This window comes from Tenrec ecaudatus, chromosome 2 (assembly GCF_050624435.1).
Source record: "Tenrec ecaudatus isolate mTenEca1 chromosome 2, mTenEca1.hap1, whole genome shotgun sequence".
Lineage (NCBI taxonomy): Eukaryota > Metazoa > Chordata > Mammalia > Afrosoricida > Tenrecidae > Tenrec > Tenrec ecaudatus.
Genome location: NC_134531.1, coordinates 43,645,443 through 43,717,531, shown reverse-complemented (window position 1 = coordinate 43,717,531; position 72,089 = coordinate 43,645,443). Strand labels below are relative to the sequence as shown.

The following is a 72,089-nucleotide window of genomic DNA, read 5'->3' as shown; positions in this document are numbered from 1 at the left end:
GATACCAAGGGCTCAAGTAGAAAGCAAATGTTTTTAAACTGATGATAGCAACAAATGTACAAATATGCTTGACACTATGGATGGATGGATGAATTGTAATAAGAATTATAGGAGCCCCCAATAAAATGATCATTAAGAAAAAGTAAAAAAAGACATGTTGAGTTATAATGTAATGTTAACGAAAATGCCATCGATTCAATCCAGGAATAAATGTGCACAGTTTTTAGGTCCTGGGGCACAATGGCTAAGCACCGAGCTATTCGTTAACTGACCCATCAGAGCTCTGAATTTAGTGTTCTGTGGTGGGAGAAAGGTGTGCAGTCCCTTCTGTCATGATTTACCACCCTAGAACCCTTAGGAGCAATTCTATTCTGTCCTAAAAGGTTCCTAAGAGTCAGAATCAATTCAACAGCAATGGGGTGTTTGTTTATTTGTCTGCCTGTCTGTTTGTTTTAAATGGCTTACGATAGATCCATTCCTATTACAACTCAGAAGGGTTTAAACTTCAATGGTTAATTAGCTAGAAAGAGAGGAAACTAGGAGGGCATAGGCCAGATGATAGAGTTTATTCCTGTGAGACTGGCCAGGCTGCTGAATTATTTTTTAAATTTTGTATTTTGCTTTGAGTTAAAGCTCACGTAGTACATTGGTATTTCATTGAACCATTTGTATACATTGTGTGTCCCCACATTGACTGCAATCCTTACATAATCCTTACACTGCACATATCTCACTGCCTCCCTGTGTTTACCACTTCCATGCACCTTTCTTTCCTAATCCTTCCTATCTTCTGAGTTTTAGTCCCGGGAAAATGCTGCCCCTTTGATCTCCTATGGTTGATTGTTCTAAGGATTGAGTACCTCCTCAGTGTTATTACTGCTCACTTTATAGACTTACCTATTGTTTGGCTGAAATTTGAGAGACCAGAATGAGTTCAGTTCCTGGCTTGAAGAGTGACTGGAGGTCATAATCTTTGGGTTCCGCCAGTCTTTAAAAGACCAGTAAGTCTGGCTATTTTATGATTTTTACAGCCACTCATATTATAACAGGGTAAGAGAAGTGCAGACTGAGCTTCTTTCAGGCCAGTGCCCAAAAAGAAGAAGGTCAAGTGAATGGGACTCCGCAAACACCAATGGACAGCAAGGCCAAGGATCGGTCGGTTTTCAAGAGTTCAAACAATCAGGTTGAGATTTCACACTGTAAAGGAACTGTACATACCTGCAGAACTCAGGTATAGATCCAGCTTTATAACTTAGGCAAGAGCCTTCCAACCACCAAGGTACTATAGCGTCCCGACACACGTGGCATCAACAATACTAATCTCAGAGATCCTTACTTTCCATAAAGGTCTTATGAATAAGATTGCATAATGGTTCTGCCCTCCTACATGTTAGTTCTGGGACATTAGGAAAGTTCAATAATTTTTCCAAGGCCCAAATTCCACATATGTAAAATAGGCAATGAGCATAAAGCACGGTCTGAAAACAGGGAGAAGATGAAAACGGAATGAATTAGAAAACTTAGTGCCGTTCTTTGTCATTTATCAGCAGTTAGTAAAGATGTGGTGTTATCATTGTTGTGTGAATATTATTATTCTTTCTCTGGTCATATTTGGCTCAAGAAATGACTGAGGCTTGACTATATGTATAGGGTTTTAACATCTCCCTATAAGCATGATAGTGAAGCTAGCGCACCATCATTTACCAAAATGAATGCATATAGTTCCTGGTCTTATGATACATAGTCAATGTTAGGAGCATATAAGCAGATTTCAACTGATAATGATCCTCAGTACAGCACAAAGAAGCACTGTTGAGTCCCACAGAATCATCACAATCCTTCCTATATTTGAGCTCTTTGTTGGCAGCCACTATGACTTGTTGAAGGTCTTTCTTTTTTTTTTTCCCAGTCTCTACCTAATCAGACAGGATGTCCTTCTCTAGGGACTGGGCCCTCCTGATAACATGTCCAACTTACTTCAGACAAAGTCTCACCATCCTCACTTCTAAAGCAAGCATTCTGTCTGCACTACTTCCAAGATAGATTGGTACCTTCTAGATAGATGGGTTCCAAGGTAGATTGGTACCTTCTAGCAGTCTTTATAAACACTGAAAGTCACAGGCATCAACTTTTCTTTAGTTTTACTTAATCATTATCCAACTTTCACATGCATATAAGGCAATTGAAAATATTTGGGTCAGGCACATCTTGGACCACATTGTTTGGGTCAGGCACGTCTTAATCTTCAAAAGGTATCTTTGCATTAAAAAAGAAAAACACTTTATAGAGATCCTTTTTTAACAGAGTTGGCCAATGCAAGACTTTACTTGAATTGTTCACTCCTACATCCACAGGCATTGATGTAGAGCCAAGTAAAATGAAATCCGTGATAATTTCAACATTATCCCAGTTAATCATGATGTTTATTAGTTCAATGGTGAAGATTTGGTTTTCTTTATGTGCCTCCCATACTGAAGAATACACTCTTTGATCTTCATCAGTTCATGCTCCAAGTCCTCGTCACTTTCAGCCAACAAAGTTGTGCTGCAGGTTGTAATTGAGCTCACCTCCAATTCCAGCGCTCCTTCTCCATCACATAACCAGCGTCTTCACTTAGTTGTTCAGCACTCTGCTTGAATAATATGGGAAAGGATAGACTGACACGCACCTTTGCTGTTGGTAAATCATGCAGTGTCCCCTTGTCCTGTTTGAATCAATGACTATAGATTCTGTGCTAACACGATGAACTGCTCCGAAATTCTCATTCTGCACAATGCTATCAATAATTTGTTATTATCTTCACAGTTGGGTGTCTTTTAATAGTCAATGAAACACAGGTAAACATCTTTCTGGCATGTTCTACTTTCAGCCAACATCTGACTGTTACTGACAATGATATCCTTTGTTACTTATTGTCTTCTGAATTTCTGACAAGTAATCAAAGTAGTGCTACAATTTCTTTTTAATGAATTTCAGAAAAATCTTACTTGCGTGTGATTTTGATGGCATTGTTTGATAATTTCTGCATTCTGTGGTATCAACTTTCTTTTGGCTAGCAATTCAATAAAGAATACTGCCATAATAATTATAAAAGCATTAATCATTAATAGATAAAGTGGTGCCATATAACATGGATCTATACTAGCAAATTAATACGTAACCAGTTTATATTTAATGCCTCCTCTGACATAACTAATGATTACTGTTAACTTTTATTTTTTATCATACAATAAAGAATCTGATGTCAGGAAGAAAAAAAAAGAAACTTCAAATATAGTATCAACACTTTAAGCTAACCCTAAGGAGGAACTGTTGTGACCAATAGCAACAGTTGCTATAAATTATATACTATAATTCTCAGCTTTGGGTAATTAGAAAGAAGCTTCTTGAAGGAATATAGAGGAGTTAGTTTCTTATTGCAGTTTTCCATGTGAAAAGCAGGGAGCAGAGCATCATGGACACAGAAAGACCCTGCCCTGAAAGACAGTGCCTTCTTCTGTCAGTTCTGTGGTTGTCTTGCTGTCGTCCAGATGTCCAACTATCTGATATGTTAATAAAAGTACTTTGTTTTCAGGCCACATTATTTCTAGCTTGTTGTACACATACTTAAACGTCATTTCTAAAGGCTGAGGGAAGTCATTTTTCAGACTAATAACTGGAGAAAAGGTTGACGTGACCAAGGGTTTCCTTTTACTTGGACCCACAGTGAACAATCATGGGTGTGGTAACCGCGAGGTCCAGTGGTAGGTTGCTTTGGGCATACTTGCTGCAGAAGACCTTCTTAATATGGGAAAGGGCAAAACTAGCACCTTGTGGACAAGAGTGCTCCTGACTGAAACCACAGTATTATCAATTGTCTTGTGTACAAGTGACAGCTATCCGTGAGAGATCTCAAAGTAAGTAATGCATTTGAATTATGTTGTTGGTGAAGAATACTGAAGATATACTAAGCTTCTAGAAGAAAAATATATTTGTCTTGGAAGAAGTATAGCTAGAATACTCCTTAGCAGCAAGGAAGATGGCACTTTCACTTAAAGTATTTGGGCCATGTTATTAGGTTGGAAGGAGCCCTGGGGTTGCTAACCACCAAGTCAGCAGTTTGAATCCACCAGCCCCTCTGGGGCAGAAAACTGAGACTTTCTACTCTAATGAAGAGTTACAGTCTCAGAAACTCACAGGGGCAATTCTTCTCTGTCCTATGGGGTCACTAAGAGTTGGTATCAACTCAATGGCAATGAGCTTGGTTTGAGTGTGTTGATTAGGTTGGACCAATCCCTGGGGAAGGACAACATGCTTAGTCAAGTAGGTCGACAAAGTTGAGGAAGCCCCTCAGTGAGGTGAATTGACACAGTGTCTGCAATCGGTTTAGTCATAGGAAACACTGTGAAGAGGGTGCAGGACCAGGTAGTGTTTTATTGCACGAGTTAAAGTCTACTCAACAACTACATGAGCTTTGTTTTTCCTGAGTTCAGATTCACAATGAAGGAGCGTGGGAACCTAAGCTGTGAGACCCTGAGAATGGGAAGGAAGGCCATGCCCCTGCTTTTCAATCATTGAATTTCAGTAGAGAATCCTGAAAAGGCATGGAATGCATGGTACAATCTCCTCTTTCTGTGTGGTGGTTATGATATTAATGAAAACGATGCATCCTGAAGCTACACTACAACACTACCCTGTAGGGCTTCCAAGCAGATACTCAAAACAATTTTAAGCAATGTTTACAGAAATTTGTCTTAGACTGAAGAGTAGGCAATTTTGAAGTTGGGTTTCTATGATGTTTTCTATTCCAAACTTCATAATTGGGTTTCTATTACTCCCTTAAGGTGCATTAAATCATTGTCCCCAGTACTTCTTTATTCCCATCAGCTGATAAGCAGCTTTGCAGTTCTTTCCACTACAGGCACTGCATTTCAAATCCCTATGATTTACAGAATCAAATAGAATATGGGCAGATGTGGTCATTTTCATTCTCACGTTTAGCTTCTCCTGTCACCATCAAAGGAACATGTCTCAGGTAGGCCACCAATCCAAACAAAATGAGAAACATGAAACAGAGAAAATTTCAGAACCCAGCTAAGAGTTTGCAGCCAAGCTTTACTAAGTCCAGACTAAAGACATTTAACTGAACTCACTTACAGATGTGTGAGGGAAAAGTTTTCCATTTTCTCTCCTAGAGTTTGAGAGTTGTTTGTTCAGCAGGATGGCTATCAGCATCAACATTGTATAGAAGTATAAGATGATTTATTTTTCTAATTTGATGCACTTTCCTTTTACATACATTCCCATCAATGGATAGCCACATGTGTGTATGTGATGTAATAAAAATCACTTGGAGACCCATTTTTAAATTGTTCAGTTTAGAATGAAACTTTTGAATAATGCTATCTGACATTATGATAATAGTAAAAGAAGCAATATCTGAAGAGTTCATCCAAGTATTTAATTTTTTAAGTATGGAACCTATAAACTAGTAGGGAATCCATGTAATTACTAAGGGGAGCAATCTTTCCTGGTATTTATGCGTTATGAGATACCATCTTTAAGTAATCTGGTTTCACTATCTCATAAATTTTCAAAAACGTGTACCCTCCACGATTGTCGAAACTTCAGTCATTGAACAAAGTTTCCTGCTTGTGCTAGATCCTTTACATACTAATTTTACAATTAATTGACCACTCCAGGCTGTTGCTTGAGCAGCTTGCTATCACGAGTCAGAACAAAGCCAGGGGGTGACTATGAAGCAGGCCACCAATCACTCTTATGAAATCTCAAGTTTAACATGAGAAGCATGATAATGATGAGTGAGAGGCTAAATACAACCTTGAGTATGTCCCACATAATGTTAGAAACCATCTCGAGAATATATTTGATGCATCGAACACTAGTAAACACAAAGACCAGCGGTATGATGGCATCAAGGACATGAAGCAAGCAAAAGTCAATAACATGACAAGAAAAAGAGAGAAGATGCAAATCAGTTTCAGAAGAAACCCCAAAACTTGCTCTCGAATGTACAAGCTAAAATGAAATGATTAAGTAAAACAGCTGCCCAGATTCCAACAGATGATTCAAGAAAGCAAAGTAAAATAGTGTGAAATACACAAAGATTCAGAGTTGTAAACCAAAAATGAAGAACACGATTGCATTTTTCCAACTGGAGACTGAGCCTCGAATTCCAGTTTTGAAGGACTCTACAGGTAGAACAGGGAACCTTGGTGGCTGAGAGAGTTAGGTGTTGGGCTCCTAACCACCAGGTCTGTGAATTAAGTCCACCAGTCACTCCACATAATACAGGTGAAGCTGTCTATGCCTATAAAGATTTTCAATCTCAGAAATCCTGTAAAGATTCACCATGAGTCAAAGCTGACTTGATAGCAGTGGGTTTTATTTTGTCCTCTTCATAGACAGAATATTGAATCATACAAGGGACATTCAAAGAGAAGGGAGAGTTCAGAGGGCAGTGAATTATTTAAGGTGACTCTTCTGGCCAAAATGTCTAACTCCCACTAAATGACCTTTTTCTACATGGGTCTGATAGGATGGTGGGGAAATACTGATAGGATTTACCTATGAGTGACTGTGAGCAAGAATTCTTAGAGTGCCATTCTGTGGCATATAAGATGACTCTTCCTTGAAGCAGGAGAAGATTTCTCATTATCAGCAAGAGCCAAGAATGGAGCATGTCCTCGGGACCCATGATTCCTTCCTGTACATGGAACCTCCTGAATCCAGAAAAATAGCTATCCCATCAGAGGAGCAGCAGTAGAGCCTGGAGCCAGAGCATGGAACAGGGTGATGGTCTTTGCAACCCAGCAAACAAATGAAGCTGAGTTCTTTTGTGTAGGAGGCTGGTGTATGGAAGGGAGTGCCTCTGGGGGGACTTGATTCAGGGACCTGGGCTTGCTGACCCATGGTAGTAGAGTCAAGTGCTTTCTGCTTAAGGCTAGCAGGGGGTGGTAGGCCCCTTTTGACATTTATTAGCAGATCTGAAAGAAGTTTATAATGTGTCCTGATAAACCACTGTCCTGAGCATTTCTCACTAGCATTACGAACTGTAAGCTTCCTGAATAAACCTTTTAATAATGAATTTTGTTTGTGAGTTCCGTGAGGCCATTGTAATGAGTACTAGAACCCAGAGAAGTAAAATAGAGAACATTATTAAAATAGCCCCTGTGAGGATAGGCGGTGATAGTTGAGGTGGTAGGAGAAGGAGGTGGTGTTGAACCATTTTTAAATGGCACTGAAGCTAGCCCCGAAGCCTAAATCCAGGAAGGTGAGATCGTTCTGGGATTCTGCAGAACTCTTCTTTATGAAGCAAATTGTGCAAAGACTCCACAAAGGACAAACAAGTGAAATACTGCACATTACAGGGCTTGGAATGAAACTAGGATGAATGGGCTCCAGAGGCAGAGTGCTCAAATATGTGGACACCAATCTTCAGAAAAAGAACTTCCGAAAGTCAACCAGGAACACTGTGCAGAAGGGGAGAACAGAGGGGCTTCTCCATACAACAAGGTCTGCAATAGAAAAATGTTGCTGAAAAACACAGAAAATGCCTGGAGACGGAGATGGGTGGGAGTACCAGTGAGTCACTTCAGACCCCTTGGGAAAAAGGGCCAGGGTAGAGCCTACTACTTTTTTTAAATTTATTTTTTAATCATTTTATTAGGGGCTCATACAACTCTTATCACAATCCATACATACATCAATTGTGTCAAGTACATTTGTGCATCCATTGCCCTCCTCATGCTCAAAACATTTCCTCTCCACTTAAGCCTCGGGCATCAGGGGTAGAGCCAACTATTGAAAATGAACAGAGGTGCAGTCAAAGTCAAGACCCTTGAAGAACTAAAACCATGACTTGTTGTTAACTGGGGCTTTGTACAAATTGGATCAATGCTGGCCTATACACTTCGGGACAGGTAGGTTCTTGCTTTATTTTATTATTTTTTTAATTAAAATTTTTTAATCATTTTATTGGGGGCTTTTACAATTCTTATCGCCATCTATACATGCATTCATTGTGTGGCTCTTGCTTTATTACTCAACAATCTTCATGATTTCCTAACATACCTGACAAAGAATGATGCCACTTTGCGTAGCGTCCGTGATTATGATGTGGCTCCTCCTGGGAATCATGGGAAAGGCTGTAGGAGACTGCTACCACTCACTTCTATTAGGACTCTGTAAGGATGTGTTTGTTTTTAGTCCTACTCTTGTATACATGATATCCTGTGAAAATGTTAGTATTTAACATTTTCAAAGCATATAACAAAATTGATGTATGTTTTGTTTTCTGTATAGTTTCAAACAGAAAAAAAATACAAAAGGTTGTTACCATGTATACTCGTGTATAAGCTGAGTTTCTTCCAGCACATTTTTAATGCAGTTTTTGTGATAAAATTAGATGCCTTGGTTGATATTCAGGTTTGCTTGTACTCGAGTATTCATGGTACACCTTTAAAAAATTAGGAAGAAGAGGGAAGGATCATGTATGCATTGAATAAGAATGTGTTTGACGATTTCTGGAGGTCACGTGTAGTCAAAAAAACACTGGTACATATGGGGGCTGGAGGCACAGGGAATCCAGGATGGATGATACCTTCAGGAACAAGGGTGTGAGGGGCGATGCTGGGAGAGTGGAGGGTGAGTGGGTTGGAAAGGGGGAACTGATCACAAGGATCCACATGTGACCTCCTCCCTGGGAGAGGGACAGCAGAGAAGCGGGGGAAGGGAGACTCCGGATAGGGCAAGATATGACAAAATAACAATGTATAAATTACCAAGGGCACATGAGGGAGGGGGGAGCCGGGAGGGAGGGGGAAAAAAAGAGGACCTGATGCAAAGGGCTTAAGTGGAGAGCAAATGCTTTGAGAATGATTGGGGCAGGGAATGTGCAGATGTGCTTTATACAATTGGTGTATGTATATGTATGGATTGCCATAAGAGTTGTATGAGCCCCTAATAAAATGTTTAAAAAAAAACAAACCAACAGCAGCAGGCAGACATCCAATCTGCACTGTAGGTAGCCCTTGGTGAACAACAAGGTGCCGGGAATTGACAGACGACCGACAGAGATGTCTCCACCATGGCTGCGAGTGCTCCCTGATGTAAGCCAAGACATTTACTCCGTGAATACGCCCATCCAAAGCAAAGCGATGCAACAAAAAGCAGAAAATATCGAATACGGTCATTGGTATCTCATTTGCATAGAATTTTGCTGAAGATCATCTTTAAATGTTTGCAGCACCACATCAGCAGGGAACTGCCAAAAAAAACTCTGAATGTAGATTGAGGGGTGTCATTGGTGATGCCAAATGGATCTTGGCTAAAAGCAGAGAACATCAGAGATATGGTTCCCTGTGCTTTATTGATTATCAAAGGCATCTGACTGTGGCTTTTCAGGAGCAATTAGTCAGGCCTTACTTTTGAGGTGCCTTCAGGTGGCCTTGAACCTCCACCTTTTTAGTTAGTCACCCAGTGCTTAAATCGTTTGCATCACACCCGGACTCCATCTACAACTCTATAGAGACTAGGCTTTCAATACATAAGTTGGGGGAACACAATTCAATTAATAATCTATTCATCTTATATATTCTTTATTTTATCATTGAACTCAACATATTTCTTACACAATTCATAATGATGAAAAAGAAAGCAGTAATTTCACTGCCTTGGTTCTAATTTTCTTTTTCTTCTGAAATACTCTTTTATACCTTCTAAACATTCTCACAACCTAAAGTTACATAATTTTCTAATATATGCACCATGTTGTCAATACAATTGTATTTCTAAAATAATAATGTGTCAGAATCATTTTTCAGGCTTAAATTCTTCAGTGACTTCTCCATTGCCTTCAAAATAAAGGTCAAGTCGCAGAATGTACAAATCAAATAAAGCATTTCATTCCACCTAATTTCCCATCTGCATAATATACTACTTCCTCCATAATCGAAAACCAAACCAAACTCACTGCCATTGGCTGAAGGCTGCCGCGTAGTGACCCTAAGGCATCGTAGAACGGCGCCGATGCGTTTCTGAGACTGTCACTCTTTCCAGGACTCGAAAGCCGTCCTTCTCCAGAGGAGTGGCTGCCCGGTGAATTCCAAGTGTAACCACGACACCACCAGGGCCTCCTCATCCAAAACCAACACCCAAACTCACTGCCATGGAGACAGCGTTGACTCACAGCAAGCCCCCCTGAGTTCCTTGACACTGTACTTGTTTCCTGAAGGAGAGAGCCCAGTCTTTCTCGCAGGGAGTTGCTTTGAACCCAGTGGGTAACTACTGTCTCTGGGGGCTCCTGCATAAAGTTCAAAAAATAGCAAACAGGCCGTTTCAAAATGGAGTAATACAGGCTTGAGAACAGGAGGTAGCGATCTTCTTCATTTTATTTTTTTATAAATCACTTTATTGGGGCTCATCCAACTCATCACAATCCATACATGCATCAATTGAGTAAAGCACACTTATACATTCCTTGCCCTCATCATTCTCAAAATTCGCCTTCCACTTGGGTTTCTGGAATCAGCTCATTTTCCTTTTTTTCCTCCCCCTCCCTCCCCGCTCCTTCCTCCCTCACGAAACCTTAATAACTTATAAGTCATTACTCTATCCTATCTTACACAACCTGGCGTCTCCCTTCTCCCACTTTTCTGTTGCCCATCCCCCAGAGAGGAGGTTACATGTAGATCCCTGAGATCAGTTCCCCCTTTCTACACCCCCTTCCTCCTGGTATCGCCACTCTCACCACTGGTCCTCAGGGGTTCATCTGTCCTAGATTCCCTGTGTTTCCAGATTCCTACTGCACCGCTGTGCATCCTCTGGTCTAACCAGGGCCACAAGGTAGAATTGGGAACAATATAAAGAAACATTTATAATATTATGCAGTAAATTTCATCACAGACTCTATTTGAACACTTTCTTGAAAGACGATGCCGTTGCAGATTCAAAATGCTGCAAAGCAGAAATATCTTTGTGATAATTATGAGTAATTAAAAGATAAATGAAGAAAAAAAGAAAGCAAATGAAAAAAAGATAAATATCACTTTAAATGAAGCTGCAGAAGTCTATGGAGAAATGAAAGGAAAGCTTTACTCACTAATCCAAAAACAAGCAACTGCATGTAAAAATTTAGAGTGACTTGTTCACACAAGTGAACAATCTTTAGTTGCTTTAGTTAGGGCCTCATTTTACCGTCGATTAAACATCGGAAACACAGCCTCGAAAAACCCTCTGGAGCAAGTCCGCCTTGCACACATGGGAACGTCTTGAGTCTGTAATTAACAGCAACATATATCATGAAAATATTATAGAATAATATGAAGTCACAAAAACGAGGTTTAGAATTTAGATCTGTGGTTTGCTAGACATAGGGGCTTGAATACATTGCTATCTCTCGGAATTTCAGGAGCCCTAGTGGGGCAGTGGTCATGCATGCATTGAGCTGTGATCTGCACAGAAGGCTGTTCAAATCTACCACCGACTTCACAGGAGAAAGACTGGCCTTTCTACTCCTGTAAACAATTACAGTCTTGGAAGCCCACGGGGCCTGGGTCAATGTCTGGATTGAGTTTGGGTTCATTTTGTCAGTCATGAGTTTGAGTTCACTTTGTAATCCAATAAAATAGCTGCAATTGTAATTAAATCTGATAGGACTTTATGTAGCTCATTGATTCTCAGCTTGTTGGTTGCGATCCCTTTGGGGGTCAAACGACCCTTTCACAGAGGTCGCCTGTTTCATAAGAGTAGGAAAATTACAGTGATGAAGTAGCAACAAAAATAATTTTATGGTTGGGGGGTCACCACCACATGATGAACTGTATTAAAGGGTCACAGCATTAGAACGCTTGAGAACCACTGATGTAGCTCAAGTGGTAACAAAGGAAAATGTACAAAATCGTTTGTAAAATCATAACAAATTACATAAGGCTTATTGTTGTTCTTGTCCATTTTGGCCAAATAAGGATGGATGGGTAGAAGTCATAAGTAATAATATGAGGATGAATTTACCTAAAGATCGGAACTCCCATCCATGATGTAACTATTGGTCTCAAATTAATCCAAAGGACTAGCAAATTACAGAAATCATGCCTCTACCGAAATCATTGCCTCAATTACAGAAATCCTTGAAGCCTGCCCCTTCAAGCCTAAAACTGGGCTCACCTCCTGGGATTAACGGTCAAGGAATGGACAGGCTTATAACGTGGATGTTAAGGCCAGGGAGGAATGTCCTCTTCACCAATCAGAGTCCATATGAGCGGCAGTTACTCGCGGAAGGGGCAGGAAAGAAAACTGAATGGAAAGGGGGAGCCCAAGGAGGGGATAGCATGATGCTGTTAGTTATCGGATTGCAACCAATGTCACAAAGCATGTCTATAAATGGTTGAACAGAATGTGCTTCATAAAACTTCACCCAACTACAGGTAAAAAGCTTGCTTAATTAATTAAAGTGAGGTGCTTTCCATGAAAATATGAGCTCTTGGGGAAAATAATGAGCTTTGCATGAGTGGGGCTTTAAAATACAGTCCAGACGACCGTTTGCTTGAGAAATCACCGAAGGAATGTAAACACCAGGTGTGTGCCCACAAGTTTTGAAAACATTTTATTTTAGTTCAATCATGCGCTAAAAAAAAAAAAGACACAATTTAAATTTATTTGTATAACATATGTTTTGTATTCTGTAAACAGGCTTTTGTTTGGGGAAGCCTTTTTAGTCATATTTATCTTTGTAAAAAGCAATGAAGTCACCGATAAATCATTTCAGGACAAGAACTCGAAGCGAGGCTGGCGCGCACCTTTCCCATTACTGAGGGCTCTGCCAAACCCACTCTTAGCGTCATAAACTTTTGGTCAAACAACTTAAAATAAAACCATGTCTATTTTTACTTACCGCTTTCACTAGATCTTTTTATTTAACAATTGATTTTGAGCTCCATGATAGTAAACAAAAGCATCAAATGATATATTCTACTGAATTCTATTATGTTTTCTTGAAATATTCACCAGTTCTGTTTTACAATATATTCTATAACTGTTTTACAGTATTTCTTAGGTTACTGTTAAATTCTGCTTTCAAGTTACATGCTTCTCTTGTGTCTCTGATCGTGAGCAATAGTCCATTATGAAAACCTAATTTTACATTTCTTATTTTTCATCATTTGACCCATTGAAGAGAAACAACAGTCCATTAAGGATAGATACAGATGGTGTCCATCTGGTATCCATCTTAAACTCTAAAAATGGAGGCATCAGGATGCTTTGAAACATTACACTTTCAAAATCAGATGTGATCTAACAGTTCAAGGAAAAAGTTATCTGATCCATTATGATTTTTTTCCATAGTCTTCATCTTGTGTTACAAACTAGATAAAAGGTACTTTTTAATGAAAATACGAGTTGATTTTTAAGTACCGAACGTTGCCTTACTCCAGGACTGATAAGAAATATAAAAATTGGAAGGGAGGGGGAAAAAAGAGGAGCTGATACCAGGGGCTCAAGTAGAAAGAAAATGTTTTGGAAATGGTGATGATAACATATGTACAAATGTGCTTGATACAATTCAATTATGGATTGTTATAAGATCTGTAGAGTCTCCAATAAAATGATTAATTTTTAAAAAGAAATATAAAAATTATTGGTACCCATTAATTTGTCAGGTATTCCTGATCTCAAAAGTACCTTCATAATCACCAATATTTTAGGCAGCTTCCTGAGTTCTGTTTTAACTTGACAAGTGCTTTCATAAAGAAAATTCATGTGCTTCAAATCAAAATATAAGTAAGTAAAAAGAGGATGATAACTACTCAATCAAATCTCATCCTGCACTGAGTTCTAGAAAATAAATTTTGGTTTCTTAATCACAGCCACTGGTAATCATAAATACTATTTAAATTGTATTCATTTTCTTTTCCCAAGCTATGATATACTAAGACAATCCCCTGGAGAGATACTGTAAAGATATGGAAAGTTCTTCAGATGCATTTTAGGTGTTTCCAGAAGTACTAACATACATGGTGCACTAATGTATGGTCACATATAAAGGTGCACCATGAATTTGGCCAGAAAAATTAACCCAAATATTTCAGAAAGAAAAAAACCTACCTTGAAATAAACACTGAGATAAAGGCGATGCATAAGATGCAGAATATTAACTGGATTATTTCACGTAAACATCTAAATGAAAAATATCCTATTGTTAATGTAAAATTTTCAATCATCAAGTATTTATGTACATTTTATGAAGAGTATATATACTGGCTTCTATGAGCTATGTTCCTAAATTTAGAGCTGCTGCTGGAATGTGTGTGTGCACATGTGTTCACATGCACTTGAGTTTTTCCATTTCAGAAAGAATAGATGTTTTCCTTTTCAATCAATGTTCTCCTATCTCAAAATCATATTGGCATATGTTCTAGTCCCATACTATATGTGTATCATTGCATCTCATTGCATATTTCAGACCATACTAGAATAGATAGGATAATTTTTAAAGTAAAATGCAAATCTTACTATTTTCCTCATATTTATTCTAAGGAGTATATATTACCCTATTAATGTGTGTTCTTGAGGACTTCTAAAATTAATTAGGTCAAATGCCTTTACACTCAGCAAAATTCATTTTGCCTAAAAGTGGCTTCTACTTTTTAACGTATTATTTCTATAAATTATATATTTAGTGTTTATAATGAAATATAATCTACTAGATGACTCACATGGGTATAAAGACATAAAATACAACAAAGACTGCAACTGTTTGTTAGGAAAAATGTAAATGAAAGGTAATAAACTTTTCCACATATTTTTGAAGTCCCCTCATATATATATGGCACACAACGGTATATGAAATCATGAAGTATTGAAATAATCTATAATGGAAAAAATCTGTAATGGAAGGGGTCTTAGAAATTATTGAAATTTTAGCCATATAAAGTAAGTTAAGTGTCTAAAATTTCTAGAAAGTGTAGGTTAGAAGGATAAATGGAAATAAAGTAGCTGAGTCCTAACCCTTGCCAATGAATCAGAAGGAAGAAAGCAAATACCCTGAATATTGTTATCACCTAGGTCTTCATAGTTATGGAAGATACTGATTGGGTCCAAACTTTATAGATGCCAAAACTCCAAGAAGAGGATGAGATAAACCTTACAGACTGCACCCCGTGTAAAAATTAGAGTTTATGTCAAGGAGACACTCTTAGATCAAGGAAAGGTTTGTATACGATAGAGATCCTAAGCAAAGCTGAGTTTTCTTTAGCCCATTCGCCTTTTGCATCCGGCAACTGGTTTATCCATCTGTTATCTGTCAGTGGGCTGCTGGCCTTGTATTTATTTAGCAACCTTCAGATTCATTTGCCTCCGCATGCACCTGCCCGTGGCCCTCACGCATGGGCATCCTGATTGCTGTTCATCGGCTTCTGCAGCTACAAGAGAAGCCTACAGTAACCCTGACCTGGACTGACTGACCTACTTCTACAGCTGTGTCAGCCATTTCTTGATCTGAATCTTTCTATATATCTAAATATATAAGCGCCACTAGTTTTGCTTCTTTAGAGAACGCTAACAAGTGCTGACACTATCAGATTGAGTATCACCCAAACAACTCCTTCATCTCTGAGTGACTGCTTCTTAGTCTATGTTCAGGGTCCTCAAGAGCACAATGAACTGTTCTAGAATTCCCATTCTTTACAAGGCTCTCCACCATTTGTAATGTTCCACACAGGCAAATGCCTTCGCACAATCAATAATCATCATTCTGGTGGTATCCTCTGATGTCAGCAAGGATCCCCCTGAGATCAGCAATGGTATATGCCTTGTTCGCATCCTCTTCCACAATCCTGCTTGTTTTCTGGCAACAGTACATTAGAACGTCCTGCGGGAAAAAGGGAAGCCAAGGCAGTGGCATCACCAAGAGTGCTCTCACATTCTACTCAATATGGTAACTTATCACACACATGACCACCACCTGGCTCCATTGTCTCCCTTCCTCTAGTGCCCAGGGTGTGGCTGAATGGACCGTGGCAACACACTGCTCAGAGGGAGAATCTCACCCTTGGCCAGTGGGAGAGGGAATGAGCTACAGGAGTTGTAGCTCCGTGGGTGAAGTTGGGCACAACAGCTCTAGCAATCACCCCTCTGCCCGCATCAGCTGTCTCATCCACAGTTGGAGAGAGGGCAGAGGGTGACACCATGGGATCAGGCCAGAGGATATCTCCAAATTTGGTAACATGACATTTTCAAAGTCATACATAGGTGTATTTGGTGTGTTCTTCACGTGAATATGGGAAGAAGAAAGCTAGTATTCTGATGGAAGACTTGGAACACCAAGCACAAAAATTCCCTATTAGGCTGTTTGGTCCATGACTATCTATTGGGAGACTGAAGATACAGAAAGTATTTAATAAATATTTGCAGGAACGATGGAGGAGACATAGAGAAACATTGGCTCCTTCTGGGAGCAGTTAGAGGGACCCCTAAGCAGCCATAATTTCACAGAGAGTCACTATTCCTTGTTTTAATAGAGGAGAATTTGGAGTATACATTTTGAATATTTTTATTTTAAAATTATTTCCAAATGTACAACTTATTCACTTAATTAAATAAGCTTTAAAGGCATGAGAAAATGATCCAGATAATAGATTTACAATTTAATGTCAAGGCTTCTATAAGAAATTCAGAGCGATAAAATAGTACAATAAATATTGAAATGAATAGTAACTTGGGTGATTATCATGCTAGATACATGTTAGACATTAATGCAGAAAATTTCTACTAACAAGTGACATTCATTTCCCACACCATACAAAGGATGGGAAAATATCATTTAGTTATTTTATGTTGTTTTTGTCTCTATTTGTTGATGAGTGTTCTGATATGATTTCTTTCAATAACAGGGATTTTGATCTACTCATAAATATTTAAGATGCACACAAACCTATTATTAAAATGATTAAACAGTCATTAGTGAGATGCTTAATGTAATGTAATTGGAAATGACAGGAGACTGGGCTACCAAGATAAAATGTGATTTTGTTATATAGTTTATGAGGGAGAAAAAATACCCAAGGAAAATCAAGGAAGGGGGATAAGGGAGAATAAGAAAAGTAGGACAGAAAGAGGAAAGAAAACTATAAAAGAATGCATTTCTGATTTCTTATTCTTATAAAACAGCATTGTAAATAGATGGAACACCAGTGCAAACATCATTTGTTTTTAAAAGTTAAGTAAAATTAAAAGGGAGATTTTTATTTACTTATTTGTAATAAATCCATAGCCTAAGATCATTAAAAAGAAAATAACAACCACAAACTCCTTACCATCTAGCCAAGGAGGACTCAGGGGACACGTCAGTCAGAAGCTTTATGTAGGGGAATGCAGTGGTTAAGGACTCAGTGCTTGGTCCCAAACTAAACTCCAGACTCACTGTCATCAAGTTGATGCTGACTCAGAATGACCCCTTAGGACAATGGGGGACCTGCCCCTTCAAGTTTCCAAAACAGTAGCTCTTTATGGGACTAAAACATCCCATCTTTCCCTCTGAATGACAGGTGGTTTCCAATTGCTGACCTTGCAGTCAGCAGCCCAACGGGCAACCATGCCATCATGAGGGCTCCCCATACCTGATATTCTGACACTTTTTTTTTTACTATATGACTTGCCAAGAGACAGGACCTCCAAGCATCTCACTCACGCCTCCAGGCATCTCACACTGAAAATAGTACTGAAATATTTGTGAACTTTAACTAAACCAGTTTAAAATGTAGACAAACACAGTTGAAAATGATGTCTGGCATGTAGCATGCACACAAAGCTTACAACAGTGTTAGACAAACAATAAGCACTCATTTGATCAACCTAGACTTTGATCCAGACAGAACGCTCACTCTACTCTCGATAGGTATTTGATGCCTATGATTGGCCATCCTTGGCTATGATTCTTCCTTAAGAATCTGGCAGCTGCCTTTAGAACAGCACTGGGTAGGTTTCTTCTTCTTCTTTTAGAGTTGCTACAAGATACAAAGTCCAAGGTTTGTCAATATTTGCGGTAAAGACCTTTGTCCTGGTATACCTACCCATAAGAATCCCAAGGTTAGAATCTTTACAGAAGACGGACACATTCCTCCTGTGTAGCCTTTCATGAGTTCATCAAGCTTTCAGTTACCAGGAGAGTGTTCACCACCACATCATCACACCTCAGACTGTACCCACCCAAATCCACTGCCAGTGAACCATTTGATTCGTGTGATTGTTAGATGTGGTCAAGACCATTGAGGGTCTTCTTTTGGTCCAGCTCTCTAGATTATCAAGCATGATGTCCTTTTCCAGGGATTGGTCTCCCCGGATAACATGTCCAAAGTGGGTGTGATTAAGTCTCATCATTCAACTCAAAAAGAGCAAAACAAAACTCAGTAGCAACCCAATAGAGCAGGGTTGATCTGCCTCATGGGTTTCCAAGACTATAACTTTTCACAGGAGTAGAAAGCTTTGTCTTTCTTTGATACCACGTCATAGAGATAGAGAGATACAGCTAGGTAGATATAGTTATTAAGCCTGAAAATCTTTTCTTTTTTTGGTCATTGGCTTTTTCTGTTGTTGTCGTCATTGTTTTCTATTGTTGCTTCATCATGCTGTATCTTGTTATTTTGTGCATATTATTATCTCTGCAGGTATATCTAGATAAGATTGGGTGAACAGTCTGGAGGAGAAAACAACTGGCCCAATGATTCTGGGGGAGGCGCATGGGAGAGGGGAGATGGGGAAAAGGAGGTGGTGTTGACAAACTCAGGACAAGGGAACAACAAGTGATCCAAAATTAGTGGCAAGGAGGGTATGAGAGGTCTGGTAGGGATTGATCAAGGGCAATGTAACAGAGAGGAATTACTGAAAGACAAATGAAGGCTGAGCATCATAGTGGGACAAGAGGAAAGTAAAAGGAAATAGAGGAAAGAACCAGGAGGCAAATGGCATTTATGGAGATCTAAAGAGAGGCATGTACATGTGCAAATACATTTATATGTGATGATGGGGAAATAGATCTAATGAATATATTGATAGGTTTAGTATTAAGACAGCAGATGGACATCGGGCCTCCACTCAAGTATTTCCTCAATGCAAGAACACTTTGTTCTACGCAATTGGCATTCCACGATGCACACCTTCCCAACATGATCCAATCGCTAAGCCTGTCAATCTTTATGAGAGCAGACAACCTCATCTTTTTACCATGGATCTGCTAATGGTTTTCAATTACTGGCTGTGCAGTTAGCAGCCTGATGCTTACTTCACAGCCTCTAGAGCAGCGGTTCTCAACCTGTGGATTTTGATTCCTTTGGGGGTTGAACAACCCTTTCACAGAGGTCGCCAGATTCATAACAGTAGCAAAATTAGAGTTATGAAGTCGCAATGGAAATAATTTTTTGGTTGGGGGTCACCACCACATGAGGAACTGTATGAAAAGTTTGCGGCAATAGGAAGGTTGAGAACCACTGGGCTAGAGGTTCTTTCTGACTTCACAGTGATATTAAAAGTAGAGTCAATGATCTCAGAAGTGTGGTACCCTAGGCGAAAAAACACAATTAGCAAATAAGATATGCTAATTCCTGCTATTGAAAGGGGCTTCCTTTTCTCCCAATTCTTATAAGAATTCTCTTTAGATAACTTGTAATTGTCAATTTTCCCTTGTTTACTTAAACTCATGTCAATCTAAAACATCCTCTCAAGAATCCAGCAGGTACCATTTTGGAATATAATTTCTGGTGGTTTCTCCCTACGATCTTGTTTGCAGAGAGGAGATGAACATAACTACTCTCAGATGGTCAAGCCACCAAATGCAAATTACCTCCTGCAGAAAACCGAACCAAACTCATTGCCATCAAGTCAATGCCAATGTCTAGTGACCCTTATAGGACAGGTTAGCGCTGTGCTGGGCACTCCGAAACGATCAGCCACTAAGGGACTAGCAAGATTGCCACCCAATATGTGGCCACTGCACTACCTGGGCTCGTCCCTTCTTCTAGGAAGGCATTAAACTTTTTAAAAACATTTCAATAGTATACTGAAAATGTGACTGTAAAGGGCTACATCCACTCGGCTCAATAGTGGATAAGCCTCCTCTCTGTGGTTGAAATCTGTCCTGTAACCTACATGCAGTGCATCTCTTATTGGTTTAATGCTCATTTGCGTTACACTTTCTCTTGTATTTTACAGAGAGGTTGTCCAGGTTAGAGGTCCCTTTCATTTGATAGAGCTAGCGTGAGTGTACTTGGCCCAAATCCAATCCCTTATGCTTAGCTGCACATCAGCAAACTGAAATCTAACAAGTTCTCTATTTCATGTAAATGCCTAATCTTCCAAGAAAATGAAACCCAAGTCAACCAATAGACTTCCAGAAATGGACACCTGAGGTAACAAATGAAAAGTTGACTATACAGTTTGACCTAGTTTTTAATTTTTTTAATTCTCATTATCCCAAATAAGCGAAGAGAAAGCCCACCAGTCAATCTGAAGCCTGCCCAATCTACCTTCCTTGTTTCTGTGTATCTGTGACTACCAACTCTTTGCTTTGTACCATTCTTGAGAACTCTTGTCAAGTTTTAGATAATGAGTTCATACTAAGTTTAATATTCTGCAATGTCTATCTTAGCAATAACAACTATTCCCAACCAGTGAGTTTTCTTGTCTTTAGGGCCTTATGGGAACAGTGGGCCACCATCTGTCAGAGAAATGGCTTAGGAAAGGAGATAGGTCCAGATGTCTAAAAAGATATCTGAAAATTCTAATTAAATTCTCTGAATATCTATTCAAGCTAGGTTACATTTAACTTCTAATGAAAACATAATGATAAGTTTCCAATTAAAATAACATCATAAACAACCCTGCAAGATTCCATAAAAAGCTCAAACGAAGCAATTCTTTAAAAAAATATATATACCACTACAAATTAATGTTATCTATGCCCTAAGCATCTTGTAGGACAAAAGAGAACTACCCCTGTGGGTCTGGGAGAGTGTAACCCTTTACAAGAGTATATAGCCTCATCTTTCTCCTGTGGAGTGACTGAGAATTTCAAACTGCTGACCCTGAGTTTAACATCCCAACCTATAAACCATGACCAGTGGCCCTCTATAAACTGAAATGAATTTCATAGCAGTGAGTTTGGACCTTTTTGTCTGTGCTTCATATGCGCTAGTAGGTCCTCCAATATGCACTTGAAAATAGAAGGTACAAAAACCAATTTGGGAACTTTATGAAGGCTTGTCATTGTCCGTATGACTCCCTCCTCACTAAATTACTGTATGATTTTTACCAAAGAAGCACATCATCTCCCTATAGGATCAGTCTCTCTATCTGTCAGTTTAGATATCTATCAATCTGTTTAGATATCTATCAATCTATCTGTCATCTCAAAGAATCACTTCATCAATAATACTTTGGGGAAGAAAAGATTAAAAAAGAGAGAGAGAGAGAGAGAGAATCACTTTGTGATGGCTAGGCTGTTTCCACCTGCTAACCCTGCACTGTATGAAGACTAGCTATCCTCCTTCTGGGGCTAAACGATGGCGATCTTTAAGGTCCCCCGTCTGAAGCAGCTGAGCCCTGGTTGAGGGATGTCCACCATCTGTTGGACCCCTCCTTTTCCTGATTTTTCTGTGCTTGGGGAAAGAAAACGCGTGCAGGGCCACAGGCTTTCAAAAGGAAAAGAGAATGAATTTTCAAATTAAATGCCCTTCAGAAACAAAGTTACCCACTTGAGCTTTCCGCACTGCCCGGGGCAACTCCAAACGAAAACAGGATGTTTTTCTAACCAGAGTGCCTGGCTTAATTTACTTTCTGTTATAAAGAGTAACCACCCAACGAGGTGTTACTGTTTTGCTCTTTAGAGGAGCAATTAAGATTCAATTTAGGTCACTTTAACTCTCCAAGTTTAAAAGTCCTTCAAAAATTGACCATCCCCAAAGCTCTCTGACCAGGGATCTGTACAGTTTCTACTGTTTTCTACCTTCTCCGTGCCTAATTCCTCCAAATTAGTTGTTTTCGTTTGTGATCTTACGTAGAATGATTTAGGGCTAATGTTTCATTTACAATTAATTTGGGGAGGGCTTCTTCAGTAATCTAGCAAAAAAATATCTACTCGACACATTTATTCTTCTCTGGGATGCAAGTTGTTATCTTCACTTTATAGAAGCCAAAAAACATGATGTGGCAATACTAGCCGGCTTGCCAAAGTCCCAGGTCAAATTAAAGAACTACACACCCTTTCTGGCAGAAGACTGGAAAAAAAATGTAGGAAAAGCTTTAGTGGGAAAAGCTTTTAAAATTCTGGATCTAGTTTTAAAGCAGAACTCGGTATTTTCTCTGAGCTAGAAAAATAGGTAATTTTCTTGTCTTCTCTAGTTTTTATTTATAATATGGGCACATTTTATTATTATTATAAAAATGCTCAGAATTTTGAAAGACTCAAGAGAAGGCCTTCAGGCTATGGCATGAAGAGGTTGACAAATTCTGTCTTCATAAAAACAAGAAGAAACATGGACTAGATTACCAATTTCAGGATTTGGAAATTGACTAAAGACAGACAACAATTTGAAAAACATTCACTCTTCAAAAACTGAAAATTTTGGGTTAGAAAGAGTTAAGAATCTGAATCTTTCTTGCCTGGAGACATGCACATCCCTCTTATCCCTACCCATTTCCATCCCTACTCCCAAGTCAGACCACAAAACTGTTAGCTTTTACCAGAGTGGATTTGGTCAACACTAGGCAAAGGCTGGAAGAGGAGAAAGAATGGCTGAAGTTGAGGAAAAACTCCACAAAGTATAGACTCCCTTTTTAAGCCTGAAAGTGCAATCTAGTTTGGGAAAAGTCAGTAAAAGCCCAGCCAGAATTTTAATCAACCATCCAATAAATAATCCAAGCAACAGCAGCCAGTAAAGGAATGAACTATAGAAGGATTCGATAAGCGTTGGCTGCCCTGGCACACCATGCATCGATGCACTGTTAGGTGCCTTTGAATCAGTTTCTGACCGACAGCAACCCTAGGCACAACAGAAGGGACCACTGTCCAGTCCTGCTCCATTCTCACAATTGTTCCTATGCCTGAACCATTGTAGTAGATGCCATGTTAATCTCTTCATTTTAATAACCATGATGTCCTTCTCCAGGGACTGGCCTCTTCTGACAATGTGTCCAAAGAATGTAAGACAATGCCTTGTCATTCTTGTCTCTACAAAGCACTCTGGCCCATACTTGTTCCAAGAGAGAGCTGTTTTTCCTTTGAGCAGCCTGTGATACTTTCAATATTCTTCTCCAGGACTACCATGGAAATGAGTCTATTCTTCTTCAGTCTGCTCTATTCAATGTTCAGCTTTTACACGCATATGAGGCCATGGAAAATACCATAGTTTGAGTAGGGTAGACCATAGACCTCAAAGTAAAGCCTTGGTTTTCAATACCCTAAAGAGGTCTCGTGCAGCACATTTATATGGTGCAACTTTTCTTTTGATATCTTGGTTGTTGTTTGCATGAGCATTGACTATGGATTCAAAAAGGCAAAAATTCTTGATGACTTTAATCTTTTCTCCATTTATCATGATGTAACCTATTGGTCCAGTTGTGAAGATTCTGGCCTTCCTTATATTGTATAATAGCCATACTGAGGGCTGTAATACTTGATCTTCATCAGCAAGTGCTTCAAATTCTCCTCACTTTCATCAAGGAATATTATCATCTGCCTATCACAAATCGATACTAAGACTTCCTCTGATCATGCTGCCACATCCTTCTTCATATAATCCAGTTAATCAGATGATTTGCTCAGCAAATAAATTGAGCAAATTTGGTGAGAGGATACAATTCTTACAATGTTCCTTATTTTAAACCATGAAGTATTCTCGTATTCTGTTCCCACAATTACCACTTAATCTATGTACAAATTCTGCAGAAGCGCAATGAACTGTTCTGAAATTCCCATTCTTCTCAAAGTTATCCATAGTTTGTTATGATCCACACCCAATAAAACACAGCAACACTCTGGTATTTTCTTCTTTGAGCCAAGATCCATCTGACATCAGCAATGATATCCCTTGCTCCATGTCTTCTTCTGAATCTGGTCTAAACCTCCACTTCTATGTACTACTGCAATAGTTGGATAATAAGGAACTTCAGAAAAATTGTACTTGCATGTGATATTAGCAATACTATCCTATAGTTTGAACATTCTGTTGGGTCACCTTTCTTTGGAATGGATACAAATATGGAACTTCTCCAGACAGTTGGCCAAGAAGTTGTCTTCCAAATTCCCTAGCATAGATGAGTAAGTGCTTTCAGTGCTTCATGAGCTTGTTGAAACATTTCAATGAGTATTTCATCAATTCCTGGAACCTAGTCTTTAGGCAATGTCTGCAGTGCAGCTTGAATTTCTTCTTCCTTCGGTACCATTGACTCTTTATCAGATGCTACCACCTGAGAGAGTGAAATGTGGACTAGTTCTCTTTAGCGTAGTGCCTCGGTGGACTCTCTCATTCTTCCTTTGTTGTTTCCTGCATCCTTTAGCACTTTGCCCCTAGAAGCTTTCAATATTACACCTCAAGGCTTGAAATTTTTTCTCGAGTTCTTCCCATTTAAGGTATGCTGAGCATATTCTTCCCTTTAAGCTTCTAACTTTAGGTCTTTCACTTTCTCTTCTTGAGCTGCCCTCTGAAATGTTTGGTCCAGTTCTTTAACTGCATCGTTTCTTTCACTTGCTTTAGCTACTGTATGATTCTGAGTCTCTCTTGACATCCACTTTGATCTTGTCTTTCTTCCCTGTCTTTTTGATGGCCTTGAATGTACTTTCTTCTGCATGTCCTCCCACAGCTCCGCGGGCCTCTGTCATTAGTATTCAGTGCGTCAAATCTGTTCTTGAGATGTTAAAGTCAGATGGGATAGACTCAAGTTCATATTTTGGCTCTGATGGACTTGTTTTAATTTTCTTCCACTTTAATATGAACCTACATGTAAGCAAATGATAGTCTATTCCATAGTCTACCCCTAGCCTGGCTTTAGCTATTGATTTTGAGCTTTTCCATCTTCTCTTCTCTTAGATAAAATCAATGTGCTTAGAAAAAGTCCTTGGTCTTACAAAATTCGGACATGCAATCTCCAGTTGTGTTTCTATCACCAAAACTGCATTTCCCAACTACTGTTTCTTCCTTTTGGTGTCCCACTTTGCATCCCAAGAGCAAATAATTATCAATGTATCTTGATTGCATGTCTGATCAATTTTTGACTAAAGTCATTGATAGAATTCTTTAATTTCTCATTTCTAGCTTTTGTGGTTGGTGCATAAATTTGAATAATAGTTGTATTGTTTGTATTTCCTTGAAGGTGAACAGATGTAATCCTATCACAGACAGTATTGTACTTCAGGATTGATTTCATGATGTCCTTTTTGGCGTTGAATGCCACGCCAAAACAAATGATTGTGTTATTCCTTGCATAGTAAATCATATGCTGTTCTAATCCACAATAGTCAATACTTGTCCATTTCAGCTCACTAATGCCCATGACACCCATCTTTATGCATTCCATTTCACTTGTTGTGATTCCCGATTCTCTTAAATTCCTAGTTGGCCCATTCCAATTTCCAAATGTCAGTAATGAAGACCCCAACGGCTCTACTCCCAGAGGCTTTGTCTGAATCCCAGCATCAGGGCTCACTCTACTCCAAAAATATAGGTCTCCCTCACATTGCAAATGCCCCCTACCCAAGGGTCCCATATTCAGGAACTTTCTCCAACAATGACTGTCCATTATTAAGGACTCAAAATCTGACAGTATTTCAAAGCTGTGCGTAAGGTTTACAGTGGCTACTTCCTCTGAAGTGGGCAGCTGATTCCTTCTTACTTGTCTCTAGTCTGGATTCTCCTCTGATACCTGTTTACTTTGGTTGACCCCGCTTGCGTTTGAAATACCAATGACATAGGTTCCAGCATGACAGAAACACACAAGCCACCACAATAAAACAACCTGACAGGGAAGTAGTGGATTGATATACTGGAAATCCACAAACATCTGGCAAGTTCAGTGCCATGAAGTTGGTTTCAAGCCAGAGTTACCCTACATACAACAGAACAAACCAGGGCCTGATCTCCTGCCATCCTCACAATTATTCCTATGTACAAGCTCATTGTCTTGCCACTGTGTCATTTCATCTCCTTATGGATCTTCCACTTCATCAATGACCCTCTACTTTACCAAACAAAATGACCTGCCACTTTACCAAACAACAAGTGATGGTTGGGTTTTGTGTCAACTTGACTGAGCCAAGATTTTCAGTAGTTTGCCAGTTGAGGTCTCCTATGTGATGCAAAATAAAATATTGTCATTAACTCGATGATGGGATATGCAGTGGACAGGTTGTGGGAAGATTAGGGTAGAGTGTGACCCCTTATCAGGTCACAATCCTAATGATGTTTCCCTGGGTTGTATCCTACTTCATAAATAAGTAGACACTATGGACACTGCTGCTCTTCTTGCTGGTCTGGATCCTCATCTGGCTTATCAACCTCTGGTCCTCGGGACTTGTGTCACTGGCCCACTCTGTTGCTTAGGAACCCTGGAAGCCATCACAGCCTGCTATCTAACCTACCAACCTGGGATTCATCCTCCTCTACATCCACCAGCCATAGTCTTCTGCTGCTTCTTCCTGCTTCGCGGTTTGTCTTTGTACCTCCTACTTCATCTTCCTGGGCATGAATCCCAGCAGTTACACAAGTCAGGGAAATCTTCCAGCTTACCACCTGACTGAGGAACTTGAACCACTCTGGATTTACTCCCTTATACAACTATGTGAGGCACTTTCTTAATATTAGTTCCTCTCTTTATCTATCAGTATCACTGTTTTTTGCTTCTTTAAAGATTGCATCTTAATATACCCAATTACCCCTTCTGATAACATGTACAGAGTACTTTAGAGATGAAGTCCTGGCATATTTGTTTTTAAGGAGCATTCAGGCCGTACTTCTTCCAGCACAGATGTTTTCCTTCTTCTGGTCATTCATGGCATTTGGGGGTGGGGGCATTTTTAATATCTTTAATAATTCAAAGTCGACTTTCAGCAAGATGGTGACAGAGTGACACATACCAGAGGGACTCCACAGAATTCAGCCCAGGAGAGTTGCTTAGAGGGAAATTCAACACTGCTGGAACACAGGAGGAACATCATAAAGATAAGTAGGCACAGACCCATGGGGTTTTGAGGAGCTGGGGGCTTTTGACTTACCTCAGTGGAAGCCAGCTGGGGCTTGACCTTGGCCCCGCCACTGTCTCTGCCGGGGCCCGGACCATTTGGCACCTCTGGGGGCTTGGTCTCAATGCAGTCACAGTTTGCCACCACCCACCTCGGGGCAGGGACTGGACCCTTGCAGCTCCTCTCTGTCATCCCCTCAGTCTTGGAGGGCTGGGCAGGGACCTTTTCTCAACACAGCCACAGCTTGTTGTTGCTGCCTCAGAGGAGGGATTAAACCCTTGAAGCTCCACTAGAGGGGATCACGACTCAGTTACATTGTTGCTTTGGGCCCAGCGGGCTTGCTTTTTAACTTGTTTTTCTTCTCTGTGTCTCTTTATTTGGCTCTCACACTCCACTGCTAACCTCCAGACCACTCCCCTTGGCCTTGGGTATTTAAACCTGGGCCACACCTAGCTAGGTGAGCTCCATCCTGTGTAGCTAGCTAGGCTGGGAAAAGCCCTGCTGACCTCCACTAGGGGATACTCTGCTCAACTTCTTACTGGGGATTTCCTGCCTGTGTGCCTCGGGGCATACGGCAGTTCAGCCAACACTCCTCAACACTGCAAGCTACTGCAGGAACCTCTGCCCAACCTTCCCAACATCAAAGCAGGCAGCCCTTCTGAGTCATTTCCCTGAGAGGGAAGCCACAGGAGGATAAAGTGGCAGGTTAATTCCATAGTGAAATAAGCTATAGGCAGTTCAAAGAAGCACTCTTACAACTCTCCCAGAGAGAGCCAGTGCTCTTCAACTCCCAGGAAAATGGCACCTGGCTCCTCTAAAACAATGCAATGCAAACAGTCATCAGCCACAACAACCTCAACGAAAAAAATGGGAGAAACAAAAAGCAAAGCCAGAAGATGTCCTGAACATAATGACATGCATAGAAGAAGCAGACATTGAGCTGCCCCAGAAAGAAATTTTCAGAATGCTACTTGGAGTCATACAGGATATGAGGGAAACAATACAGAAAAAGAATGAAATAATAGAAGAGGTAAACGCCACAAGTCAAAGAGAAATACAGGAGCTTAGGGAGGAGATAACAAAAACCAGTAGCAGATTCACAGACCTCGAGAAACAACTGGAGGAATCAGAGAACTGCATCAGTGACTTGGAGAACAGCCAAGCAGACTTTAAAAAATGAGAACAAAAGTCTAATAAAATCATCAGAGAAGCTGAAGAAAACTTAAGAGCTATGTCTGATGCTATGAAACAGAACAACATTAGAATTATTAGCTGACCAGGAAGACACAACAAAGAAGTAATCTGCAACAATAGTGAGAGAATTCTTGGAGGAAAGTTTCCCCAGCTTAATGACTGAAAACCAGGCAACCATTCAGGAGGTTGAACGCACACCAGAAACACGGGAACCCAAGAAGAAGTCACCAAGGCACATAATAGTTAAATTATCCAACTTTGAGGAAAAGGAGAAAATCATGAGAGCAGTTAGGGAAAAACAAGCAATCACATATAAAGGTTCCAAAATAAGAGTATGCTCAGACCTATCAGCAGAAAGTATGAAGAAGAGACGCGAGTGGAGTAACATATTCAAAAAATTGAAAGAAAACAATGTAAACCCAAGAATACTCTACCCAGCCAAACTATCGATCAAGATAGATGGAGAAGTAAGAGTCTTCCCAGACAAGGAAAAACTCAAAGAATACATTAGAAGAAACCCAGCCCTACAAAAGATCTTTGCAGACCCAGTATGGGCAGAAGACCAACACTCACCAAACATAAATAAGAGACCACTACATAGAAAAACCTCATCCAGAGGGCAAAAAAGAGAAAACAGACCTCAAGATAGCATTTACTTAAATATAGAAAGACTTGAAAGGCTGCTGAAGTAAGCTTTAAAAAAAAGGGGGGGGGCAAAAGGGGCATAGGGAAAAAGCTACGGTATACAAACATTCCTAGGGTGAGGACCAGGTAATATGGCAGGGACCAGACCAAATACAGGGATAAACATCTTAGATAATTAAAAAGGAGGTGGGGAAAGGAAAAATAATAATAAAAAAGGAAAAGGGTAGTGGGGGCACAGGGCACTAATCCACCCAAGGGGAGAGTATTGTTTGTGTCTCCACAGGGAAAGAGGAACCAGACATCAACCCAATGCTCCAAGATGTGGATGTAACTTGCTGGCATGGAGTAGGGAATCAGTGGAGAGGTTTGGGGAGCCAACCCCAATACCAACTACTAAGTGGACACCTGCCTCTTCCCTCAGAAGAATTTATTTCAAAGGACAGCACTGAATCTACAGCTCCGGAAGAGGGACATATCTGATCAGAGCACGTGGGAGCAGATGAAAGGGGAGGAGGAGAGAGTGGAGCACATCATGGCCCACCAGGTCAGGAGGTCGATGTTTCCAATTAGAGCAGCCAGTCCACAGAGAGGACCACATGACCAGCCCCAATAAGAGACATGATGGCCCTCACTGACCCATAGCCCTACAGGGGACAACACTGGAGACACAGTGAGGGAATTGCACCCGATTGGATCCTGCCACATCAAGGAAAAACAATTAAGGGGGTGCAACAGAACAGCAAGGGAATGGAGCAGCAAGGTCCCCAGGGAAAGCTGAAGGTGGACTTTGGGGTCAGGGCATGGTGCCCCAAGAGACTGGACTGGAAAACACTCCTAAAGGCCAACAAACAATCCTTGAACTAACTACAAGCTTTTCTTTCTTGTTGTGTTTGTTTTGCTTCGTTTTGTTTTTGTTATTGGTTTGTTGTTGTTGTATTGTTGTATATTGTTGCTTGGTTGTGCTCTGTCTTGTTTTTATCCATGTTATTATCTCTGCAGGTCTGTCTAAATAAGATAAGCTGGATGAACAATTGCAGGAGAAAACAACGGAGCTGATAGTTCTGTGGGGACATGGGAGAAGGGGAGATGTGGGGGGAAGGTAGTGGTGTTAATAAACCCAGGGACAAGGGGAAAACAAGCAATCCAAATTGGTGGTGAGGAGGGTGTGGGAGGCCTGATAGGGCATGATCAAAGTTAATGTGATGAAGAGGAGTTGCTGAAACCCTGGTGGGGACTGAACATGATAGTGGGACAGGAGGGAAATCAAAGGAAATAGAGGAAAGAGCTGGGAGGTAGAGGACATTTATAGAGGTCTAGACAAAGACATGTGCATATGCAAATATATTTATACATGAGGATGGGGAAATAGATCTATGTGCATATATTTATAGAGTTAGTATTAAGGTAGCAGAGGGACATTGGACCTCCACTCAAATAACCCCTCAATGCAAGAATAGTTTCTTCTATTAAATTGGCATTCTATAATGCTCACCATCCCAACACAACCGCTGAAGACAAAGTGGGTGAACAACTAAATGTGATGAAGAAAGCTGATGGTGCCCAGCTATCAAAAGAGATAGCGTCTGGGGTCTTAAAGGCTTGAAGGTACTCAAGCGGTCATCTAGTTCAGAAGCAACAAAGCCCACATGGAAGAAGCACACCAGCCTGTGTGACCACGAGGTGCTGAAGGGATCAGTTATCAGGCATCAAAGAACAAAAAAATCATATCATTGTGTGCTTACCTCCCTGATACGACCGCTGAAGACAAAAAGGTGCATGAGAAAATGTGGCAAAGAAAGCTGATGGTGCCCGGCTATCAAAAGATATAGTGTATGGGGTCTTAAAGGCTTGAAGGTAAAAAAGTGGCCATCTAGCTCAGAAGCAACAAAGCCCACATGGAAGAAGCACACCAGCCTGTGTGATCACAAGGTGTCAAGGGATCGGATATCAGGCATCATCAGAACAAAAAATATCTTACCATAGTGAATGAGCGGGAGAATGGGGAGTGGAGACCAAAAGCCCATTTGTAGGCCATGGGACATCCCCATACAGAAGGGTCTTGGGGAGGAGATGCCGCAGTCAGGGTGCGATGTAGCAACGATGAAAAATACAACTTTCCTATAGTTCCTAAATGCTCCCCATCCCCACCCCCTCACCACTGTCATAATTTGAATCTCACCTTGCAAGTCTGACTAGACCAGAGAATGTACACTGGTACAGATAGGAACTGGAAACACAGAGAATTCAGGGCGGATGATCCCCTCTGGACCAGTGGTATGAGTGACGATACTGGGAGGGTATAGGGAGGGTGGGTTTGAAAGGGGAAAATGATTTCAAGGATCTACATGTGACCTCCTCCCTGGGGGACATACAACAGAAAAGTGGGGGAAGGGAGATGTGGGACAGAGCAAGATATGACAAAATAATAATTTATAAATTATCAGGGGGTTATGAGGGAGGGGGAGGGAGAAGGGAGGGGAAAAATGAGGACCTGATGCCAGGGGTGTGGGTGGAGAGCAAATGTTTTGAGAATGATTAGGTCAATGAATGTACAAATGTGCTTTACGCAATTGATGTATGTATGGATTGTGATAGGAGTTGTATGAGCCCCTGATAAAATGATGGGGAAAAAATTCAAAGTCATCATCTGTTCTTTGGTCTTCTTTATTCATTGCCTAACTTTTACTTTAATTTGTTGAATGCAATGCATTATATGACTTCTTGACTGCTGCTTCCATGAGCATTGGTTGTAGGTCCAAGTAACAAAATTAAACTAAAAATATCAATATTTATTCATGTGTTAATATTATTACTTATTGGTCCAGTTAAAAAGATTTTGTTTTAATATTGAGATGCAATTCATACTAATATCTTTAGTCTTTGATCTCCATCAGAAGTCTTATAGCAAACAAAATCCAAGCAGATTCTAAACTGATGGAAAATTAAATTCTCAACTCACATAAACATTTTCCAGCAAAGGGTAGAACTCTTTTGAATTTGAACTGTTTGAGTATAACCTTGAACTATGCAGGCACAAGTGTGAAGCTTTGGAAGTCAAGCTAAAAACAAATGTAAGGATTAAAATATTTAAGCCAGACTTGATTCCATGTACTCAAGTGGAGAAAAATTCTGTTGCTTAAATATAGGCAAGTCATTAAAAACTAACACCTAAAATATAAAGCAGAATCCATAGTTACTACATTATATCCTAAAAATGCAATTTTCAACAAAAGTATTAAAACATATCATGAATCAGGGTTTCCATTGCCATTCTTTGCTATGCTATCCATAGTTATTCAGGATCCACCCAAGCAGAGATATTTTAATTATTTATTTTGGGGCTTGGGGGGAGTGAATAATAATTAAGGAAGCCTAAAGAGCTGATGCCTTTGAATTATTGTGTTGATGAAGAATATTGAATATAGCAGAGTCTGCCAGACAATTAAATACATCTGTACTTGAAGAAGCCCAGACAGGATGCTCCTTTGCATTGGTCATCATGAGACCTTTCTCCATGTATTTGATCATACTATCAGGAGGTCCCAGTCCCTGGAGGAGGACATTATGCTCAGTAGAGAGTTGGTGGAAAAGAGGAAGACTATGTAAGACATGGATTGACACAATGACTACAAAGTTGGGTGGAAATATAGAAATGACTGTGATATGTTCGGAGGGTCACAGTGAGTCAGAAGTGACTCAACAGCATCTGACAAGAATAACAACAAAGCAGGAAAGGGTGACTTATTCTTACAAATAAAGTAGTCCCTAGAAACGAATTCTTAGTAGGTCCAGATGTTGACCTTAGCAGATGAAAGCTTCCATGTAACTTTTAAAAATAATTTCAAGGAATTGAAATAAGTGTATTTCAAAGAATACCACCCATCTGGCAATTTGTGGCACTGTGGTGCTTTGCAAATTGTTGAAAGTAATGACACCAGTCTTTGAAATGCCAGCAGGTTAGCAGAGCCTGCAGGCTAAGACAGAATAGGAGGAAATGCCTGGTGCTCTACTTCCATAAATTAGTCAATAAAAATCTTATGGAGCACAACAGAATATTATCTGATATAATGGTGGCAGCTGATCCCCCTAAGTTAGAAATCACTCAAAATACAACGGAGCCTCAACAATGGATTTGTGTAATTTGGAAGGGAAGATGGTAGGACTGAGTAGTGTCTTGTATCATATATGAGGTTGCTATGATTTGCAGTGCATTCAAAGACAACTTGAAACAACAATGTTCTAAGGATGAATGGAGTATGTGGTGGCAATGAGAGTACAGAGATAGTACTGCAATAGATAAATTAAGGCTGTAAAAGTGGAAATTCTGAAGGGAAAAATATAATGGAAATGAGTAATAATTAAGGAAGTCTAATGAACCGATGCATTTGAATTATTGTGTTGATGAAGAATATTGAATATAGCAGAGTCAACCAGATAATTGAATACATCTGTATTTGAAGAAGCCCAGATGGGATCAAAAGCATATGAATGAGTTTAAAGATAACAGGAAATTCATACATCGTAAAGAAATAGAAAAATAACTGAGGTGAAATGAACCGTCTCAAAAAACCTATAAAAGAGCACCACGCGTTTACATATCAATTTGAGGGGAGTATCAGAAAATAAAGGAGAAAGTAAAGGGGCAAAAAATAGAAAAACTATGAATATGTACCAATGGAAATATGGCAAAAAAGATTCAGCGTATTTTAGGTTGAGCTAAGAGTTGGTACAAGGACTGGCTGCTGAGAGACACGAGGGAATTTAGGAAAGTGGCATAAGTCTCCTAAAATCTGATTGAGAGGATAGCACATAAATGTATGTTGCTGTTAGATGTTGTTGGTACTGACTCTGAGAGAACCTATGCACAGCAGACAGAAACACGGCCCAATGCTGTGCCGTCTTCATACTATCACATTTGAGTCTATTGTTGCCGCCACGGTGTCAGTGGAGCTCCTTGACAGCTTTCCTCTTTCAGTCTGACCATCTACTTGACCAAGACTGATGGCCCTTTCCAGGGACTGCTCTCCTCTGATACCATCTCCCAAATACTGTCTCCTCTGATATCATCTCCAAAGCTTTCACCTGCATATGGCAGGTTCCTGATACACATTGCTCCAATTGTGGTGCCAGGCTCTTCATAAAACCCTTCTTCTTGGAGTATTTGCTGATCAGACAGATTTGATAGTATGGTGAAAAGCTACAACCCGACACACACCTTTTCACATTTTCAAGGATGCAGTATTCCCTCGTTCTCTTTTAAGAACTGCCTGCTGGTCCATGTACAGGTTCCACATGAGCACAATAAAGTGCTCTGAAATTTATATTTTTCTCAATGTTGTTGTAAGCTTCTTATGCTCTATAGTGTGCCTGTGCACAGTCGACAAAGCGCGAGTGAGCATATTCCTCCTATTCTGTGCTTTCGGGCAAGGACCATCTGAAGTCAGCAATGACATTCCTGGTACCACGTCCTCTTCTGAATTGGGCTTGAATTTCACGCAGTGCTCTGTTCATGGACTGCTCTGTTTGTCTTGTTTTGTTTTAAATAATCCTCAGCAACCTTTTACTTGCATGTGATATTGGTTCAGTAACATTAACAAGGAATTGTTCCATTGCTTTCTTTGGAATGGAAACAAATAGAGTTGTCCAGGTAACAGTTTTACAAATTTCTTGACATAGGCCAATTCCAGTGTGTGATTCCAGTGTGTGATGGTTAGATTTTATGTCAACTTGAATTTGTATGAAAGATTAAGGGTGGAGTCCAACCTATCAACCAGGTCACAGACTAAGGATGCCTCTTTTCTCTAAGAAAAACAATACGGAAGTTCTCCTTTTTCGCTCTTGTCCTTTAACTTTATCCTTGCTGGGACTGTATCTTGCTCCAGGGGTGGCTCCATGTGGGCTGCTAACTGGGCTGTCTGGGCCCTGCCTGACCTTGGATCCACAGGACTCTGCAGCCACTTGCCTGTGATCTTCCCACATCCTGCTTCACCTTTCTCCATCACCACCTTGTGGCTACACAAGTCTTAAGGGGGCTCTGGCTAGTATTTGGACCCATAGACTTGAGTTGGACTGGCCTGGGATGTTTTCTTGATATCAAGTTACTTCTTGATATAAGGAGCCTTAGTGGCATAGTGGTTAAGTGCTAGGATGCTAACTACAAGGTCAGCAGTTTGAACCCACCAGCTACTCCACAGGATAAAGAAAAGGCTTTATACTTTCATGAAGAGTTACAGTCTTGGAAACCCTGTCCTATAGGTTACAATGAGTAACTACTTGATGGCAGTGACTTTCTTTGTTTTTATATGAAGTTTCTTCTTATACATATGTGAGTATCACTGGTTTTGTTTTTCTGGGCAACTCAGCCTAATACACAGTGCTTTATCAGTTTATTGAAACATTTTGATTGATATTCCGTCAATTCCTTGAGGTGTGTTTTTTCCATTAATGCCATCAGTACAACTTGAACTTCTTTCTTCAACACCATTGGTTCTTGACCATATGTTACCTCTTGGAATGGTTGAAAGTCCATTTTTTTGGTACAGTGACTCTGTATTCTTTATATCTTCTTTGGAAGCTTCTTGCATCTTTCAATATTTTTCCATGACTTCTTTACATATTGTAAAGCAAGCTTGAATTTTTTTCTTAAATTCTTTCACCTTGAGATATACTGAGCATGATTTTGCTTTTCTGCATGTAACTCCAAGTATTTTCACATTTGATTATAATATTTGGTCTTCTCAAGATACCCTTGAAAATCTCTGTTTAGCTTTTGCTTCCAACATTTCTTCCATTTGCTTTAACTTCTCTATGTTCAAGAGCAAATTTCAGAGTCTCTTCAAACATCCTGTTTTTTTCTCTTTACTTTCTTTCATATAGTTTAATGACCTCTTGCTTTCTTCATATATGATGTTCTTTATGCCATCCTACAACTCAACATGTCTTTGGTCATTAGTGGATTATGCTACATATGTTCTTGAAATTTTCACTAAATTCAGATGGGATATACTCAAGGTTGTGCTCTGGCTCTTGTGGACTTGTTTGAATTTTCTTCAAATTCAACTGTCATTGCAATTTGAGTGTGCTTTATTAGATATAGACTGAAGATGTTGGTATATTTCTTCAAATTCTTCATCACTATTTTTAGTGGTTGATGCATAAATGTGAATAATAGCTGTATTAAGTAGACTTTTCGGTGTGTATATAGATATTTCCCTATGACAGAAAGCATGATACTTTAAGATATATCTTGAAATGTTCTTTTTGATCATGACTGCAAGACTATTCCTCTGGGAGGTGTCATTCCTGGCAGGGCAAACCACATGGTTATCTGATTTTAATGACCTGTGCCACCCATTTCAGCTCACCAATACCGAGGATGTCAATTGTTATGTATTTAAGTACATAATTTAATTTTTGATATTCTGAATTTCTTAGACTCATACTTTGTACTGTCCACATTCAATTATCAGGGGCTGTTTGCAACTGTTTCTTCTCATTTTATATTGTGTGCAATTAGCATATGAAGGTCCTGCTAGCTTTATTCCATCCAAGTCATTAGCATGAACTTTGAGGAAGCAACTCATCTCCATGTGCATTGTGCTTGCCTTCTTGCCTCTGAAGAATCATTTTCTAGCACGATGTCTCCAAATACTCTGCTGTAATTCACAAAGTTTTCAGTGGCTAATCCCTCAGAAAGGGAGAACCTATTTCTTTTTCCTGGGCTCTTCTAAGTCTGGAACTCACCTGAGACGGTTCACCAAGGACGACCCTGCTTCCAACCTCACAGCAACATCCAAGCCACCGCAGTATGGCAAACTGCCAGATGAGTGTGGACATAGTTACAAAAATGAATTAAAATTATTTATTTGTGTATTTAATATGATTAAATGTTATGGTGTATAAGTTGTCAAGTAGTTGTTAAATTGTTTTTTCTTGCAAAACAATATATTTTCTTTCAAACACCAAGAAACCTTAAAAGAGTCTATGTTTGCAAAATAGTTAAAGTTGTTTTAAGCACCTAAATTTGGGAAGGACATGAACCAAGTTTTAAATAAAAAGTGTGCTCGGTGAACCAAAAGTCGTCCAGATTAGTTTGTAAGATTAGTACTGGACAGTCTTCATGGATAAGATATAAAAGCTACATTTTAGTAAGACCATGGAGGAGAGTATAATTTTCTGCCAAGCAGCTTGGGTTTTATAGGGATCTACAACTTCAAATAAGCAACGTTTGGGAGAAATTTAGTAGGAACAAGGTGCAGTGCTGAACTCTTTAAATACATCTTTTGAATTTAATCTTCAAGATTATCATTAGTTCCATTTTATAGGTGAGGCTGTGGAGTCTTACAAAGTCAAGGTCAACGTTGCATCACTGGCATGTTGAACAACTGTGGTAACACTCAAAGTTAGAGCCACAGGTCTGTCTGTCGTAGTATTCTGCAACTGCACCATGCAATGATGATTTAACACCCACTCCTTATAAAATATATACCACTTCTGCAATTGTGATTAAAGAAAATAAAACTTGAGTCGCTGGAAATGTAGGTAAATCTTATGAAGAATAACATTTTTAAAAATTAGAAAAGAGCTAGGAAAAGGGAATTGACGTGCATGCCAGTTTTTATTTTCTACATTCCCAATAGAGTAGCTCTGGAAAAACTGAAGTATTCTGAGGCAAAGTAACACAAACAGTTGAATCCATTATACTAGGGAGAATATGCCATGATGGGTGTCAGGATAATTGTGGGTCAACATCCTATTTTACTCTGTGTTCTAACACCAAATTCTCCTGAACCCATAGAAACATGAGTATATTCAGGAAATCCACTCAGTTGAGTTTTGACTCATAGTGACTGCATAGGACCAGGTAGGAGTGCCCCACGGTTTCCAGGGTGTATGATTCACAGATGCAGACCAGGCCATCATTTTCCTGTGGAATGGTTGGCAGCGTCAAAAAGCAAGGCTTTGGGTTAGCAGCCAAGTGCTTAGAACACTGAACCACCAGGGCGCCGCAAGACTAGGAATATGTTTTTGTTTGGGTTTGTTTTGTTTCCATTTAAATTATATAAATAATTTTATTTCTGGGATTCCTTAGGAAGCATACAATCCAAAGGCATCAAAACATTTAAGTAGAATTCCACATAAAATGTCAACTATATGATTACAGGACAACCAATGAGCCCCAATCATTTTTATTAAAAAGCACGGAAGGGAGATTCTAAAAGCTGTCTGGCGGACTATGTTGCTCACATGCTCTAGTTGTCCAGTATTATGCAGCGTACAATCTTCCCTTCTAGGCCCTTGATGGCTGTTCAGTAATCAAGAAATGGCCAAGGAACTACTTGTGCTATGTTCATTATTGCTATCAAATGATTTAAAATGCCATTGATTGACTATTTATATTGCTTTTCTGATTATTATATTTTTGACAACATAAGTAGTATTTATAAAAGGTCCCCTGAAACCAATTTCCTCAATAATTGGTTCAAGTGTTTCAACCACAAATTCTTTAGCTACGAAGACTTTTGGGAGCATATAATCCTTGTGGTTGAGGTGGGAAGGCAAGTTTCCAAAATGTAATTTAGAAATCTGAACTATTTTCCAAGGGACTAATGTGAAAATACTCAAACTAGTAAAAGAAAATGTTGCATTAAAACTAGATGTTGTAAACCAAAAATTTTTTTCTGAGCACCAACCCTGGACACTAGGACACATCTAACAGTGCCATCAAAATGGAAGTAGGTGCCATCCTTGTCACAAATGACAGAGACTGTTGTCCAAATTCACAAGTAATGTAGAGAAATGTGAAATGAAAGTCTGATATTTTAAATTCAAATCCTGAAACTTGATATGCATGACATGTGGGAGACGACAAACATATCCAAGTGATTTATACTGTGATTTAAGGCTACTAAAAATCTAATTATATTATGATTAATATTATGATAAATATGTAGCCATGAGTCAGAATCAACTTGCTGGAAATAATAACAGAGACCTTAAAGTTTCATTTGTTAATACTTATTTTTTAGTGTTTATTGATTACTATGTTTTATTGATTATGCAAAGCCATTCAATTGTATGGATCATAACAAATTATGGATAGGCTTGAGAAGAAGAATTTTAGAATATTTCATTGTGCTTATGAGGAAACTGTGCATGGATCAAGAAGCAGTTGTGTGAACAGAACAAGAGAATACTGCATGGTTTAAAATCAGAAAAGGGTTTGTCAGGGTATGTTAAGCAAATCTGTATGTTGACCAAATCATCAGAGAAGCTGGACTATATGGAGAAGAATGTGGCATCAATATTAAGGGAAACCTTATTAACAACTTAAGATATGTAGATGACACAACCTTACTTTCTGAAACTGAAGAGGGCTTGAAGCACTTGCTAATGAAGATCAAAGATTTCAACCTTCAGGATGGATTACAATTTCATGTAAAGAACAAATTCTTCACAATTGGACCAATAGGTAACATCATGAGAGTCTAAAAAAACCACCAAACTCACTGCTATCAAATCAATTTTGACTCATAGTGGCCCCTGAGACAGATAGAGCAGCCCCATGTGAATTTCTGTGGTTATAACTCTAGTCTGGAGTAGAAAGCCCCATCTTTCTCCCTCAGAGCATCTGGCAGTTTTGAACGGCTGACTTTGGGGTTAGCAGTGCAATGTGTAGCTATTATGCCCATCACAATATCATGATAAAAGAATAAAATATTGAAGTTGTGAAGGGTTTCATCTGGCTGGATCCAAAATCAAGCTCAAGGAAGCAGTCAGGAGATCAAGTTATGCATTTCTCTGGACATTTAGCTTCAAACATAAGAATGGCAGTGAAGATGACGCAGGATCAGGCAGTGTTTCTTTGTGATGTCCACGGGGTCATTATGAGTTGGAACTAAACTGACAGCACCTCACAACAACCGAAGTCGTGGCCCCTGCCCCAAGTCACGGCATTTTCCATTGCTCCACAGGCATGTGAAAGTTGAACATTGAATAAGGAAGACCAAAGTAAAACTGATACATTTGAATTATGATCCAGGCAAAGAATATTGAAAGTACCAGGGACTAACAAAAGAACAAACACATGCGTCTTGAAAGAAGTATAGGCAGAATGCCCCTTAACGGCAAGGATGGGCAGACTTCATCTCAAGTTTTTTGGACACCTTGCCAGGAGAGACTCGTCCCCGGAGAAGGACATCAGGCTTGGTAAAGGAGCATGGGTCAGTGAAAAAGAGGGAGACCTTCCATAAGATGGATTGACACCATGACTGCACAAATGGGCACAAACACAAGCACCATTGTGAAGATGGCATAGGATCCTGCAGTATTTTATTCTGTTGTATATCACATCGCTGTGAGTCAGAATCAACTCATGGCACTAACTAAAGTATTACACACACTCTATTCACATAGCCCTACCCAATCAATTGTTGGGAATTACAGAGAATAGCATAGAAGAATTATATTAAGAAATTTCACTCCACCACCCCATGAACTTGTAGAAGAAAGAACAAATCAGCCTCAGAAGAAGGACAGTCATAAGGCTTCTTAGAAGAAAAGATGGTAAGACTTTGGCTCATTTACTTCTGACATGCTATCAAGGGGTACCGGAATTCTAAAGAAGGACATCTTTCTTGATTAAATAGAAGATCAGCAAAAAAAAAAAAAAAGTGGAAGCCCCTCAGCAAGCTAGATTAAGAGGGGATGCCATAAGGAGCTCAACCCAGGTCCAACTGAGGGCGGCAGTGCCAGGCAAGGCTTCATGCTGTTGTGAAAAATGTTGCTATGGGTTTGAACTGACTGGTTGGTGCCTAAAAATGACAGCAACCATGCTGCTATGGCTGTCATTCCATTTAGAATGGGTTTCTGGGTTACAGCAAGAGGTTATGCGTTATCTTTTACTTCACTGATTGTTGAGATATTAAAACGACCGATTAAGCAGAGATAGGAGAAGATAGATTCCATGCCACATAAAAAGGACAGAGTCAACGAATGGAAGCTGAAAAATTAAGGACCTTTCTCAGTCATAGGGAAAGAGAGGGAAGGAGGGAGAGAGAAGGGGAAAGAGAAATTTCCCAGTGAGAAGAGAAAAGAAAAATCAAAACCATTACTGTTGAAAAGATCCTGATTTTATGGGAGAAGGCAATCTCATCTTTCCAACACCTAACCTACATGACCTCCAGAGCTCCCAGAGAAGACCTCTAAATTTAGACTTTAGACTGTGAGAAAGTAAATTTCTGCTCCCTGTACTCACCGACATACACTATTTTTTTTCACTGTTCAAACAAAGAAGTCTCTGACGGCAGTTTGGGGTAACATTTACTATGATTTCACACTGGATTCAACTATAAATAGTCCTTTGCTTTCAGTTTTTCCAACATCTGTATCTACTGGCCGCCCTCTTTTCCCTGACTAGTTTACATACACAGGCTGGTCTACCTTTCCACCTCTAGTGTTTTGTGGGTGTGCATTCCATTATATTCAATGGCTGAATTAACGAAGCATTAATTTTCAGTAGCTATATTAAGAGAAAAATGAAGCTTTCTACTCCCATAAAGAGTTACAGGCTTGGAAATTCACAAAGGCAGTTCTGCCCTGTCTTATAGAGTTGCTGTGAGTCAGAATTGACTGGAGAATGGTGAGTTTGGTGGGCTGCTTTTTGTTTTGCTTTCAAAATTTATATTAAGAGATTAAAAATCCAGAGAAAAATATGACGATGTAATTATCTTCAAATTCATGTAAGCACAGGAAAAATGAGATCCGATGACAATATTTTAGAGCACAAAAGACCCTGAAGTTCTAATATAATTCATGGGAAAATTTTATTAAGGTTTAAATGAGACAGAGACTCATCATCCAGATGAGAGAAACCATAATCATGTCCAGGATGTATGGTTCAGTCAGCCATGCACCATCACAAATTCATAATTTGGAGAAGCTCCATACATTGCAGCTGGGATGACTCGACCAAGAATAGAGCCACAATTGGGACACATATGTTAGACAGAAGAGTTTATAAGATTAGACCAGAGACTTCCAAACAGGGTAGTCAGGGAATGACTGACAGGGCTTGACTCATGGCTATCAGACCCCTCGTACCACCCCCAGGAAGGTGCTCTACACATGAGACAAATCCAGGAGACTCCCTGGGCTGACTACCAAGGTAGAAGAGGTAATCCACTTTCTTCTTCTTTTTTAAATCATTTTATTGGGGGCTTGTACAGCTCTTATCACAATCCACACAGCCATCCATTGTGTCAAGCAATTTGTACATATGTTACTGTCATCATTATCAAAACATTTTCTTTCTACTTGAGCCCTTGATATAAGATATTCATTTTCCCCTCCCTCATGAACCCTTGATAATTTATAAATTAGTATTATTTTTAAATGTCTTACATTGTCTGATGTCTCCCTTAACCCACTTTTCTGTTGCCCATCCCCCTGGGAGGGGGTTATATGAAGACCAATGTAATCGGCTCCCCTTTTCTTCAACCCTCTTCCCACCTGCCCCTTACCTTCCTGGTATCAGTACTCTTATTATTGGTCCTGAGGAGTTTATCTGTCCTGGATTTCCTGTTTTTCCAGCTCTTATCTGTACAAGTGTACATGCTCCGGTATAACTGGATTTATAAGGTAGAATTGGGGTCATGATAGTGGTTGGGGGTAGCATTAAAGAAGTAGAGGAAAGGTGTATGTTTCATCGGTGCTATACTGCACCCTGACTGGCTCATCTCTTCCTTGTGACTCTTCTGTAAGGGGATGGCCAATTTTCTACAAATGGGCTTTGGGTCTCCACTCCGCACTTCCCCTCATTCACATTGATATGATGTTTTTTGTTCTGGGTTTTTGATGCCTGATACCTGATCCCATGGTCACCTCATGATCACACAGGCTGGTGTGCTTCTTCCACATGAACTTTGTTGCTTCTCAGCTAGATGGCCGCTTATCTTCAAGCCTTTAAGACCCCAGATGCTATATCTTTTGATAGCTGAGCATCATCAGCTTTCTTCATCACATTTGCTTATGCACCCATTTTATCTTCAGTGATCATGTTGGGAAGGTGAGTATCATAGAATGCCATGTTATTAGAACAAAGTGTTCTTGAATTGCAGGAATACTTGAGGTAGTCCAGTTTCTAATGTCCTCTGCCTGAGGGCAAAACTATTCATATCCTGGTTAGTTTTCAGAAGGAATTCAGCGGATGCATGATTCACTTGAAGACTGTGCAAATGGATTTTGGACTATCACTGTCATTTATAGCCTTCTGCATAAAAGGTGCTCAGAACCTAAACTCTAATACATACAGACAACAAAATATTCCTAGTATTTTCTAGGCTGTAATATAATGATCAAAGTTGCTTTAAAAATATGTTTGTTTAATTTAAAATAGGAAGGAAAAGTGTGAACCAGCAAAATTTGGAGAAATTAATTTATTACATTTCAGGTTATGTTTATATAACAACCTGCAAATAATTTTGAAAAATTAAAAAGAAAGAGAAAATAGTAGCTAATTTTATATACTTAAGATGTTTTAAAACCCACCTAGTAATATTGAGGATCTTTACCATAGTATGGTATGTCAAACTGTCCTTTTTTAAAAATCATTTTATTGGGAGTTCTTACAGTTCTTACAACCTTCCATACATCAATTGTAGCAAACATATTTGTACATCAAACTTTTTAAGTTTGCAACTATTTTCCATTATAATTTTCCATTGGACTCATTTCTATGAATCCATAAATATCCTTTTCTAAAATTGCATCTCTTATTTTTCAATCTAGTATAGGTCTTCTTTTATTTATATTTTTATTTCCTTTCTTTGTAATTCAAAGAAGCCCTGGTGACATGGTGGAGTAAGCATTGGCCTGCGTACCAAAGACAGGCAGGTTAAACCTGACAGCTGACCTACTGGGGGGAGATGAGGGTTTCTGCTCCTGTGAGGTTTACAGTTTGGGAAACTCTATAGAGCAGTTAGACACGGGGACCCTAAATTGATTCAATAATAGTGAGCTTGGGGCTTTTCCCTGTCATTGTATCTCTTTCCTCTTTCGGTCTTCCTTCAACACAAAAGATTACATCTTTCTCTCTAAGACTTTGATCATGCCCCTGTTTTTTTTTCTTTAAGGTTTTCAGATAACAATATTGACCAATGCGTTACTATTGTGATGTTTTAAGGTTTTCAGATAACAATACTGACCAATGCATTACTATTGTGATGTTTTAAGGTTTTCAGATAACAATACTGACCAATGCATTACTATTGTGATGTTTTAAGGTTTTCAGATAACAATACTGACCAATGCATTACTATTGTGATGTTTTAAGGTTTTCAGATAACAATACTGACCAATGCATTACTATTGTGATGTTTTAAGGTTTTCAGATAACAATACTGACTGATGAATCACTATCGTGATGGTTTAAGGTTTTCAGATAACAATACTGACCAATGCATTACCATTGTTACTCTTAGATGCCAGCAAGTCGGCTCCATCTCAGAATGGCCCTGTGCACAAACAGAATGAAACACTGCACATTCCTGTGTCAGCCTCACAATTGCTCTTGTGTCTGAGCCCGTTGTTGCATCCAGTGTCCATTCATCTCCTTAAGGGCTTTTCTGTTTTTCACTGATCGTCCACTTTACCAAGTATGGTGTCCTTCTCCAGGACTGGTCTCTTCTGACAATATTTCCAGAGTATGTAGGATGAGCTGTTCCCATGCTTGCCTCTGTGGAGCACTCTAGCTACGCTCTTCCAATACAGTGTTGGTTTTTTTTAAAGAAATCATTTTATTGGGAACTTGTACAGCTCTTATCACAATCCATACATGTATCCATTGTGTCAACCACATATGTACACTTGTCATCATCATTCTCAAAACATTTTCTGTCTACTTGAGCTCTTGGTATCAGCTTCTCATTTCCCCGCTCTCTCCACCCTCCCTCCCTCATGAAACCTTGATAATTTATGTATTTTTTTCATGTCTTACACTGACCGATGTCTCCCTGCACCCACTTTTTTGTTGTCTGTCCCCCTGGGAGGGGGCTATAGGTAGATAATTGTGATGGGTTCCCCCTTTCTCCCGCCACTTTCCCCTTACCCTCTTGGTATCGCTACCCTCATTATTGGTCCTGAGGGGTTTATCTGTCCTGTTTTCCCTGTGTTTCTGCTCCTATCTGTACCAGTGTACATGCTGTGGTCTAGCTGGATTGTGTTGACTCTGGAGGAAGTTAAAGAGAAAAATCCTCAATTGACAATTGAGCAAGACTACCATGACTTCAGAAGAGACCGATTTTCCAATCCTGAATTCCTTTTCTGAACCTTGGGGGGAGGGTATCATTCCTTCCACAAAGGCGATGGTGAACTCCCCTGTGAGCCTTCTTGGTCCCTTGGTGACTAGGTGTCATCTTCAGTTTGGTTTAGTGTGCTGTCCCTGGGTGGGAACATCCTGTCTCCCTCATCAGCAAGTGCAGCACATATGCCCCAGAGAGCTGCCTCTTCAGCCTCATTGGCAGTGCGGGGGCTTTCTTGGTGGCTCTGATCTGCCTCCTGCGCTCTGGGCAGTGCCTGGAGGGGAGTCGCCACTCCTGGGCTAACACCACAGCACTAGTGGCAGCCGGGGTGGCCTTCCCAGCAGGTCTGCCTGCACAGTGCCCTCACCTACCATGGGGCCACGGGACTCCTGGACCTCGCCATGATCCACCCGCGGAGTGTCCTCGCTATCATCGCCTGTATTCCTTATTCTCAGTGGGGTCTTCTTTGTCCATGAGAGCGCTCAGCTGCAACACCGGCCGCCCTGTGCGAGTGGGCAATTGCCATTGACATCCTCGTTGTTGCGCGGCACCTTCAGCTAGGAGTTTGGGGCTGTCACGTCAGACACGCTGGTGGCTGCCCTGCAGCCCGAGCCGGGCCGGGCCTCCAAGTCCTTAGGGAGCAGCAGCACCTGCATACACTCGACTGTTCCCCTAAGAGCGTTGCATGATCGGAGGTCTGGGCGGGGTGAGGGTGGGGCAGCCCCCGCGGCTCCCAAGCCCATCTTCTTTGCATTTATTTTATACCAAAAACACTTCTGAAAGCATTACGTTGGGAGGTAGGCTTCCTCGCTCATGGAGGGAGCAGCCAGCCAGCCACGTCCAAGTGCCATGGAGGAGCTGTCCTGCCCTGCGGCCGCCCCACCGCTGCTCCCTCACCAGCAGGGGGGTTTGTATTGTAAGGTCATCTGTTTTCATTCACCCAGCCAGCCCTTCAGGTGCCTTCTTCTGTCCAGTTCTGAGGCTAGACCAGCGGAGTCTCTGCTGCAGGTAATGGGAGCTGAATGTGACAGGGAGGAGGGGAATCTGGAGAGGGGCCGGTGGGCCAGAGTCCTGGAATTTGTTGTATTGGAAAATACAAAAAGTTGGTCCTTTTAGCAGTCCATTCACGTTCGATTTTCTTCTTCAGCACCGCAACTCAAATGCACGAATTCTTTGATCTTCCTTATGCATCGTACACCTCTCAAGTGCATATGAGGTCATAGACAATCCCATGGCCTGAAACGTCTTTGCTTTCATGTGCAGTAGATTCACCCAAAGCAAGGCATCTTTTAATCCGTTGACTGCTGCTTTCGTGAGCATTGATTGTGGATCTAAGCAACACAAAATCCGTGACAAATTCAATCGTTTCTTGACTTATCATTGCGTTCCCTATTTGTCCAGTTGTGAAGATTTTGCATTGCGATAGAGCATTTCCTCACATGCTTATAATAACTGTACATACTTATAACTATTCTTATTTAATAATGAGGAAAATTGCCATCTTGAAAGATTGATTACCCCAAACTCTTAAACTGTAGGTAACAAATATGGATATTTAACTAAAATATTTTAATTCCAAGCCACAATCTTTCTACTATACCTAGATGGTAGAGAAAATATTTGATTATTTACTTAATTGAATAGGCCTATGTTTATTTATTTATTAGAGATCATTTAATTGGGGGCTCTTACAGCTCATAAAAATCCACAAATCTATTGTATCAAGCATATTTTTACATATGTTGCCATCATTATATTCTAAATATTTACATATTTGAGCTCTTGGTAGCAGCTCCTCTTTTTTACCCTCCTACCCACCTCCCATCATAGTGATACAGTTGATCAATTATAAATTCTTATTATTTTCATATCTTACACCAAACTGCTGTCTTCCTTCCCCCACAGTTCTTCCCATCTCCTCTCCCCACCTTTCCCCTACCACCCTCCTGGTATTGCTACTCTCATTTCTGTTCCTGAGGGGTTTATCTGACCTGGATTTCATATGTCCCGAGCTCTTATCTGTATCTTTGTACACCTTCTGGCCTAGCCCACAGTGAAAGGCAGGATTAGGGTAATGATACTGGGGAGTGAGGACGCCTCAAGGAACCAGATATTGTGTGTTTCATTGGGGTTATACATTTACTTTGCCCTGGTGATTCATCCTTTCCTTATGACCCTTCTGTGAGGGGATATAGCACTGTGTACAGATGGGTTTGGAGTCTCTGCTCTTATACCCCTCATTCTGCACAATATGTTTGTTTATTTTGTGTCTTCTGATGGCTATTACCTGATCCCGGTGACACCTCATGATCTCACAGGCATGTGTGCTTCTTGCATGTGGACTTGTTACTTCCCCACTAGATGGCTGCTGACTTAACATTGAGCCTTTAAGATTCCAGGAGCTTTATCTTTTGATAGCCGGACACCATAAGCTTACTTCGCTGCATTTTCTTGTGCACACATTTTGTCTTCAATGATTGCACTGGGAGGCCTAAATTTTTAATGAAAACCTAGTATATGCCCTGGACTTTACACAGAGTAAAAGTTAATTTATCAATTTGATATTGATACAGGGCTTACATACAACATAAAGATTTTCCAAGCATGACACAGAGCTGAAAGGGTAAAAGTGAACTGAAATCCATATTTTCTCCTTTAACAAGGACCCCTGGCAGTGTATGGTTACGTAGGGGGCTGCTAACTTCAATGTCTGCAGTTAAAAAAAATACCAGCTGCTCCTGGGTAGAAAAAAAGGGCTTTCTACTTCTGTTAAGAGTTGCAGTCTCAGGAAACCACAGGTGTATTTCTACCTTGTCCTATAGGGTCACTATGAGTTAGCATCAACACAATAGCAGTGAATTTAAAAAAAAAAAATTCCCTTAACAATATCACAAAGAGACCTGTGAGATCAGAAATACATGCTTGAAAACAAAAGTCCAATAAGTAGCAAATGATGACTTTAGATAACGAATGCCATGGGAATTGAGTAGAAGGAGTGATCCTTTCTAGTCAGACATTAGAGGAAAAGGCCTTCCAGGTGGTCTTCTCTGCAGTGGACTTTAAATTGTAGTTATTTGCAGGAAAGAAAGCAAAGGGAAAGAATTCTCAGAAACAGAATGGACAAAATATAGAGGACAGCACGAGGGATGTTTGAGAATATTTACACAGTCCATTAGAAAACGAATAAACAAACAAACAACACACACACAAAAACCCAGCACCCCAGCATTAATTCCAATGCATGGCGACCAGACAAAACATAGTAGAACTGCCTTATATGGAACCCTGTGGAGCAGTTCCATCCTGCATCCATGAGGTAACCACAAGTTGGAATTTACTCTAAGGCAACTAACAATAACATTATACTTCAACTGGGGATAAAATCGGAGCCCTAAATTCATGCTAACAAGAAACAAGTTAGCAAAGGAATCAGGAAAATACATGAACAACTGAAAGCTTTGTGACAGCAGGGGTTTTCCCCATTTCCCATGCCCGGGTGGCAGTCGGATAAGTGTCGGGTTGCTAGTCACAAAGTCAGTGACTCAAATCCACCAGCCCTTATGTGGGAGAAAAGTGAGTCCGCCACTCCTGTCAAACCTCGACGGTTACTATCAGTTGGGACCAGCTTTCTTATTTAGTTTTCAGCAGGAAGACCTTCCAAAATCAAGGGGAAAACATCATCTAACATAGTGTTTTGGTTATTGTCACAGCAATTCTCACTCAGATCTGCAAAAGAGAACTATGTGCTATAGATCTTCGAGGCTGTGGTTTTTCTGAAGCACGTCACCAGTTATGTCTTCAAGGCACTTTGAAGTCTGCAGCTATCTTTATGTGGGTGGATTTGGACTGTCAACCTCTCAACTAGTTGTTGAGTGCAGCACTGTACCTTCGAGGCACCTGGTCTATGAGGTACTATCGACATTTGTTCTTGAATGAAATAAATACTGAACTGGGTAAGTAAGAACAAAATTTTAGGTTTCAAAAACAGAGGGCAACCACTGTAGCAAGGTAAGTGTAGAGTTGGAGAGAAGTGAAGATATGTTACATTCCCTTCCTTACTCAAGGGAACATTCATCACAGTAGGCTTGTAAAGTTACCATCATTTGCATATTTTAAATATTTGTCCAAGGACAATAAATATAGGGAAATCATTTGCAAACTTTTGAAAGTAGGAGTGGAGGAAAGAGGTGGAGGGACGAGGAAAAAGAAAAAATCTGGATCCAATACAATCAAAGGAGAAAAATATATATATTAAAGTAAAGACAGAGCCAATAAATAAAGCAAACTAATGAAATAAGTCTGTAAGTCCAAATAGTGTTTACTATAAATGAAAATGGGGAAGAAGGGGCTTTGAAGAGGATTTCCTTAAGAAAGTGGTTCCAAGAATCCCAGCTCCTTCTTGAGTATGCAAATGTCTCTCAATGCCTACTTTGTGAGCATCCAGTGTGTAAAAGGCTGGGGATGACAGGGACTGCCCCCAAACATTTGCAAGGTCCCACATAGATTAAAACTCCATTGGATTCTTTCTGATTAGTAACCAAGGATTTAGATAATCTTCCCCTCAGCCAGGGTACCTTGGAAAGTAGATTACCTCTGCCACTCTCTAGCCAGCTCTGAGAGAGGCAGTCTCTCTCTCTGAGATTTTTGCCTGGATGTGTCCAGAATGGAGGTCAACATAATGGGACAGTACAGGGAGCCACACAGGCAAAAGTCACGCTCGATCTGTCTCTCCCTGAGTTGGTTGGGAGGTGCTTGGACTAACCTTATAAGTCCTTCCATCAAACAACCATGGTCCTCTTCCTGCTCCTGTAGGCTCACTTATAATTGTGGTATATCTACCTGCCACCAGTCCATACCTATTTGACTAGCCTCCCGACTAAATCCTCAGATGCCATTGGACTTCAAGCTAATAACCTCCTCGTCTGGACGATGTTTGTGTTGTTGTGCTGTCTGTCTCTTTTTAAGACTTAATAAGTATTTTCTCTAAATTGCATTCAAATTGGAATCTTTTTTGTACCATAAACAAGTAGGAGCTGCTTTTCCTATAGGAATCCCATAAAGGGTTCATTCCCTAAACCTAACAGGTTTTGTCTTCAATAGGACTTTCAGAATTTCTCCTGGACTGAAGCATCATTCTGCCCAGGGCACCTCATTGTTGTGATAAGGCTGACTAGTGTGGCAATGGTACCAGGATGATATTGCTCACCTGGGTCAGAATCACCCTTCCAAGGGTTGTAGAGCTCTCCATTTTATGAAGGTCCGAGGTTAGAGCCTTGAATATGGATTTCACCTCAAAATGAAAGGGAAACACAATTCCTCCCAAATGTATGCACAGCAACATACACTTGGAAAATGTTGAATCTGTCAAGGATTTCGTTTCACTTGGAAGAGAGGGTCGGTGATAAAGAGAAGACCATCGCTGAGCTGGATTGACACCGTGGCTGCAACACCAAAGCTAGCAAAGGTTGTGAGGATGAGCCAGACTGGGCAGGTTTCGCTCTGTTGTACATAGGGTTGCTATGAGTTGCAACCACTCAACGACCTTAAAAACAGGTTCAATAAGTATTTATCATCTGCCAGATCCAGGCTATACACTTAAGAATAGGGCTAGAGCCGTTTTAAATGTTGCTCTAGAACAAATACCTTAAAGGGGGGAAATGAGGGCGTTCAAGAGCATGACCTGTGTGGTCCCAACCATAGAGGCTACAGCCAGAGTCATAAGTCTGGGAAAAGGAATACATTTCCTGATGAATAACAATTGTGGGTAAGAGATCACGGACCTGAGATTCTACAAGAGCATTGATCAACTTAAACCAGTTATCGGATGCAGCGAGCACAGAGGTACCTAGCTGTGGAAGAATTCCCCTACACTCTTAGACTTCCTTTCACAATTCCCCCACTCCCCTTACTCAGTATCAGCAGCTAGCAAGTAAGACAGTCAGAAAGGAAGACTCCATACCTTCTTTCCTGATGGCAGGCTGCTCCAACTATCCAAACCAAACTCAGTCATCCAGTCGATAAAACAGGGTAGAACTAACTGCTCTTGGTGAGTTTCTGAGACTGTCAACTCCTTCCCAGTGGAGAAAGCCCCATCTTTCTCCCACAGAGCGGTTGGTGTTTTCAAATTGCTGACCTAGCAAATTGAAGACTAAGTCACCAGGGGTCCAGAGTTCTCAAATAATTGATACGATTTACTTCCAAATGAAGACTGAAGCATTGGTTACATTTTGTATCACACCCTAATTACTGGATGGAGACCATGTTTTGTTATGTGATGTAAGTGTTGCATAATTTATTGTTTGAAACAAGTATAATAAAAGACAAGATATTGGCCCAAGTTTGCATGTAGGGACAAAACAACATTACATCACTAAAGTTTAAAGATTTAATGGAAAAAAATAATCCATTCAGCATATAGACTAATTTTTCTTATTAAAATTCACTCAAACTACAGAAAAATACCTAATTTAGGTATACATTGAAATGAGAGGCAAATAAAACATAACAGAAACATAAAAATGAATTGGCAACAAGGATGAAGCAGGCAATTTTAATCATAACAAAATAGGTCTAATAGTAGAAATACTGGGCAAAATAAAATTTATTTTAGAGTAAAATGCATTAATAGGGATTAAATAAAACTATTACATAATGATAATTGGCTAAGTCACTAAAAAGATATATTAATCATAGAGTTTTATGTTGTTTTTGTTGTTCATTGTCTTTGAGTCAATTCCAACTCATGGTTACCTCATGTGTGCAAAGTAGCATTGCTCCATGGAGTCTTCATGGCTGTGTTCTTTCAGAAACACATTGCCAGATTTCTCTATAGAGGTTTTTCTATGTGGGTTTGAACCACAGAATCTTCAACTACTTGTTATTTGAACACTTAGCCATTTCATAATTCAGAGACTTTTATGTAGTTAGCACTAGGATGTTAAAATATCAAATACAATTTAAAACGTTGCAAGGGAGTTTGAAAAATAAAAAACAATCAGGTAAACGTTTAGAAACTTGAAGAACAAAAATAAAAATATAAATACATTAAAAATTGACAATTCAACTGTAAGTCAAATTATACTGCTCTTAGGGTCTCAGTTCATACATTCATAAGTGTATTTTAATAAAGCATTTTTAAACATATCTTTGTGATCAGCGGATGGCTGCAGCAAGGTTCCTTTAGTAATACGCTTGAAGTAGTCTCCTTAGGGCGCCTTTAAAAATATGGATACTTTTGTTCCATGGAAAAGAATAATATTTAGGCCAGAGATAATAATCACTTTTGAACAAAACTTAAGTGGACATCTCAAATCATTAAAGGTATGCAACACATTCATGAGAATGCTTCCCCACATAAAGCTCCTTTGAAGACGGGGCAAGCACTTCAACCCTCTATGAATGAAGAAACATTGGCTAGAAACAGGAGGAAAAACGCCATAGAATCATTGTGCATGTGAGAGCCAATGGAGTGATGAGCCATTGTGGTTTGGCATTTTTCAAATTAAGGGAACATCTTGGTCTCCGCCAGCTTTCAACTGGATCAGTGCCAAAATCAGTTGGCATAGATCAGCTAGCACAAACAGCTAACCTTTCCAATACTCTATAAGCAAGTTCAACATTAATGAAGACAAGTGCATGAAAAAAACCATAGCTGAGAACAAGACCTTAAAGCAAGGTCTAAGCAAAACAGATCTTCTTAAGCAGCTAAATTCAAGGAGAAGAGAGCAGCTATTGAGAAGATCCTGACTAACCACAACCTTGTGGACAACAGACTGAAGCCCTATCTGTGCCTGTGCCATTCTCACAATGGTAGTGGTGTCTGAGCCCATTGTTGCACCACTGTGGCAATCCATTTCCTTGACTAGACTAGACTCACTACCATAGAGTCGATTCTGACCTTGACAGTGTTCCTTTTTCTCACTGCTCTTCTGTTTTACCAAACATAACATCATTTCCAGGTCCTGGTCTCTCCTGATCACACGTCCAAAGTACATGAGACAAAGTCTCAGCATCCTGACTTCTAGAAATTCTGGCTGTCCTTCTTCCAAGACAGATGTGTTTGTCATTTTGAAAGTCCATACTACTTTCAATCTTCTTTTCTAGCACCATAATGCAAATGCATCCATTCTCCTCCAGTCTTCCTTATGTGATTTTCCAATTTTCACACACATATGAGGTCACTGAAAATACTATGATCGGGTCAGGTGCAACTTCATCCTCAAAGTAGCATTCTGGCTTCAGGTATCTAAAGAGATCTTGTGCCCCAGATGTTCCCAAAGAACGTGTCATCTAGAATCTTAACAGCTGTTTCCATGAGCATTGCTTGTCAATCCAAGGAATGTAAAATTCTTGACAACTTTGTTCTTTTCTCTGTTTGTCATGATGCTTCCATTGGTCCAGTTGTGGGAAATTTTGTTTTGTTTACATTGAATTGAAATTTATATTAAAGGCTGCACTCCTTGATCATCAGCAAGTGTTTCACATCCTCATGTTTGGTAAGAAAGGTTGTGTCATCTGCCTATTTCAGGTTATAATAAGCTTCCTCCAATCCTGGTGCCACGTTCTTCATATAACCCTGCTTCTCTGATGATTTGCTCAGCATACAGATTGAATCAGTATGGTGAAAGGATACCACCCTGAAGCACGCCTTTCCTGATTTTATGACCATGGAATAGTCCCTTGTTCTGTGTGTACAACTGCCTCTTGACCCATGTACACATTCCACATAAGCAAAATAAAGTGTCCTGGAATTCCCATTTTTCTCAGGATTCTCTATAGTTGGTTGTGATCCCAATGTCTTTTTATTATCAGTAAGATACAAGTGTCTGACCCAACTCAGAAATGCATATGGCAACCAGCTAAAAAAGAGGGGGAAAGTGGGGAAAGAAAAATATGAAGAAAAAACCCCCACAAACGAGGGTGATGGGGAACAAGGCGCTAATACACCGACGAGGAGGGAGAAAACTAAAGGGAGAGAGAGAGAGAGAGAGAGAGAGAGAGAGAGAGATAACCTCATCATGACCCACCAAGCCCCTGGGATGACATCCCTGCTCAGAGCAGCCAACCCCACTAAGAGACACAACATTCCCTCAATGCCCCATCGAGCTAAAGGGGACAGTACTGGAGACATTGCATGGAAAGTGTGCCCAGTCTACCCCATGGACAGTGGGGTGAAACACAAAGGGAGTGCAACTGGACATCAAGGGGAGCAAAGGAACCAAATCCCCAAGAAATCCTGAAAATAGACTTCTGACTTGGGGGTCGGGGCTTGGCACCTCATCAGACTTGATCTGAAAACATACATAATTATCAGCAGACAGATCTGGAACTATCTGTTGTTTTCTTGTTTGGTTTCCTATTGTTTGTTTTATGTTTTGCTTTTGTTTGTTTTTATTTTGTCTTTTGCCCTATGTCTATCTATATAAGATGTCTATCTATATAAGGAGAAAACAATGGCACCAGAAGTGCCAGGGGACAAGGGAAGGGTAAGGGGTGGGGAGGGGGGTGGGTAACCAACAAACTCAGAGATAAGGGGATAAAAAGTGATATAAAACTGATGGCAAGGAGGGTATATAATGCCTGTTGGGGTAAGATCAAGAGAGATGTATCCAAGAGGACTTACTGAGAGCCGAATGGAGGGTGAGCATGATAGTGGGGGAGGAGGAAAGTAAAAGGAAAGAGAGGAAAGAACTAGGAGGCAAAAGCTATTTATAGACGTAAAGCTATAGGCATATATATGTAAATATATTAATTTATAATGAAAGGGATAGAGGCTAATGTACATACATTTATATGTTAGTATTAAGATAGCAGATGGACTTTGGGTCTCTACTCAAGACCTCCCTTAATACAAGAACACTTTGTTCAGATAATCTGACACTCTTGGATACTGATCACTGAAGACTAAATGGGTGCATAAGCAAATGTGGTGATAAAATTATGGTGCCCAGCTATAAAAAAATATAGCATCTGAAGTCTTAAAGGCTTGAAGTTAAACAAGCTGCCATCCAGCAGGGAAGCAAGTAAGCCCACGTGGAAGAAGCACACAAGTCTGTGTGATCATGAGATGTTGACAGGATCGGGTGTCAAAATATCCAAAACAAACAACCATATCAATGTGAACGAGGGGTGTTGAAGTGGAGACCCAAAACTCATCTGTAAACAATTGGATATCCCCCCACAGAAGGGTTATCAGGAAGGGATGATTCAACCAAGGTGTAGGATAATATAGATGAATCATTCCTCTAGTTCCTGAATGCTTCTTGCCCTCTACTACCATGACCCAGTTCTACCTTACAAATCTGGCTAGATCAGAGAACACACATTGGTACAGATAAGAGCTCTGGACATATGGAATTCAGGACAGATAAACCTCTCAGGAACAGTAGTGGGAGTAATGATAGCTTGAGGGTAGGGTGATGGTCAGGGAGGGGGAAGGGGAAGAAAGAGGGAACCCATCTCTGGTAGTTACATAATCTGATGTCAACTTGCATAGAGATGGAGTCTAGCCTGTCAATCAGGTCACAACTTGATGACCTCATTTGGAGGCACTACAGAGATAAATAGCCCACTGGAAGCCAGATACACAAGAACTCTCTGCTTCATCTTCCTCCTGACAAGCTACATGTAGCTACACTGATGGAGCCAGAGCCCTGAAACTGGAGGAACCACATGGAGACCCATGCCAGTGTTGAGATACTTCCATCACCACTGGATCCATAATTCTTTCCACTCACTGGCCTGTGATCTTCCTCCATTGGGCGTCATTGTATGGCTGTGGGAATCTAAAGAGTAATTTATAGACTGGTATCAACATATGGGATAATGGGGGACTTATAAACTTGATCTCGACTGGGCTGGAATATTTCCTTAATGTACAATTGCTCTTTGTTATAAAGTTCTCTATTACACACATATGGATCTCCCTGGATTTGTTTCTCTAATCTACCTGGACTAACACACCATCACAAGGTTGGCTTGAGGAAAGAAATAGGAGGCAAAGGCTAACCCCTCCCTGCAAAGGGGATGAATAACAGAGATGTGGGTGAAGGGAGACAATGGAATAGATTAGAGGACATCATGCTTTCAAAAGTCCATACCCTTAAAGGGGTATAGGATACATTTGAAAGCAATAGTGTCACAATTTGATATTTCTGCTTAATAAAGGATTCTGTGGTTGTGCAGCAATGCCTTTCAACTGACCCCGTATGTGGAACTTGTGCTTCCAAACGAAGCAAAGAATATACATTCTTTCCAAGAATTAAGTTTTATGAAACGGTGATGCCAGGTCACTGTAAAAAGACACTATTTTAAAAGTCCAGAGAAATCACATCATACATATGTTAACATAGAAATGTAACAAAATGAAAATCGCATCAAGCATATGTTAACATACAAATGTAACAAAATGGGAATATATATGATGGTCTGCTTTAAATAAACCAAATAAGTTACTGGCTAAAAAGGAGCTGAGCTAAGCAAATATCTAGAAATATACAATATACAAAGCATTACAATCCAAAGCTATTGAGATGCATTTAAATTGTTATCTAAAAGAAATTTATAATGTTAAGGATATACATGAAGGATAATGGGAGAACCAATATTAATATTGAGAAACTAGGGGAAAAACTAAATAAATTCGAGATAGTAGGAAGAAAATAGAAAATGGTGAAAATTAATTAATAGAAATATGAGTACAGAAATAAGGTTTTATGCTTACTCTCTGAAATGACTAACAAGATAAATTTCGGGAAAGATTGATTAAAGAAAAAAGACAAGACCAACTCAATATTATTAATGAATGAGAACCATAATTAGAAAATATAAGGCTATAGAACAATTGATTTCATGCCAATATTTCTTAATTCTTAGATTAAAAAATTAAGAAAAGTTATTTAAGTTAATATTGAGATTAGTATTAAAGTTGATGTTTATACATGGTAAACTGCCAGTGCCACATCGGTATAAAAATGCTGAATAAAATATTAGCAAATCAAAACTGGAAATAGTAACAAAAAATCATGACCAACTGAGTTTTCCAAATAGTACCAGAATGATTCTCAATTAGAAAATCTCTTGATACAACCTACTACATGAATGGGTGGGTATGAAAAAATCCTATGGCTTTGGAAAGCTACTTATATAGAACTCAACAAAATTACTCATTCATGATTTTTTAAAATGCAATCAACCAAGAACAGAAAAACATAGAGTAAAAAATGTGTTTAATAGTGAAGGCCAGCGACAATCCTGATTAAGTGGGAAAAGAGTATTGGATGTACTAATTAGACCCCAAAAAAGTCTCAGGAAACTAGAGTTAAATAATGAAATACCAGGGTCATTTCCTTTTCTGCCTGGCTCTCTGAATGGGCAGCCTGCACTCAATCCATATTCAAACGTTCTATTGATGGCAATAGGATTAGTGTGAAGTTTAAGTACAAACAAGCAATTGAGAATTCCCCTTTGTTTAAAAGACTTCCTCTCCGATGCTGCTGAAGAGAGGAAAGAGGCCTGTTGTTCTGTTCGAGTGCCAAGTCCTCGTGCTGAAAGCATCGTGAAGTCCATGGGTGATCACATTTATTGCACTAATAAGTCAACCAGGGTAACGCAAGTCCTCAGCATAAAAGATTTTTGTCAATTTTAAAGCTTTCTAATGGCATTAACTATTTCAGACAAATACTTGTTATAAACTAATTGGTAGCAAATGTTCATTTGAAAACATAAGCTGCCTTTGAGTTATAGTGGTTTGGTTTTCAGTCTTAAACCCAAATAATGAGAAATCGTGTGAGTGTCTTTCTGTACTTTAAAGTCCCAAATACCAAACCTATTGTTCTTTAGAGGCAAGCTCTGAATAAAGTGGGCCTCGGAATCCCAACACTGGAGAAGCTTTCTAAATTCATTATATCATGAAGATAACTTCTTCCGATGTGTCTCCTCCCTTCTGCCACTGTCATTCTCTAGACCTGTTGAGACATGCTTGTGAAATTCTCCTAAAGTTTTGAGATATTTGGAATTAGAAATGGATATATTCCATAGCTATGTCTGTTCATTCTTGGAATTCCTTTACCTTTTCCTAGTGCTTGATGAAAAGAAATTTTATACAGCATCATATAAGGGACTAATCTAATTATTTCATCAATCTACTTGCCTCTATGAGTTTTTTCTTTTCCTTTGTTGATTCTGCATCTGTTGTTCCCGTATACAAAATTCTCTCATCTTTCATCAGTTCAGAGGGGTAAGAGTAGGAGTATGTTTACCAGAGCCAACTTGACCTGATCAGGCAGGCGCGCACACACACACACACACACACACACACACACACACACGTTTGCTCACATATACCTATTTGCCATTTCTATGGTTTCCTCCAAGCCAGTTCTCTGTTATTCTGTTCCCTTTGCCTCCTTTAAAATTTTCCTTGAAACCCACATTTTTATAAAGGCCATATTATTGACAACCATTTATACTGATTATTAGCTTGTAGTCTTCTATTTAAAAGTTCTTTTATGGATTATTATTTAATATTCTGATACGTAATGCTGAAATAATTGTCATAAATATTTGTCAAATAAGTAGATCTTGTTTATATATATATATTATACCACCTTATATTTTATTCTATCCTGCTTCAAGCTTGAACCATGAATTATTCTTCCTTCCTTTGCCTACTCTCTCATTTGTCTGTTCCTTCCTTCCTCCCACACTACCTCCCTGTTTTGGTCCTTTTTTTCTTTTCTTCCTTTGGTAATTCTTCTTTATATAAATTTCTATACATCCTCATTTTATTCATAGGACTGCAGGGTTTATTAAGGAAATATATGACCAACTAAGAATCCAGTGTTTATGTGTAGGTATCACCATAAAATTGGTTAAATAAATGTGCAAATTTGTTAAATACTGGCTAAAAATTGGTTAAATATGTGTGCAAAGTTATTCAGAGACAATATAACTAAAAGAGCAAAATTGAGTCAATTCTGACTCATAATAGCCCTAAAGAGGAGGGTAGAACTGTCCCTTTGGGTTTCTGAGACTAAATCTTTATGGAAATAGAAAGCCCCATCTTTCTCCCGAGGAGTGCCTAGTGATTTTGAACTGCTGGCCTTGTGGTTAGCAACCCAATGCATTCCCACTACAAGACCAGAGCTTCTAACTGGTCTATTCATTGTCTTTCATTTTGTGTGCATTGACTTTTACATCTCGCACAGTATATCAAATATATTGATTTAATAATAGGCATTCTCAAATCCCTTCACTACCACTTAATTGGATACTCTGGGCACGTTTCCTTATTTCTCTTTGACTTATGTTGCCCATCAATGAAGTGGGGATAAAATCATACCACCCAGTTCATAATCTTATTGTGAACATTAAATAAAAATAATATCCAATGTTAATCTTATACAAGTTTTAACTATCCCAATTACAGATCCCTTGTTCAAGATTAAAATTTATTGAAAACTCTGAAAACAAAAATAATCTTATGATTAATATATAAGATCAAATTATCATCTAGTACTTATAGTCCCTCTTATCCTTATTATTGTGACTATAATTTTACTATTGTGCAGGTATATTATTGCATTTGATTACAGACCATATAGATTTAGTATGGGGAGTGCAATATTAAATTTAGTACACAGAATATATTGCCTTTCTAAACCCCCCAAAATCTGTATCAGAACTGCCCTGGCTTTAAAGAATTTTGGATAAAAATAGTGGATTATGATTTTTTGCATTTGGATGGTTGAAATTGTTAATGCACTTAGTTGTTAATCAAAAGCTTGAAGGTTTAAATTCACCCAATCACCTCAAAAGGAAAGTCTGACAACATGCTTTTGGGGAAAAAAAAAAGAAGAACCAGCCATTGAAAATCCAATGGAGCAGAGTTCTACTCTGACAAACATGGGACATCAGTAAGAGCTGGCTTAGTGGCAACTTTTTAAAATTCTCCTATATTAATTAGAAATTACATTAGAAATTAATTGCAGACAATATGAAAAGAGAGATTTTGATATGGGTTTCTTTCTTTTCTATGTCCTGCAGTTTGCCTGTTGATCTTGCAGGATTTTGAAATTGTCGCCCACAATGACATCAGTGTCCAGGATTGTGACAACTCGAGTTGGTTCCCCATATCTCTCAGTAGCTTGAAAGATATCACACGCTCCTTTGTAGCTTCAAGGAAAGTCCAGAAAATCAGTCATATCCTTTGAAGATTCTAAAGCATAGACAATGAAGTAGCGTGTTGGGATGGACAGTGTGAGGAGATACCAAAAAGAAAACCAGATTTTTTTCAAAGCTATGTATTTAATTTTTTTAATAAAACAACCATATTACCTTCAAAGTACTTTCCACTATAAATAACACATTTGTCAAATCTACAAATCCATTCTTGGAAACATTTTTCAGACTCATCTATTTAGATGGCTGACAGCACCTCCTTGTTATTTTCTTCATCTCTTCTACATCATCAAATTTTTGTCCTTTCTCTTTTTAATTGTTTTTAATCATTTTATTGGGGCTTATACAACTCTTATCACAATCCATCCATCCATCCATCCATTGGGTCAAGACATATTCTTTCTACTTGAGCCCTTGATACCAGCTCCTCATTTTTCCCTCCCTCCTTGACCCCTCCCTCACAAACCCTTGATAATTTATAAATTATTATTATTTTGTCATGTCTTACACTGTCGGATATCTCCCTTCACCCACTTTTCTGTTGTCTGTCCCCCAGGGAGGGGGTTATATGTAGATTCTTGTGATCAGTTCCCCCTTTCAACCCCTCCTTCCCCTCCTGGTATCGCTACTCTCATTATTGGTCCTGAGAGGTTAATCTGTGCTAGATTTCCTGTGTTTCCACTTCTTATCTCTGCCAGTGTACATCCTCTGGTGTACCCAGATTTTTAAGGTAGAATTGGGATCAAGATAGTGGGGAAGGGAGGAAAGATTAAAGAACTAGAGGAAAGTTGTATATTTCATTGCTGCTACACTGCATGCACCCTGACTGGCTCATCTCCTCCCCGCAACCCTTCTGTAAGGGGAAATAATTGCTGTCCTTTCATGTCCCTCTTCATTTGCGGAAACAAAAAGAAGTCGCAGGGAGTGAGGTCAGGTGAGTAAGGTGCGTGAGGCAAGCGAGGCATGTTGTTTTTTGCCCAAAACTGGAGCACCGAGATGGCTGCATGAGCAAGTGCATTGTTGTGGTGGCAAAACCAGTCTTCTCTCTGCCACAAATCAGACTTTTTTTTTTGTTATGCAATCTTTTTCAGAACCTCTGAACAGAATCCTTGTTTAACAGGCTGACCTGGTGGAAAGAACTCCAAATGCACTATCCTCCTCACATCAAAAAAGCAAAAGAACAAATGAGCATCGTCTTGGTCCTTGATTTCACTTGACAAGCATTTGGGTTGTTTGTTTTTTTTTTTTTGGGGGGGGGGGGCGAGGGGACAAGGTGAGGGTGGCATCTTCCACTAGCTGGATTGATGTTTACTTTCAGGATCATAAGACTAGCGCCCTCTCTCATCACCAGTAATAATATTGGAGGGAAAGTCTGGGTTACTTTGGAGCTGTTCTTTCAAAGCACAGCATGTCCTCAGTTGATGCTCTTTTTCCTGGTCAGTCAGAACCCTAGGCACATATTCCACAGCAAACCTTCTCATTTGCAAATCTTCCATTAAAATTCTCTGACCCGAGCTCAAGAAAGTCCAGATGTCTTCCCCATCTCCTCAGTGGTCCCCCATAGGTCTTCAAGCACAAGTGCACAAATTTTGTTGACATTGTCATTTGTCCAGGAAGTCCAGAACCAGGTTTGTCATCAATTGACATTTCCCCTTTTATAAAACAAGAAAACTATTTGTACACTTGAGTTTTCCCATAGTGCTATCGTTGTACGCTGTGTTCAGCATCACAACAGTTTCTGTGGCAGTTTTCCCCAGCAGGAATCAAAATTTCAGTCACACACTGTTCTCTTAAATTGGCCATCACAAAAACAAGGTCTGAGTGAAAGTGATTTTATGAAAAAATTCACGGTGATTACAGAGAACCTTCCCAGGTGATGTACTAACTCAGAGTGAGTGCTTGATGCTTGCCTAGAGAGGAAAATGCTGTGTGAGACAGGATTCTCTAGAGAAATAAAATCAGGACACTTATGATTTTATTACATGTGATAGATAGATAGTTACAATATAAGAAATAAGCAGCTAATTAGTCCACAGAGCAGTACAAATGGCTCAGTTTGACTCAATTCCGTGAGACAGTTAACACTCGAAGGCTGCTGGATGCAAGTCAAGGAAGCAGACAACTGAGTCTCCTGTAGAGTAACACAGGCAATCCGGCCACAGGTAGCAAACAGCAGGGCAGGTCACCAACAGTCAGCCAGATGACAGGGTTCTACAGTTTCCAGCTCAAGTGACGTATACACCAGCAGTGTAGCAAAGCAAATCTCAAAGGAACATAAAACTATAGCAACACAGTCCATGTGTTGGGCGTCCCGCAGGTAGTGTAGCTGGCAAGTTGAGGCAGAGAACTAAGGCCACACACTGATACAATCATCAGAGAGCAAGAGACAGAAAGGAGAGACTCGCTGAGCAATTTCTCTCTTTGCCCTTTAATTAAACTGCACATTTATTAATCCCACATGTGTTTATTAACCAGGTTGGCACAATAATCCTAACTATCACAAATGCATACTACGAAAGCTCTACCCAACGGAGCTTTTTCAGTTTTTTGGGGGGTACCCCCTTGTAAGTCAGCCAACCTGCACAGTTTGCCATGTGTTGAAGCCCCAGTGACAGGTCGTGGAAGAACTTAGAAGATGCTGTTATCACTATTTCAAGATAAAGAGAAAATATTTCAATTTCTTTATATTTTTCTATATCATAATTTGACCATATTAATATCTCTAGTTGCTTTGCTGAATCAAGAATTGAGTATTGTGTTCTTTCTCCTGAACATACATCCACGTTCCTACTGCTGTGTCCTTTACTGCCACCTTCATCATCTTCTGAGTAATGCTCAGAACTCTCTTAACTTCTTTGCCTAACTATATTTTGTATTCATGTGCCTGAAGATTGATGATTCTGTGAGTGTTTGTGGAGATGTTTGTATACCAGTGCAAACAATGAAAGTATGGGTTTGGTTGCATGTATCAGCTTGTGTTTGTTTGTAATCTATTCTTTAGAAAGTCTCAAATGGAAGGAAAGTTTACTCTTCCTTAAGAAAAAAAAATGAAAGTGTGATAACTTTCCTGTCTATAATTATTCCTCCTTTTTTATAAACCTCTTCTGAAAAACTTCAATTTCTAGCCAGTTGATCCTTTATTTTTTTCTTTAAGCCTTCCTTGTTATTGATATCTATCCAACAGTGAGTAAAAAGACTGATAAAAATAATTATTTTGTCTGGAAATTCTGTGAATTAGTTATATATGTTCCCCCAAATTTTCCCTTAAACCAGAAGTCCACAAGAGTATCATAGAACTTTACTAACGTCCACTGTAGCTTTTTTGTAACTTCTTTTAAAAATAAATATTTCACCCACTCACCCAAGAAGCCTACTTTTATGGAGTAGCTGTTTTCATTAAGTGGAATAAATGTTTATGTTGGAAAATTACAGAACATTAAGAAACTATTGGTCTATATAAACTATCTGATTTTCTCCGTATACTTATTTTTCCATGATACTTGTCACTGTTGAATTTAACTGCTATTATGTTGATGAACTATTCTGTTTTATTTTCACTGTTTTATTTTGGGGTTGTTGTTTGTTTTCTATTTTGCCCTTTGTTACTTTGTCATCAAAAAATTCTTGCCCCTGTTTCTCTCATCTTGTTAATACATTTAACTTATCTTATCCCAATTGCCCCCATAGGAACAGCATTAGAACATATTCATTCTCAATTGTCACTCCTTATTTCACAACCAGTAAAAAGCCCATAGCATGACACTTATTTTATTCTCCCTGTGGCTACGAACCACAATTCAACTGTCTCTTCTAAAGAAATGAATTTAAAACATCATTTCAAAATTACAATAATTATAATAAATTGCTCTCATGAATATCCAGCGAAAAACATAGGTTATCCTTTATAGAAAAATTCAAATACTTCATAGAATCATGAGGGCAAAAATTCCTCTGAGGTCATCTGGTCCATGTTCTCACTTCTGGGTACAAGTTTACTAAACTATCACAATCTCATTTTCATCTAAAACAAGGAACCAAACATGATAACATAGTGAGCTGAGTTGGGTTGTTAACCCCAATGTCAGCAGTTCAAAACCACCAGCCCCTGGAAGGGAGAAAGATGAGACTTTCTACCCACCAAGAGTTACAGTCTCAGAAATTCACAAGGGCAGTTTTTCTCTGTCCTCTGGGGTTGTTAAAAGTCAGAATTGACTTGTTCACAGTGAGTTTGGTTTTCAGTTATTTGGCTTTCGGTTTCAAGTCTCTGGAAAGGAATGGCAGCAATGGGTACCATTCTGAAACTTCGGTGTCAGAATATGAGAGACAGTACATTAGACAAGCTTCTGGCACACACACACACACAAAATCTTTGCTTTTTCTTAAAAGTATTGGAGATAATACAATTGCCTTTACATAGAGAACATTACACTAATTATTGAAAGATAAGGGGAAAAATCACCCAGATACAAACTAGCCAACCTGTAAATTAATCACTTCCAGTTTTTCTCACAGTATTGAAAAGATGGCAAATTTTGTTTTGATTGAACATCAGATAAGTAGGTGACTTCTGTTTTGGGGTCAAAAGACATGATATACACAAATTACAAAAGTAACTTAAAATCCTAGAATTAGATAGCATGGCATGATATTCAGCTAAAAGAGTAATAAAAATCTAAAACTGAGATATTAGCAAACCATTTCTCTTCCATTGCTTAGTACTGGACATATATGCATATTCTCATTGAGTTGAATGTCAGAGAAAAGTGCTTATGATTTAAATTATTACTATTATTATGTTCTTTAAGGGCATGTGACTGAATTCAAATAGGCCTAATAAACATACAGTGTTCACATTTACCATGCTTCGCTGAAATTATCCATGCTAAAGTCACCAGTGGTTTATCCTGGTTTGCTTTCAGTTTCTGAAACTCTGCTACACTTGACATGACTGATAACTTTGGTTTTCTGGTATCTCGGGTGTTTTTATTTCCCCCTACCCTCCCCCACCCCTCCACCCCCTGTTCATCAGTATGTCTGCATTTATTTAATTGATTATGGTTTAGTTTTCCTTAAATCAACTCTTAAATAGTACTCTTTCTCTCTTTCATCTCTTTCTCCTCTTTTATTTCTCTTATATCTATGTTCTTAGGGTAAATCACAATCTCAACGATACTGATTCAAAAGGTATAATCTGTGACCTGATCATTAAACTCATATTTCTTATTATCCATGTGGCTTGTCTGCTTGGACATTCCACGGGCATCTTAAAACCAAGCTCATGATCTTTCTTCAAACATTGTTCACAACATTCCTTTTTTCTACTAATAATGTTATAATTTATCAATGTCTAAAACAAAAGAGATCTCAAACTCTACATAAAAGTAATTTCTACATCTGGTCACTGTCATCATTGGAGTTTCTCTGAATCTGTTCTCTTTCGGCAGATATTGCCTCATTTCATGGCAATATTAATTTTCCTTGGTTTATTGCTAGGATCCACCACTTGTCTGCAAGTTTGTCATGCTGTGGTGGCTTGTGTGTTGCTATGATGATGGAAGTTAAGTCACTGGTATCTCAAATGCCATCAGGATCACCGAAACTGGAAGAAAAAAAAATTCCCGTGAGTTTCCAGACTAAGAAGCAACAATTAAGAACTCAGCCCCTGTCTTCTGAGGAAGGAATCACTAAAAACCTTCCGCACAGCTTCAAACCATTGTCAAATACAAAAGGCCTACTGATTGGAAGCAGAACTTTGTTAGAGAGAGAGGCAGTGGATGTGCCCTTTGGGCTAAAGGCACTCAAAAAGGTTCTAAGGAGGAGCTGATTTCTCAGAGTAGAGTCCACCCTGGAGAGGTGAGTGAGATAAACCTGTAGGAGTGCATCTCATAGTCAATCTTTATTTGCTAATGGGACATGTATCATGGTAAGGAGAAAGCTTCAAAGATCTGCTAGTGATTAGATAATGGAATGTGCAAAGTATGAATCGAAAAAAATGGAAGTAATAAAACATGAAATGAAACACATAATTAATATTCTAGTCATTAATGAGCTGAAATGGACTGGTACTGGCCATTTTGGATTGAAAAGGCATACAATTTATTCTGCCAGGAATAATACAATCAAGGAGAATGGCATAAAATCCATTGTCAAAAAAGAACATTGCAAAATCAGTCATGAAGTACAATGCTGTCTATGAAAGTATTCTATCTAGCCCCCTTCCAGGAAATCCACTGGATGCAACTTTTATCCAGCTGCATGCTTGAACCACACAACCTAGTAATAAAGAAATTGAAAATTGCTTTGTCTTCAGTCAGAAATTGATCGAGCAGGCAATCAAGATGCACTGATAATTATTGGTAGTTGAAATTCAAAAGTTTGAAATAGAGAGGAAGTAGTTGAAAAATATGGTCTTGATAGAAATGAAGGTGGAGATCACGTAATAGAATTTTTAAAGACCAATGACTTCTTCATAGAAAATTCTTTTTTAATAACACAAGAAGCAATTATGCACAAGGATTTCTCCAGATAGCATACACAGAAATCAAAATAATTACATCTGTGGGAAGACATACTGGAGAAACTCAATATAAGCAGCTTAATCTAGGTCAAGGGCAGACTGTGAAACAGACATCAATCGCTCACATATAGGTTCAGGATAAAGCTGAAGAAATTAAAACAATCCAACAGAGCCAAAACACAACTGGAGTCAATTCAACCTGAATTTCAAGAACATCTCAATGATAGATTTGACACATTGAACACCAATGGAGAAAACTTGATGAGCTGTGGGAGGACATCAAGAATGTTTTATGCGAAGAAAACAAAAGGTCATTAAAAAAACTAGAAAGAAAATATCATAGTGTGCTCAGAAGATACTCTGAAATTTGCTCTCAATCATAGAGTAGCTAAAGCTAATAGAATAAAGGTTAAAGTCAAAGGGATGAATAGAAAATTTCATAGGGCAACTCAAGAAAACAAGACAAGTATTAAAATGAAATGTGCAAAGAACTAGAATTAGAAAACCAAAAGGGAAGAACACACTCAGCACATCTTAAACTGAATGAACTCGAGAAAAAATTCAAGCCTCCAGTTACAATCTTCAAAGTATCTGTGGGCAAACTATTGAATGATGCAGAAAGCATAAAGAGAAGATGGAAACAATACACAGAGTCACTGTACCAAACAGAACAAGTCCGCATTCCATCATTTCAGGAGGCAGCATGAGAGCAAAGACCAGGGGTGCTGAAGGAAGAAGTTGAAATTTCAATGATTACATTAGATAGAAGAAAAAAAAAGCCACAAGAATTGATGGAGTACCAATTGAAATATTTCAACTAGCTGATGAAAGATTCACTTGTTTATGCCAGGAAATTTGGAAGCAACTGTTTAGTCAACTGACTGGAAGAGATTCACATTTGTGCCCATTCCAAAGGTGATAATGCACAATGATTAAATTATAAAACAATATTGCTGAAGAGCATCTCACATTGGTTTCAGCAGTACATTGATATGAAATTGACAGAGGTTCAGGCGGGACTGAGAACAAGAAATAATATTGCTGATGTCAGAAGGATCTTGGCTGAAAGCAGAGAATACCAGAGATGTTTACTTGTGTTTTATCATAATAAATGATGGGTAGTACAGAGAAGAACACTGTTGTGCTTGTGTGGAACTTGTACATGGATCAAGAGGCAGTTGTAGAAACAGAAGAAGGGGACAACTGCATTGTTGGAAATCAGGAAATGTATGTGTCAGGGTTGTATCTTTTCACCATACTTATCAATCAGTTTGCTGAGCAAATAATCAGAGAAACTGGATGATATGAATGGGAATGTGGCATCAGGATGGAGGAAGCTTTATTAGTAATCTGCGATATGCACATGACACAACCTTGCTTGTTGAAAGTCAGAAGGACTTGAGGCACTTGCTTTTGAATATCAACAATGGCAGCCTTTAGTATGAATTACAACTCAATATAAAGAAAACAAAAATCCTCACAAATGGACCACTAGCTATCATGATTAACGGAGAAAAGATTGAAGTTGTCAAGGATTTTGTCTTGCTTGTATCCACAATCAATGCTAATGGAAGCAGCAGCCAAGAGATCAAAAGACACATCACATTAGGTAAATCTGCTGCACAAGACCTCTTTATAGTATTGAAAAGCAAGGATGTTACTTCGAGGACTAAGGTGTGCTTGACCCAAGCCATAGTATTTTCCACTGCCTAGTATGCATTTAAAAGTTGGACTTTGAATAAGGAAAATCAAAGAAGAATCAATGCATTTGAATTATGGTGCTAGAGAAGGATATTATTAGTGTCATGAACTGCTAAAATATAAAAGCTATCTATCTTGGAAGAAGTCCTGCCAGAATGCTCTGTAGAGATGAGAATGGTGAGGCATTATCTTACATAACTTTGACCATGTTCTCAGGAGAGACCATTCTCTAAAGACGGGCATCATGCTCGGTAAAGTAGACAGGCAGTGAAAAAGAGGCCCTTAAGACGATGGGTTGACACAATGGTTCCAACAATGGCATCAAGCAGAGGAATAATTGCCAGGATGATTCAGGACCATGCAATGTTTCGTTCTGTGGTGCATGGGGTTGCTATGGATTAGAAATGACTTGATTCCACTTTATAACAATGACTTGAGTCCGATTCCTCACCAGACTCCCTGATATCAATTTTGCTGTTCGTATGCAATGTCACTAAGACTACCATAAAACTGTTCAAAAGGGTTTAGTACAATATTTGTGTATTCTGCGTTGTCCAATTGTTTATGGAATGAAACACAAAGTATCATAATATTTAAGACCTACTATGAATTGAAGGTCCTTAGAAGATGTAATGGTCAAGTACACAGTTACTAACCAAGAGATTGGTGGTTTGAACCAACCTGTCATTCTGTGAGTGAAATACCTCATGATCTGTTTCCATAAAGGCTGCAACCAAGAAATCCCTAGAGAGCAGCTCCATTTGTTCACTTGAGGTCAATATGAGTTAAAATTTAACCTAATCGCTACAATATAAACTTTATCTGAATAGTGCAAATGGGTAATGCACTCGGTGGATGACAGAATATTGAAGACTCAAGTCCAACCACGGGTACTTTCAAAGAAAGACCTGTCTTTCAAAATACCAATCATGGAAAATTGTACAGAGCACATTTCTCCTCTGCATGATGTCTCCCAAGAGTCAGCGTTATCTCCTTACAAGTGGGGCTGGTAGAGAGGAGGTTGGCCCTGGGTAGTTCTTAACTGTTGTTTCTCATGATTTTCCTTATTGCTACATTTCATTTCTTCTGTACTGGTATGCTTTTGTATCGGGTGGTTTATTTGTAGAAACCATTTTTCTACTCATTTCCTGGTTAGTTTCAAGCTTTCCACTAAAATTCACCTATAGCTTCCCAGTCTGTCTGCATAATTTCTAAGGTGAGTTAGATTGTCATTCGTGTGTGTTCCCACAGGATCCTTCCCTGTCACTTTTGTCATATTTATCAGAATATTTTTCAAGTTTCTTTTGCTCTTTCTACTGTCCCTCTGTTCCTCACACACTAAATTCTCCCAGTGAAGATCTTCTCACTGGTGCATTTGGCACACACAGAAGCTAAACAAATATTTTCAAAAAATAACTAGATGTGGACATTTTTCAACCCTTATTTTTAACCCATAAAAGAACTTTTCCTTTCCTCACCAGGATGTCTAGATGCTCTTTGAATCATTTTTTTAAATTCTTTTAAATCTGAGTTCTTTGTTATTTTGTTTTAATCAGATGATATGCTTTCCTCAATGTTGATAATTATTTACAAGCTGGGAGATAACATGTTTATAAACATTTTTCTTGTGTTTTGAATATTGCATTCAGGAAGTCATTATGCAATTGGAGTAATATAAAAAGATTTTACCAAAATCATTGTACTGATTATTTCTTTAGCAAATATAAGTGTGATAGTTGATGGACACAATTCTAGGCATAGTTAATATTTTTTTCATTAGAAATAAATATAATTATAATTTCAGGGAATTGTGAGCTGCCCTTGCTGACTTATTTTGTACTGTGTATCCCAACTCACATCACTGAATTTTACTGTTTCACTTGGTGCTCAGTTAGAATAGTGTAATTTTAACTCCTAAAGGAGAGCATGGGCTAATTAGCTTAAATCCCCATTTTTAGAGCAAATCAAGACCCAGCTAGGCTGATTAATTTGTGAAAGTTCATGTAGCTTGCTGAAAAAAAGATTAGAACAAGATCTGATTCCTTATGGACCGTTCTTCCTACTCTACTGTATTCTATTAAAAAGATATTCTGGGCTTAGGGTTAGGGTTAGGGTTAGGGTTAGGGTTAGGGGTTAGGGGTTAGGGGTTAGGGTTAGGGGTTAGGGGTTAGGGGTTAGGGGTTAGGGTTAGGGTAAAAAAAAATTTAAAAAAAAAAAAGATATTCTGGTAACCACAAGAGCTACCCTTGGATTATACAAAAGACACCAGACTCCCATAAATTATTTATCTTATATGAAAACATGGGACCCAGATCATGCATTTGATTAATCTAAAATTGTGTCAGACATAATAAATGCTTACTATTCATTTGGGGAATATGTTCTGAAAGGTTTGTATCTCTCTAAAAATTATGTGTAGAAAAATGAACTGTAATGTTTTCCTCTTGATTGATATCCAAGTAGGAATTGAAAGCTGCAAAATCATTCATTAATGTTTGTGTTAGGCCAGTTGGACAAGAGAACCAAAGCAAAATAAATAGATAAATGGAAGCAAATTCAATGATATATATGTATATGTGTATATATATATATATATATATATATATATATATATATGAGCTTTATATCAAGAAGCAATTTCATGTCAAGAAAGCATCCCCGTCCAGTCCAACTCAAATCCATCAGTCTGATACTAGTCCATAAGTCCCTCTTCAGACTCACACAGCCACATACAATGATGCACAATGCAGGAAGATGACAGGTCACCGAGTGCACAATCGTGTGGATCCAAAGTCGGTGGAAACACGGTGAGACTCCAGCAACTCTTAGGTGTCTAGAAACAAGAAGGTGAAGGGCAGAGAGAGGAGAAAGACCAGACACCCAAGGAGGCAGCATCAGGCTATGACCTGATGGAAAGGTTGACTCCACCCTTAGCCTGTAGTGTCTAGTTGACATAAAATCATCACAATCTTTTGATAGAAAACAACTCCATGGAATACAAATATTTGAAGGTTTCCCTGAAAATTTGTGCATGTGAGTTCAAAAATCCAGCATTACTCTGAGATCAAGAGGTTGGTTCCATTTTCTTTTCTTGATTGTTGTGAGTCTCAAATGAGGTCTTACTTAGGTTGAATTGCTTTTAAATTTTTTGATTTCTTTCTTCATTTTCCAACATTTAATTGTGAATTGGGTGAAGGTACAACTCTTGACTTCTTCTTGTCCGAAGAAAAGAAGAGTGATAAAAATCAGGGAAACCACTAGTCCAACGTACTAATGGACTACATGAACATAAATCCCCATGTTCACCATTTGTCTGGCCTGATGGACAGCA

The 72,089-nt window shown here is 39.3% G+C and overlaps 1 pseudogene; it reads left to right on the top strand.

Moving 5' to 3' along the window:
- The first annotated feature begins 15,383 nt into the window (after window positions 1-15,383).
- On the top strand, window positions 15,384-46,049 carry LOC142439965 (transmembrane protein 150A pseudogene; annotated as a pseudogene).
- The last annotated feature ends 26,040 nt before the right edge of the window (window positions 46,050-72,089 follow it).